Source organism: Schistocerca serialis, chromosome 1 (assembly GCF_023864345.2).
Source record: "Schistocerca serialis cubense isolate TAMUIC-IGC-003099 chromosome 1, iqSchSeri2.2, whole genome shotgun sequence".
Lineage (NCBI taxonomy): Eukaryota > Metazoa > Arthropoda > Insecta > Orthoptera > Acrididae > Schistocerca > Schistocerca serialis.
The window spans coordinates 97,461,308-97,522,255 of NC_064638.1; the positions used below are offsets into that span (position 1 = coordinate 97,461,308).

The window sequence follows — 60,948 nt, forward strand, 5'->3', positions numbered from 1 at the left end:
CTGGATTATTTCAGTTGGTCTGACACATGCAGATTTGTAATTGTTAGTTTTAGTCCACCATTATTGATCTACATTATAAATATAATTTGTGAATACCTTTCAGTTTCATTTTCTGATTTATTCATTTTGTTGAAAACTTACTAAATTTTAAAATATGAGAATACAATTTCATATCATGACTACTACAAACGATTGTACTAATGATGTCATGTACACTTTCTATGTATCATGTTAATTATCTGTAAAAATATGGAATGGAATATTATTAGCCATATAAGCTATGTCAAATTTTGTGTATTTTCTGTCACAGTTACTTCTTAGGATGTGACACATCGCAGATTCACAGAAAGAGTTCCAAATAAAAGTGGCTGTTTTACAATGTTACATCCCATTCTTAAAAACAAATCTTCTGAAGCCCATAATGTTGTGAGAATGTGTGAATAGACTTCATAGAGGCCCCATCTGAACAGAATGAGAGAAGATCAGTTAGCAGATCTAGTAGCATGGTGCATGCAGGGGGCCTCCATCCCAAAAAAGCAGAGCCCTGTGTTTTGGGATCAGATGACACTTTTTAGGCTAAATGCAGACAGGCAGTGTAATTCCAATTAACTATTTAGCAATAAAGGACAAAGATACATATTTCAGAGTGACTGAAAATAAAGTAAGTGACTTGTTACTTTACTCAGAAGATCTCTAAAATTTGAACTAAATTATTGTAATTTGTCTGTCTGAGAGCCACATTGGCACAGGGATAGAATATTGGCATAATTCTCTCCCACCTTACCACCTAAGCTCACTCCTTCCCTCTCTCTGTCCTCTCACATCTTTCTCTCTCTCTGTCTCTCTCTCTCTCTCTCTCTCTGTCTCTCTCTCTCTCTCTCTCTAGGCAGTATAAAGCCAGGAACTATTAAAGACACTAAAACATATACGAAAGTAAGCAATAGTAAAGAATGTTTTAAAAGAGTTGCAGTAGATTCAATAGATTTCTCAAAAATGAAACATCAATTGTGCAAAACTAGCTTAATGACAAAGCTGTTATATTCTGCATAACATGTTGTATAAAAGCTGAGTAGACAGTAAAAATTTGCCACACATATAGCAATCACTTTTCATCACATAAAACAGAGAGCAGATCCCCAACAAAACTGTGAACTGCCCTTTCACCAGCAAGCTAGAGGTACTACTCGAAAATGTAGTGTCCCATCTAAAGGTAAATGAGAAGGCCTTAGTTTCTCTTTATTTTTAACCACATTTTCATCTTATAGCTTCAGGCAAAGATACTGAAGGTCGAGTTATTATGACTGATTTATTTCAGTAACACATCTTCTTCTGTCATCTTAAAAATTAAGATGGTGGCACTATTTTAAGGCATAGAAATTTGGAGACTAATATTTTGAATTACACACTGAAACAAATATAAGGCATTAGTTTCTCACCTTCCAGCAACAGAGTTTAAGAAAAATACAGAGAAAGTCTGTAGAACAGGACTCAAATTCATTAATTTATTTTACAAAAACAAACAAAAAAACTACAGTTCAGCTGTAGGTGACTTGACTTATGCAGATGTAGGTGCCACCACATGTGCATGTAATTCTGTTTTAAAAAAAACACGAAATCACTGAATATTAAACAAAACTGTTTTTGTATAGACACATCTAATCAGAGCATGGTCTAACTTCTTGCTATGGAGGCTCACTTCATCATGTGCCCTTATTTTACAATACTCAACAAGTACAGCTTTCTCTCAGTTGATGAATGTGATTATCAAGGGGAGAACTTGTAACCTCCCAACAGAAAAAATATGTATAAAATGATATATATATATATATATATATATATATATATATATATATATATATATATAAAACATTCACATTTAGTGTAAACTCCCAACAGTCTATAATACCGTAACCACACAATGATAATGTGACAAACCTCCTAATAAAAAAATATGACTCATGTATAACCTTTCAATAATTAACTGACTGTGAATCTAAACTGGTGAATTTGGACATCAGCAGTGCTGCGCCATGGCCCTGAAAGATCATTCTGAAAAAATTGAAAATTTTTACCTCAATGAAGTGGCCGGATAACGCATATATATCTGCTCCTATAAGAAATTTTTCTGGCGCAGCACAGTGTAATGCTGTCCACTAGATTTGTCATGTATAAAAAGAAACAACTGATTTTTCTTTACAATAATCATGATGACCATGGATTGAAGAAGTCAGTAAATTCTTTAAATTCAGATGAATGATTGTCAAAAAGTTAATTTTATAAAAAAGATTATTATTAAATTATTTTTCCTAAAACATTTACATGGGACTTGATATAACAATAGTAAAAATTTAGTTGTAACAAATTAGATATGCACACGGCTGTTTTTACCTTATACTACATTGCTCAGGCACGACCGGCCCAACCGCCCCATGACAAGCTACCACCACTACTGCCCACACTGCCCCTACTGCAGCTGACACTGCTCTCTGGTCTGCGATTCTATTATAGCTTACATTTCGCAGGCAGCACGTGAGCAATCCATCGAAATTACATCTGTTTGAGTGTGCTAGCAATAAATTCCTTAGTCATAGACCTCTTACAACCTGTTTGGACCTTGTTTATTCAACTGAAAGAACATAATTCCTTATGTCTATTGACCCATTTTGCACAAATAAACATGATCATTCGATATAACAGATAAGCCAATCCTGTTTTTTTTTTGTTTTTTTTTGTTCAAGATACCAGTACTAGAAATTTTAGGACATGGAGAAATTTGCCAAATGTGGCACTTCAGTCTTTTGATCAGTTTCCTAGCCAGATTCAAAGAGTATGAAACAGGATGAGGTATGTAAACATAGTCGTTATTTATCACAATGGCAGAGCAATTAGCATTAGTAGATGTAGCAGTCCGAATGTGTACCGAAAATCCCTTGGAAGCAGCTTCAGACTGTTGGATTGACAATCTGCTCCTCTACGATTTATCACAGCATTAAAAAACACTTCAACCAGTACAAACGTCCTTCAAGGTGCAGATCTGCTTCTGACAGCATCATAAACAACTAAAGATAAATGTAAACTGTTGAGACTATCTAGAAAATCTGTTCTTGTTGAGTGAACCAGATAAGTTCCCTCAGGAGATTCTTCTAACGTAAACTGGCAATCTTATACTTTCTTTCCATACCTGCATCACTAACTGGCAAAAGTCATAAAATATAAACGCTTATGTTGTTTAAGAACCAGACCTTATGGTTATAAATGGAGTTCACTTCCTATAAAATTTTAACAAAACATTGTCAGAAAAGTAATGTTGCCTGCCAAACTGATATTTTGTGTTCCACTCTTGTGGAAACGTGTACTAAAAGACTAACAGTGCAACAACAAAAAAGAATTCAGCGAAGAATTGTAATTTTATTCCATTTAAACAGAACTGTCAATGCTTGATTTCAACTATAAATGAGAAAAACGCTAAGTGTCACACTCCACACAGTGCATAATAAGAGAGACTCTGCGTTCTATCCCGCGTCACGTGACTTTGATGTTGGTTTCAATGTAACGAAGTCACTAGCAGTCATGTTAATCATGGTTTATGTGTGTATATGGCACGAGAGGGACTGTGGTTGCGCTTCTTTCAGCGATATACTTTGGCTTTCTCGAAGGCAATGATAGATGTTTCTGTTGTCAAGGTATCGTTGTGACTGCAGACGAATTATAGCAGAAGCTCTTTATACGTTCTGCTGGTTCATTTATTGTAAATCTGGAACCATTGCTGCCTTTTCTTTCTTTGAAAGTGACTTTCTGACAACTTCATACACGTTATTTACATATCACTATGTAGTACAAATAGCACTTAAGAAGCTCCCCCCACGCTAAACAAGTGTGCTGGTTGTATGAAGTGTGTTCTAATTTGTCCAAAAAATTGCAAGTATGCTGTACTTTCTTTTTTTGAACGCGAGAACCGGTCAAATACATACTAGTCATTTATGTAGCGACAGAACTGCCGAAAGTACTTAAGGATGATGTCCCCTGCTAAATAAAGGCCCTGGTTGTGTGAAGAATGTTCTAATATGCACGAAAAATTACAATTCATTGCCAGGGAAGTAAACTTCTTATGCCAGGGAAGTAAACTTCTTCCTTTGCTCTTGAAAGTAACTGAAATAGCTAGAAAACACCAGCAGAATTGGCTGAGGGGTTCTAGGCGCTACAGTCTGGAACCGCGCGGCCGTTAAAGGTCGCAGGTTCGAATCCTGCCTCGGGAATAGATGTGTTTGATGTCCTTAAGTTAGTTAGGTTTAAGTAGTTCTAAGTTCTAGGGGACTGATGACCTCAGAATTTAAGTCCCATAGTTCTCAGAGCCACTTGAACCATTTGAACCAGCAGAATTATGCCTGCATCATTACTAGAATACATTTCGACTGCATATGTACTTAATTTGAAGACGTTCTTGTTCGGAAAAGCAGTCTCATAAATTAAAGAGCTTGTAAATTTTCTTTTATACGTTATAGACAGCTGACAGTGAAACTAAGTAGCCTTTTAGTTTTTTCTCACATGTGGCAGCCCTGTTTACGTTTGTTTTGTTTTGACAATGAGTGGTAGTTTGTTTTTACCAGATAATCAATATTTTTTGAATATTCACTCCCATTTCCTTGTTTAATGCTCAATTTTAAAATGATTGACAATGAAAAAAGTCACAAAAGCTGTCAGAAACATGAAGATGGATTTTAAAATTTTTTGGGATGGCAGGATGCGGACTAATAATACCTCCTCATCCACTTTTATTGAAGTTACCCACTTCACCGCAATGGTGACAAGTTTTGTATGACTGTGTTCTATCTCATACTTCTACTGAAACCTTTAAATGCTGATAACTCATTATTTGACATCCAATATCAATAAAGTGTATCTTTTAGAGAGATCCTCCGAGTGCTAGTATTTTGAAACAGCATTTATTTACAGGACATAAGTTATAAGTTGGTTGTAATATAAAACACACAAAATACGAGCTTGACGAAATCCAATATGGGCTCATGCAGTTGCTTCAGCCAAAATACATCTTTGGAAGTAGCACAGCAACAGTTCCTCTCGTGACGTAGATACAAATAAAGGGACGTATAATCTGTAACACTATGTTTGTAATGCAATTAAAAGGTAATTTAAAAAAAAACTGTAATATCAAAATTAGAATCAGAAAACAAATAGTGTAATTGTACATATCTTATAGTAAATATCAGTGTTAACTTCATCTGCAAACGATCTACTGTGGAGCCCATTAAACAGCTTCCTGGAGTTTTGTCATGCAAATACTTGTCATATTTGTTGATACAGAGTTAAGTTTCCTGTGGTTTCATGAAACAGTTCAGACTAATCTTGAGTTAACTGCTTCACTATGTTGGTGTAAATTTCTTTCCTTTTACAATTTAAGATGAGTTAGTACTTGGTTATTGGCCCTTAACTTTGAGAATGCCACTAGCAGAAATTATTCACACTGCCACTGAGGCTGCTCTGGAGGACGATGAAGGCTCCACGAATGCTTCTGAGTAGTTAGTCTACAGATCTCTACCATGCAATAGCCCTCAGCAGTTCATGTTACGGGAGTAAACCACGATTTCCGTATGAAACGCCCTTTATTATGTCTTTTTCGTGAACTCAACATCCCATTCAAGTAACGATGCCTCTTGTTTTTGACGGGAAATAGAATTAAGAAACCTAGAGAGTAATGCGACAGCAATATTCCCTGCCAATATAGTTTCTTACTCTTGAAACTGCGTCACAAACGTATGTACGTGGGATATTTTATGCTAGGGAGCAGTTGTTATTCAGTTTTATATGAAACTGCTTGTTATTTACTTTATATGTTTAATTTTTTTCTTGAAGACTTATTTGATATTTGATTACCCTGAGATTTTGTTTGTGTTCTATTCCCTCTTAATTAGCTGTTTCATTTTGTGAAACCCTTTGTATATAACGGACGATTATAGGTGGAATGCTTAACAGAACTAATAGTTATTCTTTTTCGATCTAATAATAACTTTCATTAGTTGGTCCAGTATATCCTAAACGTAAATTATAACAGAGATGTTAACCACTTACTGCTGAAAAGTAATGTCTTTGGCGAAGCGGAGTGTTTCTGCTACCTGCGACCTAAAATCGATTTAGCTTGGGAGAAAGCTGAAACAATGAAATGTGTGTCAACGAGGAGGTTAGTGACAGCTGTGTGTTTTGATGGGTGTGTTAGTGTGTGGTTTATGTCCGTCGTCCGTCTCCAGTTTAGGACTGGAGGAAGGTAAGTTATATTAATAGAAAACATCCGGCTAGGATTTGAATTACATTTAAATAAGTAACATTTATATTTAGATGAACGGCGTAAATATAGCTCCCCCTTTCGTAACTTGCCTTTAAACCGTGCTCGACTTTCCGTGTTGGTATACAGTCTTCAGTAGTAATTGTGTACACGTTTTACAATGCCATGAAAATTTCGTGAAATGGATGAGGTCTGTTGACGGTTCACGTACGAAGGCTGTTTACGTCGCTGTTCTTAGCGTTCGCCAACCACACAGTTGTTTATTTAGTGTTCAACGTGGTATAACTCTTTAAAAAAATGTTTGTTTACATGACCTCACAAATGTTTTTCAGATGAGGGAGCGTCTAGGTTCAGCTGATAGTGGGAGTAAGAAGCTGAGTCTTGCATATTTACATCAATGCAAAAGCAAGAGACAAATGGACAGGGCAAGAAATGGAGCCCGATATTTTCGAAATCCACCGCAGCCTCATATGTGTGTGCAAGATTTTATTCATGTATGTTATATTCTCTTTGTAGTGTCAGCATCCGGATATGTTTTTGATTATGTGTAAGTATTCTAATTAACTTTTTGTTTTTCATTAGGGTTCTGATCGACCATGTTATATTAATGTTATGTCTTGGGTGAAAATTGTGATGCCACATAACACAGAAGATTCTATACCTTTATATGGAGGTATGCGAATTCTTCCTGGGTCTTCCAGCCAGAGAGCACAAAAGAAGCAACCTCTCATATTTGCAGTGATGGCAAATCCTGAGATTCTTAAAATAAGTGGAAAGTCTGCAAAGAATTTATCGGTATGTAATACTTTTCAGTGATCTTACTCATTGTGTGTGTGTGTGTGTGTGTGTGTGTGTGTGTGTGTGTGTGTGTGTTTGTTTTATTTCCCTTGCCAACAAGGCTAGCTGTCTTTGGCGTTTGTTTGTTTGTGGTGGAAGTGAGATTTGTTGTTGTTGTGATTGTCCTCCTCTGATAAACTGCTGCGTGCTGAGAGAACATTTCATAGGCTGATGTCCCAAAAATTTATATTTGTAGTGTAAAAGTATTTGTGTGGTTGAAAAGAACAGGAAGACAGGACGGAAGAGGAGTGTGGGTTATATCAGATATTTCCATCTGAATATGTCAACAAGGAATCTGACGCATATTTTTGTCTCACATGGTCTTTAAAGTGCTATGCAGGTGTAGGATGAACAAGTTTGCTCAGTCAAGAGAATTGTTCAATTCTAGTAGTTGCCTGTGACCAGTGAAGTAACATTAATGTCCACTGTGATGTCACCTTTTGGTCAGTATTTTCACAATTTTGTTGTTAGTTGATGGAACCAGTTAATTTGAAATTAAAGTATCTGATTGTGGTGAGAAACTGATCTGTAGCTTATCCCATTTGAAAAAATCTACACTGGTATCCCATTATATTCCCCATTTTTGTGATGACATTTGTCCCATGTTTTCTACGTCTCTAGTCTAACACGACTAATAGTATTAAGTATTCTTTGTTATTTGGTAGCTCTCTCTTTGGGTTTAATGTTGCCACAACAGAGGAGGGGAAAAGACCAAAAGCATTTTAATCTCACAGAATGTTTTTAAAAAATCAAAGGAGGTAGTAGGACACTGTTGCTGAATTTTGTGCCCAAACTTTATCAGCCATGGCCAATATAGTAAAGCCGTAAAAACCAAATTTGAAGTGGAGTTATTCAGTTTCCATAAATTATAACTACTGGAATCTCCACCAATGCTGTAAGTCCGGAATGAAATTTTCACTCTGTGGTGGAGTGTGCTCTGGTATGAAATTACCTGGCAGATTAAAACTGTGTGCCGGACCGAGACTCAAACTCAGGAGCCCCAAATTGGAGTCTTGGTACTGCACACAGTTTTAATCTGCCAGGAAGTTTCAGTGCTTTAAGTGTTTGTTTAGGAGTTGACTGGTACACACATTACATATTTCCCAAGTATATTCATCCATCCATTCATTCATACATAGTGTTCTGTGAATCCTATGATGGATAGCCTTCTAGAATGTTTACACATGACAGAAGCTGCAATTGCTGAGTACCCCTGCACAGTATGTTAACAAGAAATTGTTACCATTGCTAATATACTCACACTGATTGGTATGTGAATTACTCCTAAATTACACTACATATCTGTAATAAGAGAAAACAACTACCTTGAAATAAAGTCAGTGCTTTTTCTCTGGTATTACTCAGCTGCTGTTTTATCTAATGCTTCAAGTAAAACATGCAGTTCACGTACATCACTGTCGGCTGTCTACGTATACAGACAGTATCAAGACCTTTTCAAAGCAAACATCAGAGTTGGAGGGTTGTTATATCCTCGAGTCCAAATATTCTGAAAAATTGTATGAGGAGTGTCTGATAAGGTATTCTCATGCTTCATTTTAGGAATATTTTTATTATTAACTTGCTGTGTTCAGTCACAGTATTTTATTTTCTTGTTTCAGCTCAAAATGTTTTGGAACCACAACTCCATTGTCAAGGACTGCAAAGCCATTTATGGGTGTTACTTCTTCTTCAGTTTCATTTGAGTATAAAATGCTCTTTGTATTGTTGAAAACTTCATTCACACTAGGTGTTCAAATTACCTAACATGTTTATGGATTTCTACATGTTACCGTGTTTGACATGGAAGTGCTGCACTGGCCATTGTTCGTCTTTGTGACCTGTAGTCGCTGCTGCTCACTCAAGTAGCTTTTCAGTTAGCCTAACAAGGCTGAGTACACCTCTTTCCAGTCTTCCCACAAGAAAAAAATGTCTGGCAGTTACAAGACATCTAACCTGGACTCTTCACATTGCCATCATTCGCACTGACCACTCAGCTATAAGGGTGGACTTTTGAATACGTGGGTGATATTGATGTCTACCAGCAATCTGTTGTATACTTAATCACTGGAGTATAAAACTCCATTATTAACCATAGATAGGTATACATAGTCTGTATGAATATTAGTTTTACTTCTAGTGTTATGGTTGTGAATTACTGATATCATCCTGTATCACTTTTGTCATTAACCACAAATACCATTAGGGGGTGTATGTATTGGTATGTATGCGTAAAAGATCCCTATGTTCCTGAAAAGGCCCATAAAGGATGTTGAATTACCAACTTTACATGATACTTTCATCAAACACTTGTCTGCAATAAATACTTTTTGACCCTAGCTACATTACCCCAGAAGGTTATGCCATAGGACAGTATTGAGTGAAAGTGTGCAAAGGTTCTCGCAAATTTGTCTGCAGGTCAATGCAGTGAGATATGCTTCTAGGTGCAAAGAAGCTAGAACTTAGCTTTTTGGTTAGTTTGACCACATGCTGTTACCACCTCAGTTATCATCAATCTGGATGCCTAGTAACTTCACACAAGCAATTTTGCAATTCCAAAAATGGCTTACCCTTACAGGTACCTGAAGTAGAGATCAATGGCCATATATTGGATGAGACTTCATCCAATATATGGCCATTGATCTCTACTTCTGGTACCTGTAAGGGTAAGCCATTTTTGGAATTGCAAAATATGAGTTTTTATTAGACTAAGGGTTATGCTATTAGCTGTGAACCAGTTGTAACCCTGTTATATTATTCACCTGCATGCGTGTGGTCCTTTATTGATATATACCCTACTTGTTTCATCAGCAAACGTCACATTTCGTAAAGAATCCTCCTAGGTCTCAGATAAATCATTTATATAGGTCAAGAGAAGGAGCAGGTCAAGCATAGAACCTTGCAGGATACCACATCTAATTTGCCCCCCCCCCTTTTGAATTTAGTCTTACTCCTGTCACAGGAGAGTGCCTTTAATGTCATAAGTGTTTCACTTTGGTAGTAGAACTTCATGGCTATGCAGTCAAAGACCTTTGGAAGATTACAGAAAATGGCAACAGGGTGATTTTCCTCTTTTAGCTGCTCCAGAAAATTTGAGTTCATGAGATTAAATGTAGCTTTCTTAAAAAGGGAAGCCTGTACAGAAGCCAACTGCTCTGAAAAATGTTATTGTCAGAAAGATGGTTCAATATTCTGTAGTAAGGCGTCCCTGTCATTTTTGACAATGCGGGAAGAAGGAAGATGGGTATATAATTAGATGTCAGTTGCATACCTCTACTTTTATAAACAAGTGTTACTACTGTGTGCTTCAATTGTTCAAAAAATATACATCGGCTTATTTACTGTTTACAAAATTAATTCAAGGGGGCGCTACCAAATTTGGACAACATCTTTAGTCCAGAATGAGATTTTCACTCTGCAGCGGAGTGTGCGCTGATATGAAACTTCCTGGCAGATTAAAACTGTGTGCCGTACCGAGACTCAAACTCGGGACCTTTGCCTTTTGCGGGCAGTTTTAATCTGCCAGAAAGTTTCATATCAGCCCACACTCCGCTGCAGAGTGAAAATCTCATTCTGGAAACATCCCCCAGGCTGTGGCTAAGCCATGTCTCCGCAATATCCTTTCTTTCAGTAGTGCTAGTTCTGCAAGGTTCACAGGAGAGCTTCTGTAAAGTTTGGAAGGTAGGAGACGAGATACTGGCAAAAGTAAAGCTGTGAGGACGGGGTGTGAGTCGTGCTTGGGTAGCTCAGTTGGTAGAGCACTTGCCCGCGAAAGGCAAAGGTCGCGAGTTTGAGTCTCAGTCCAGCACACAGTTTTAACCTGCCAGGAAGTTTTAACATCTTTAGTATTTTTCTGAAATAATAGCCTGGAGAATTACTGCTTTTGGTGATTTTTAACACTTTCATGGTCTGTTTAACATATGATTTGGCGGAGTTAATGTCTGATGGTGGATCATGCTGTGGCTGTCTAAGTGGATCTTCCTATTGTGGACTATTTTTGTCCTTCACTTTCAGCTACTGTTACAAAGAATTCCTTGAATTTGCTGGCCTATGATTTGAATCTGTTTTGGGGCTACTGTCATCAGAAAGTTGGATATAATTTGCTTTACTGAGCTTATTTCTCTCATGCCAGTAATGGTCCAAATTAGTCTTGCCCTTTTTTTGTGTATTACCTTCTGTAACAGTATAATGGTGTGTGCGTTTTAATTGGACGGTGAAGAATTTTGCCATAGTGCTTGCAATTCACGTCAAAATCTTGATTAGCCTAGAGCTGGTGTTCTGCATTGAATAAAGCTGTCTCTTCTTAGAGCAAGATACTTTGATCTTGGAAGTTTGCTGCTCCTCTTCTGTAATTGTCTGTGACCCACTGTACAGGAAACTGAATTCGTGGTACCGTAAGAATATTTTTAAGAAAGAAATTTAATTTGTTATGTACTCTGTGTCCTTGGTAACATCTTGCCATTTTGTACCCTGTAAATCCCCTCTGAAGAGTGTAGCTCAAGTCTGCATTTTTCAGATCTGTGAAAATTTACTTTTCAGTTGATGTGGTGCACTATAGCTACCATTTGACCGTGACTGTCAGATAAACCATGTAAACCAAATATGTCTGCTTGTGTCTGTATGTGTGGATGGATATGTGCGTGTGTGCGAGTGTATACCTGTCCTTTTTTCCCCCTAAGGTAAGTCTTTCCGCTCCCGGGATTGGAATGACTCCTTACCCTCTCCCTTAAAACCCACTTCCTTTCGTCTTCCCCTCTCCTTCCCTCTTTCCTGATGAGGCAACAGTTTGTTGCGAAAGCTTGAATTTTGTGTGTATGTTTGTGTTTGTTTGTGTGTCTATCGACCTGCCAGCGCTTTTGTTCGGTAAGTCACCTCATCTTTGTTTTTATATATAAACCATGTATTATATGTTTCATAACAGACAACTGTATTGAAAAACAAATGATCAAACCTTGTTGGATTATGTTTATCAATTCTCATTTGGAATGTGATTGTGGGTATTAAACCAAATATGCTGCCATTGATCAGTACTGTCTCAGATGAAATAATGATTCAAATCTCTGCATACAGTTGGTTCCCAGTTACTTCTATTGAGTCTTGCTGGTACTGTCTCCAGTTGCTTAATGAAGTTAAAACCATTTTATGATGAGTCCCTGTCTTGCAACAGAAGAAAAATTTTCTGGAGAAAACTGTAAAATTATGAAATGTAATTGCTGGCCATTACCCCTAGAAACACCAATCACGGGCAAAAATTGCCCGTACATTTTTATTTTTTAAAAATGTCATGGCAAATATCCTATGCTTTTGGGTTTTTTTCTATTTGTCTGTTACCTTATAATACACTGTGCTGTACGTTTCTGTGGTTAAATTTTTATAATTGCATTTACAAAATAGGAATTTTATGCCAAAGGGCACATTTCGCCCGGGGTTGGTACCCCACAAGACCATAATTCTTATTATCTTGCCCGTACGTTTTTCTTTCTTTTATTCAGTTGGCAAACTCAAACATGAGTTTTACAGTGGTTTGTTGAGCGTCTAATTGTTGAGTTTCGCTTTCATTGTCGATTTTAGACTTGCCATTATTACTATTAGCAATTTGTCACAGTAGAGCGACGCCTTTATTGTAAAGTGGATTTTGTAAGATGAGTTACAGAGGCTTGAACGACGCAGAAGTTCTTGCAGAACTGTTACTCAACGACGAATTATCAGATTTAAGTGATTTTGAGTCACATCATACAGAAGCGGAGGACAATGAAGAAGAAACAAACCGTGCAAGTAACACTCCAAATAAATATCTTACAAGTTCTGGCAAAGTGTATCTTGCAGAAGCTCCGAGGCATAGTAAAAGGGATTTTGGTAACATAGTCAGTGAACATCAAGGAATAACCAGTGCTGGGAAAGTTACAAGCATATGTGAATTGTTTAAAAAAATTTTCACTCCTGAATTAGTACGGAAAATACTTGACCATACAAATGAAGTAGCTGAAAGAGAAAACATATCTCTCATTGGCGATTCAGAAATATATACATTGAAGGGAATTTTAATTCTAATGGAAGTTTACTAGGACACCAATATTTCTTTATTTGATTTATGGTCAAATTTATTGGGAAGAGCGATTTATAGAGGAGCTATGGGTAAGACCAGAGCATATCAGCTATTGAAAATTCTTCGCTTTGATGATAAAGACAGTAGATCAGAAAGATGTGTGCATGACAAATTTGCACTGCTGCGTGAAGTATTTGAAGTATTGAATGGAATATTCCCACGTACTTCAGAAATGGACCTGACAATACAATTGATGAAATGTTGTGTCTTTCCAGAGGTCGTTGTCCTTTGAAAGTTTTCCTCAAAGACAAACCTGGAAAATATGGAATATTAGTCAAAATGCTTTGTAGTGCAACAGAACGATACATAATAAAAATGGAAGTGTATGCTGGAAAAGACAATAGACCTGCCAGTGAACGAGGTCTTCTTGAGGTTGTGAAGAGACTGGTGGAGTCAATAAAGAATACAGGCTACACTGTCACAACTGACCACTTCTACACTTCTTTGGAGTTGGCGGACATTCTCTATCAAGACTACAAATTTACATTGGTTGGGACACGCAAATCAAACAGAAAACGTACCGCAGGAACTTAAGACGAAAGCAGGCAGAGAGCTGTATTCCTCCAAATTCGCATTCACAGACCCATATTCCAAGAAGCCGCCAGTAACAATTGTCTCTTACATCACAAAGGAAAAAACCAAAGAAAAATCTGTTGATGTGTCTACACAACATCGTAATGCAGGAGTAGAAGTTGATATACCAAAAAAGAAAACACACATAAACCTGTACTATAATTCCACTAAGGAAGGAGTGGATGCTGTAGATCAAATGGTTAGGACATACTCTACAAAAAGGGGTACAAGAAGGTGGCCACTGACAATGTTCTACAGCCTACTTGATATAGCCGCAGTTAACTCATACACACTGTTCAAGATGAATGTGCCTAAATGGAATGAAGGGAAACCAAACGCCAGAAAACTGTATGTCCATGAATTAAGCCACGAACTTTTGAAACCATAACATAGAAGAGCGAGCCATGGATCTGAAAGGACTCCAGTTGCCTATTATTTGCGCAATGGGAGAGATCTTAGGAAAGAAACTAGAGGTAAACAAAATTACTGCAAATGAAAAACCTACTAGGAAAGCAAGGTGCTACTTATGCTTGAAGAAGGCAAGTAACCGGAAAGCTAGAGACATCACAAGAACCAAGTTAACATGTGGAAACTGTGGGCGCCTCATTCAGAATCAACCATTTTGTGAGCAGGAGGTAAATGTTAGCTGTAAGTGAAAATATTCTGTCCAAGTGAAAAGTGTTTTCCGAGAGTTTTCAATGTACAATAACATGTATTTAGAGCAAGTGTTTTCATTTCTGTTTTTGAAACTTTTTCTAATTGACAAAGCTGTATTACTCAGTTAATAGATCAAAGAGTGCATAGAAACTTTAGACAGCCTTTGTATTAAATTACAAACCTTCTTATCTTCTTTACGCAAACTTTCATTGACCAAGATTTTACCATTCTTTGTTGTTATATTCACCCTATGAGTGTTAAAAAATTAGGCTTTCAATTATGTTGTCACTATTTCCTGTTAAACTAATATCTCAATGGAAACAGAATTACATAAAATAAATACATATTACAACAAATTACAAGATTTACAACTTGGCAAAATTTGCCCTTGGTTGGTGCTCCGTGTAGCCTAAAATACCTTGGTGTTTTTAGGGTTACTTACCTTCAGGTGAAATAGCAGTATTTTTGATAGACATGTATAGAAGTACATACACTATCCTAGTTTGTGGAGCTGAGAATTCCATCTGTGGAGAGGAGAGAGGGATGGATCTGGAAAGGTTAAAAGGGAAGGGCAGATCACTCAGACCCCAAGGTTAGAGTGATAAAGTGACACACCTGTAGCGAGAATTGGGAGAAAAAAGTTGGAAAAGGGGGTGTCACAATAATTTTTTGCTTGCCATCATTATTGTGTCTGGAATGAAGCTTTCTAAGTACTTATGTATGTGCTCTCTCTCTCTCTCTCTCTCTCTCTCTCTCTCTCTCTCTCTCTCTCTCTCTCTCTTGTGTGTGTGTGTGTGTGTGTGTGTGTGTGTGTGTGTGTGTTTGTGTTTGTGTTTTTCATCTCCCTCCCACTGTCCACTTCCTCCCCTCCTTGTAGAAGATACTTTTAGTCCAAAAACTGTATAGTTATGTACAAAAATGTGTGTATCAGCAGTACTGCTGTTTCTCCTGAAGATAAGTACTTTCAAATAATTTAATAGAACTACTGTCTTACATGTTCCCTAGTCTCTTACTGTAGTACAGCACCCAGAAAACTGTTCAGTGCAATACTTATTTAAGTCTATAGTCTCAGCCTTTATTCCACATTTTGTGTATGAAAGTACTTTCTCTTTCCTCGTGTTGTGCCTACAATAACATGTTACTAACTTGTATCCAAGTAGTTGCATTAGTTCAGTTACTGTGACTACCAAATGATGTTCTGTTGTGCATAGTATGTCTATAGAAATACCTTTAGATTTTTCTGTTTCTTATAGTATGTGGAATTTTTATCTTCCGATTTTAACAAACTTCTTATGTTTTTATAGAAAAGTGCTAATGTATTGTGATATTTAGCCTTTGCACTGCCAGAGCTGCTTTTTTTTCTCTAATTGTTGCATCTGTGTTCATAATAGGCTGTTTTCCCATGTTAAAAATATCATTCTGATTGATTATAGCATTTATGGTCAATGTTCTCACAAAATATGTATTACTTTTATGTAATTAAAGCTTAAAAATCATCCAACACCAAGATTCAGGCACATGAACGAAAACACTCTGTTATTAGCTGAAGCTCTGGTGACATCTCAGACTAGGAGTAAGACAAAGCTATACATATGTTAAACAGTGCTTGCAGAAGTTACGAGGATTTTACATACTTTTTCTCCATACAGTTTGGCTATTTAGTGATGGAAAATGTAGTTCAAGTCTTAAGTAACATTAGAAAGAAACTTTGTGAACACTGATAGTGGATACCTTGTGAAAGTTGATGCATTTATGCTCCACCCCTTTGGAGCGGTGATATGTGCTACAATGAAATTATCTTCCCTGCTCCCTGCAACATCATTAAACTCACTCAAAACTAAGCAATGGTAGAACTTTTGCAAATGAGTTTGTATATTATAACTAGATTGTCAACTACCAGTCGAAAGCGCGATCCAAAAGACAATAAAATCATTCTTGGCAAATCTTAGCGCTGATTTCCCATATAGAAGAAACTCAGTTGACACGCCCATCCTAACAGGCACTTGCAGGTGTAACGGATAGTGTATCTGCCTGCGGTTCAAGAGGTCACATGTTCAAATCCAGGAAGGGTCATTTACTTTTTAAAAACTTGAAACGAAATTTGAAAATTGTATTAGCAAGAACTGATTGTAGCAGTTGTTTTGATGGTGGGCTGTGTTGCATATAGCTTCACATTAATCTTACTCTGAGAAATGGACAACAGTGGATAAATACACTAACTCATTCACTTTTTTGGAAAGCATTGCAAGTAATGTAAATATACAACCACAGTACAATGAGGTCTAGGACAATGAGGTTTTCTATATGGAGAGAAATAAAACATGTACAGCATGCAGGTAACACAAACCTTAGGGTGTGGTGTTTGTGCGTGTAAACTAACGTCATTGTTTGAAGCAGATGTAAGATGACAAAAGTTTAAAGAATATGGATTATGGATCGTAGCTGGATAGTACAAGGATAAAAGGAAACATGGTTTCTAATAAAGTAAAAAGCGTGTGGTCACATTAACTATGTAATATCTTTTTGAATGTGACTTATGTGAACAGCAATTGCAAATGTAAGCGCAAGTAAACAGCAAGGAATAAGCATTAATACTCGTGTTTCCGATCATGTTTTGAAGTTTTGTACTTCTGAAGATAAGAGGACTGTAGAGTTTCTTGACAAATAAGTTAATATATTCAATCAGGTTGTACTTGAAATAGCGACCTATAGATATAATCTTATAAAATTCTTCATTTTGTGCTCTGTCACCTGAGCTACCAAATTACATGCATGATATAGCAACAATTTTCACTGGAAGTTTTATTTCCTTGTAACAGTGGGAAACCATATCTCAAAGGTAGATTGATGTTAATGCAACATATGTTTAATTAAGTTAGTGAACTTGTGCATCGATGTGGTGGCAGTTTTCCAGTACCGGCAACCATATTTTTGGAATCTTCTCAGTCTCTGGAAAACTCAAAACAATTTTTCACCAGTTTTTATATATGTATTTGTACAATGTGGTAATACACAACATTTGTGAACCAATTTCCAAAGCGTAAATTCCAAAACAAGATATCACTGTAAATTAGTGTTATGACAGTAGGAACAATGAGTTAGTCAGTGACATCACAGGCATCACGTGACTCGAATAGAGAGTTTTAGCGGACCTTCAAATTATTTAAATTTCATTTCCATTTTTATAAAAGAATACTAAAATTTAAAACAAGCGTGTTAGGAGTCTAAAATGAATTCATTAATAATTTAAGACCATTTTCAGAAAACAGTCATATACCCTATTATTTGACAGATCACTCTTGTAGAAAAATTTACCCTTAAAAAGGCCCGATGAAAATGCTGCAAATCACAGGAGTTAAACTGACAGTGCCCTGCATATACTGAATCCTTTTGGAAATTAGTTGTGTACATAAACTTTTACTGGAAACATTCAGATGTAGACCATGCCATATCTGGTTGAGCCATTTAAGAGGTAACACATCACTTGTACCCATGTGTCACTGTTTCTCTGCGTTTAGCAACTCCTGAAACTGTTTTTACACATTCAACAGAACACTTCATCCCAGCACTTACCACATCACTGAAAGAGTGACAGTCCTCACGTTTGTGTGAGGAACATTCAGAACATTGTTCCTGTTGTCACCCATAATGATATAAGTATAGTATTTTCTGCTGTTCTAGAACACAGATGTTCTAGTTTTCAACAAAACAACGGAATATTAACAGTTTTATCTAAATCCCATGTAAATGCTATATTTAAAAAATATCACTTAGTTCAACATCACTTATTGTGATTTATCATATAAAACATTTTCAACGAAACATATTGGCTACAATGTCCACTGTTCATTTTTATTTGTTACATATTACTAACAACAAAGTAGCACTTTTTTTTTCAAGCTTTTGTTTTTTACAGATTGTTGGTTTCAAACGAGGCATTATAATGAATGCATCCTCAAATGTAAATCGCATACACAGTATAGTGTAGCATTTGTTACTGTACTACACTTTAAAGTTAAAGCAACTGGTTGAAAAGCTAAATAATACTGTAACAATATTATGAGAAAGATTGTTGTTACCATATAGCAGAGATGCTGAATCATAGATAGGCACACCTAAAAGACTTGGAAAATGAATGAGCTTTCAGCCAACATGGTCTTCATCAGATAGGACACACACACACACACATACACATCAGCCAACATGGTCTTCATCAGATAGGACACACACACACACACACACACACACACACACACATACACATACACGCAACTTGCACACGTGTCTGCAGTCTCAGATAACTGAAACCACACTTGAACCATGAAGTTGATGTTTGTGGATCTAAGGTCAAATTTGATGTTCTATGTGCAACAACCTGACAGAGGCACCTGCTTTTGGGAAAATTATGCTTTTGTGTCTGGTGAAAATATTGCGTTAGAGTATGGACATTGAATAATCATAGTCTTATGTATAAACTATCATTGTATCTTGTAAGAGCATAACAACGTTGTTTTCGTAGTCTACAAGAAGTGGAAGTAATAACTTTTTGAAGTGAAGATTGTTTTACTGTGTTAAATCATGCGTCAGTGGTAATATGAGGGCAGTTTCGCACAGGAAAAAAGTGTCCATTTACCAGTTTCCTTTTTTAGGAGCATTTCAATCTCTCGGAGTGTAAACAATTAAGAAGAAAGGATGAGTAGTTAGATTTGCAAAGATTAATGCACATATGGGGTAGAAATAACACAATGCAGAAATCCAAGTCTTGTTGCAACGCAAAACTCTGTAAGAGAGCTGAAGACTTCTAGAGAATGCTGTAATGCCCAAAAGAACAGCCAAGGAGGAAATAAGGAGGATACAGCGTGGAAAAAAAACTGCTGTTACGAAGTTCAGTCTGTGTCAAATAGGTATTTTGGTGTGCCACAGTCTTTGATGTCGTATTTGTATGATAGAAATATGATACCTCAGAGAGGCAGAAGAAATCCACATTAGCGGGTAGCTGAATTCCATACATGACTAAACAGTTATGCTATTGTGGTGAGGTTTACACATTTATGTTGCATGACGATCATAGCTTGACATTTACACAGAAGTGAATTAACCTAATAACACAGAAGCAGTCCAAAACTAACATTACTGGTGAGAAAATTTATATAGTACATTATTTGAATTAACTGATCCCTCAGATACTGCTTCTCTGGCTCACAACCAAACTGTCACCTTTCAGTCTAACCTGGAACTCAAGCTGTACTACAGATCAGTATGACACCACAACTAAGATTCAATGTTCCCATTCATTGACTTCTCCAACCCGCAACCAAATTGCCGTCTTCCATCCTAACCTGTACCTCATGTTACACTACAAATTGATTTGTCACTACAACCTGCATTCCAAAAATAGCTTAGACACAAATAAAATGTTGTCAGTTTTCTATTCTCTTCTTATTTGCAAATGTGTGGTTGACATCAAATGCCACAACATCGTAAAGCAATAGGAGGAAGCCAACATCCAATATTAGCAGGTTCAGTTGAATCCATTATTTTAGTCTAAGTATAATCAATTTAGTTTCCAAATAATTTCTTTCCAGTGCAGGTTAATGGCTATATGCACTATGGGCTAACAGCTTTGTTTGCTTTGTTCCATTAATATGTGTTTCTTCTTCTGTTCCCTGTTCAACTTCTTTTAGGACTGCCCGAGGTAGTTTTTGTGCAAAGTCACCTTGCCAGATTTCTATTTTGATATCGAATTTTCCATTGTTCTAAGTAAGTGTAATAATAGCTGCAGTATTGCTGTATATGTTCTTCAATATACAAATCCAGTTCAAATCAAAGACTTATGTTTCATTGTCTATTTGTATAAAGTTTCTCTTAATTGATTCGGATTGGGAATTTGTACTCAGTTAGTAGTTCTGTAGATATGTACACAATTTACAAATGATTCATTTGTAATGCCAGCCTGTTTGCATAATTAAAATTAAATGCTTTTGTGTGTGGATAACCAAAATTTCAGTAAACGAGTTTATGAGTAGAAAGCTGACTACACTGGAGATATTTTTGTTTCCTTGTGGATGTCCATGTGCCATTATTAGGCAAATTTCTCATTTTACTTATTTTTTAAGGTGGATAAATAACATCTCTCTTCTTGTCATGAAAAGAACAGTTGATAAAAATTTCTAAAGAAAACAAGCTAGAAATTGCATTATTTTTTTCCCAGGTTTGTTAATGTTTTCAGCTTGAGGGACAGATGTTGTTGAAGAACAGGCCTTTTGTAATCTGTGCAACAAATCATGTTCAAGGAAGGACTTCATTATTTGGAATGAACAGACTAGTTTTTTTTTTCCCCTGACCAAAAAAGTTACAGATGCTTTCGCCACTGTGAGAGAGACTCAAGACCTTAAAGATATATGAATTAGTACTTGGGTATCAAGCCTAGAATGGCCATGTGAGAACAATATATCCCATTACTATCCTTTGTTGTTCCTCGCATTGCTCTTTTCTCTAAATAATATACGAGGCACATTCAGAAAGTAAATGTACAAACTTTTTTTTTTTAGAAAAAGTTTATTTGAAAAGAAATTACAGTGCACTGTTGATGCACCTGTTGACTATCTTTGCACATAATGGACATCGTGTTCAGTTCATGTGGTGAGCCATGGCACAAGCTTCTCTATGTCTCTCTTAAAGAACTCTCCTGCCAACTCCTTCTCCTACTTCACAACCTTTCTCCGTACCTGCTCATTGGTTGAACATTTAATTCCACTCATGTGTGCCTTCAAGGAGGTGAAAAGATTATAATCTGAAGGGCCATGGGAATATGAGAGGGTTGGGGCATTCGAAACATCCCAGCCAGGTGAGTCCAAGGTGGCCTTGGTGGCAGAGGCTGTGTGAGGACAGGCATTGTTGTGCAACAGGTGCTCTGTTCTGTTGGCATTCCACTCCTTTTGTTTCGAATGCTCCTTATGAGTTTTTGTGCGTCTCATAATATTGTTGTGCATTGATGAACTGCCCCTGAGGCATAAATTTGACCAGAATGATGCCTTTTTGGTCCAAACCACTGAGGCAAGACTCTTTGCCCGAAATTTTTTTTTTGAGTGTTTTGGTAGTTTGGGAATTGGTGTCGCACTACTGTGATAACTGTCTTGTTTCAGACATTAAATGAGCCTCCCACACTTCATCTCCAGTCAAAATAGACCTCAGGAAATTCTCACCTTCCGATTCATCACTCAAGATTCTTGCAGGCACTATTGACCCGATTTTTCTTGTGCTATTCTGTCAGCTGTTTTAGGACTGATATTGTGCACCATTTCTGGTATCCCAGCATTTCTATTAGTGTCTCGTACAAAAGAGCTCTGCAGAGTTGTGGAAACATACAGAAATTTCATTGACTATCAGTCAGTGGTCTTCAGATCAATTTCTTCCATTATTTGAACCAAATCATCACTCAGAATGGAAGGTCTCTTCCACAACTCTGTTCATCATGAACATTTGTTCTGCCTCCTCTAAACTCACTACACCACATAAACGCACTTATTCTGTTCATAACACCTTGACCGTAAACTGTTGTGACTCACACAAGAAATTTTGTAGAGGTTATTGCTTTTGTGAGTAAGATGCAGATCATGGCATGTTGCTCGTACTTGACGGGCTTTCTTATCAGCATCTCCAATGTAACGACACTACAACGTGAGTTTATGTACTGCCCATTATGGTTGTAGTACACTTACTTTCTGAACGTTTCTCGTAGTTACAGTATCAGGAGGCTGAACTCGCTTCAATGATATAAGTAAGTAGGTATTCATGGACAGTGTCAATTCCATTAAAATCCTTCCAAGTTTACTTTTGCTTCTAAATCCACAAATAATCTCCCATAAAACTCCTCTCTCTGTTCAATGACACAAAAGTATTATTTTGGGTGATCAGTGAAACTAACATGTCACTGATTAAGGCAGTCCCCCCTGCGGGTTCGGCGGTAAGAATAGGCCCGCGGTATTCCTGCCTGTTGTAAGAGGCGACTAGAAGGAGTCTCAAAAGTTTCAGCCTTATGTGATGGTCCCCTCTCAGGTTTGACCTCCATCTTTCTAAATACTTCCGAAGAGCGAGCCAATTGGGGAAGGGCGCCTTACATGGTGCACTGTATCCGCCGTGCGTTGAGATCTTTAGCTGGCTTTCTCATCGTTGCAATGCTGTCCCGCTCATTTTCCATCTCTTGCGCAAGGATACGTCCCTGGGTGTGATTACCATGCTGCACTGTGCAGTGTTGCTTTTTGCTGCGACGGCGACATTGGACATTTCTGCACCTAAGATCCAGCACGGTAGCCAGTCCGTTGTGGTGGGGCTGCCATGTACCCTGTTGGTTGTAGCTCCCTGACAATACAGGGATTGCTCTGCTGATGCCTGCACCGTTAACTCCATACGTATGCCAAGGAGTAGATGCCTATCTCCCTGGGGCATCGGGACTCCCGGCAATGGCCATCCTGCCAGGTGGCCCTTGCTGAGGTTGGGTGGCGCCTATGGGGAGGGCCCTTGGTCGGAGTAGGTGGAATCAGGGCGGATGACCCGCAATGAAGCGTGGTAAATCATCTCTCGCTGGTGGCCAGCTGCCAGCAGTCTCTAAGCGTTCTTGGGCTCAATTTAACGCTCAGAAATACAATCCAAAAACGTTCCCCTCCCTGGCCACACCGTGGGAGGAGTGTAAGTCTCAGAATGGCAGTGACAGTTATTCGCCCCGGTTCCTAGTTTGTACGAGATCTGATGGCAAGTCTTTCATGCCCACAAAGCCTCAGTTCTTTGTAGAGCATTTAGAGGACAAGTTTGGGGAGGTGGAGAGCTTGTCCAAAATGCGCTCTGGGTCAGTTTTGATAAAAACAGCATCCTCTGCCCAGTCATGCAGGTTACTTGCTTGTGACAAGTTGTTGGATGTTAACGTTACCATCACACCACATAAGAGTTTAAATATGGTCCAGGGTATTATTTTCCATAGGGACCTACTTTTGCAGTCTGATGATGAGCTGCGCGCCAACTTAGATTGTCGAGGTGTTCATTTCGTGCGGCACGTTCATTGGGGTCCGAGGGGTAATGAGGTTCCTACCAGTGCCTTCATCTTGGCCTTCGAGGGTGATAAATTACTGGAAAAGGTCAAGGTGATGGTCTACCGTTGTGACGTCAAGCCCTATATCCCTTCTCCGATGTGGTGCTTTAAGTACTGGAAGTTCGGCCATATTTCTTCCCGCTGTACTTCCAGCCTCACCTGTCGAGATTGCGGACGCCCATCACATCGCAATACTCCATGTGCCCCAACTGTGGAGAGCATCATTCACCTTGCTCGCAAGACTGCAGGATCTTGAAGAAAGAGCACAAAATCATGGAATATAAGACCCTGGACCAACTGACCTATACTGAGGCTAAGAGGAAATATGAACGACTACATCCTGTGTGAATGACTTCCTCCTATGCCGCTGCAACGACAACTGTGTTAGCACCATCTTTTCCGCGACTTCCAGTCATATCGCCGAACCGTACAACACCCGCCCTCTTGCCTGTAGGGGGCACCATCTCCCCTGTTGCTCCTGCGCCGCCTACCTTGGGAGCAACACCCCACCCACATGTCGGGGACATCCGTCCCCACTTCTAAGCAGGAGAAGCATCCCCCTTCTTCGGCTTCTCTCACTCGCAAGGTGTCCCTTGGGTCCCACCTTTCCCTGGTTTCCACAAGCGGGAAGGGTGACGCCCGACAGTGGCATGAGGGCCCACAACCAGCTGGTCGTAGGGCTTCGCGATCCTCCTCTGTCCCGGAGTCTGAATCAGTGAAGCCGTCCCAGCCAGTGAAACCCAAGGAGCAATGTGAGAAATCCAAGCGGAAGACCTCTAAGGCCAAGGAACTTGCGGTGGCACCCACCCTACCGCAACCTTCGAGCTCTGCGTCTGAGGATGAGGTGGAGATCCAGGCATCTGCTGAGCACCTTGATCTCGCTGGTCCCTCAGACACCATGGATAGCACTTGCACAGGTGCTCAATTGGTGGCAGCAGGTGACACAGCGGCGTAATCTGCCTCCCCAGTCCCTTGATGCCTTCTCAGCCATGGACAATACAATCCTCCAGTGGAACTGCAGCTGTTTCTTCCACCATCTAGCTGAGCTCCGACAACTGCTCAGCCTTCACCCTTTCCTCTGTATTGCTCTTCAAGAAACTTGGTTTCCGGCAATGCGAACCCCCGCCCTCCGTGGCTATCGGGGTTATTATGGGAACCGGACAGCTTATGAAAGGGTATCTCGTGGTGTCTGCATCTATGTCCTGCACTCCCTTCACAGTGAGTCCATCTGCAAACACCTTTAGAGGCTGTCGCTGTTTGGGTGTGGATGCCACAGGCTGTTACTGTCTGCAGTCTTTATCTTCCACCGGATGGTGATGTCCCGCAGCATGTCCTAGCTGCGCTGATAGCCCAACTGCTGCCATCTTTCCTGTTAATTTGCGACTTCAACGCCCATAACCCTCTGTGGGGTGGGTCAGTGGCAACAGGTCAAGGTGCCACCGTTGAGAATGTATTGACACAGCTCGACCTTTCCATTTTAAATGATGGTGCCTTCACACATTTCAGTGTGGCACATGGCACATACTCCGCCATCGTCCTTTCGATCTGCAGCCCTAGCCTCTTACCATCTGTCCAATGGAGTGTGTATGACGACCTGTGAGGTAGTGACCACTTTCCGATCTTTCTGTCACAGCCACAGCGTCACTCTTATGGGCGCCCTTGCAGGTGGACTATGAATAAGGCTGACTGGGACGTGTTCTCCTCCACTGCCGCCATTGAACCTCTTTCTAATGAAGCCATTGATGTGGTGGTTCACTCGGTCACCGGCATCATTACTGCCGCAGAATCGGCCATTACCCGTTCTTCTGGGTCCCCTCGGCGGAGGACTGTGCCTTGGTGGTCGCCTGTGATCGCCGAGGCGATTAACGATCACAGGTGGGCTCTCCAGCATCACAAGCGGCATCCCTCATTAGAAAACCTCATCGCCTTTAAACGGCTCCATGCGCGGGCCCGCTGCATCATTCACCAACACAAGCAGGTGTGCTGGGAACGGTATGTCTCTGCCATTGGCCTCCATATCTCTCCATCGCAGGTTTGGGCCAAGATTAGGTACCTCTATGGCTATCAGACCCCTGTCAGCATCCCTGCCCTCTCACTGAATGGAGCAGTTTGTACTGACTCTGACATAATTGCAAACCACTTGACAGACCATTTTGCTCTCAGTTCTGCTTCTGTGAATTGCCCACTGGCCTTCCGCTCCATTAAAGAGCGGTTGGAACGTTGGAACCTTTCCTTTCACACCCGCCATCCTGAATCCTACAATGTTCCATTCAGTGAGTGGGAATTAAACAGTGCTTGCCTTGATACAGCTCCCGGGCCAGATCGCATCCACTGTCAGATGCTGAAACATCTCTTACTGGACTGCCAGCTACGCCTCCTCGACCTTTACAACCGTATCTGGGTCGAGGGTGAGTTTCCGTCGCAATGGCGGGAAAGCATTGTTATCCCCGTTTTGAAACCTGGCAAGAACCCGTTGGAGGTGGACAGCTACCGCCCCATTAGCCTCAACAACGTTCTTTGCAAGTTGCTCGAACACATGGTGAGCCAGCGCTTGAGTTGGGTACTGTAGTCTCGGGGCCTTCTGGCTCCGTCTCAGTGTGGGTTCTGTAAAGGCTGCTCTGCCGCTGACAACCTGGTGAGCCCGGAGTCAGCCATCTGTACCGCCTTTGCCCGCTGTCAGCACCTCGTCACTGTCTTTTTTGACATGCAGAAGGCATATGATACGACATGGCACCATCACATCCTCTCTATGCATCATGGTTGGGGTCTTCGGGGTCCGCTGCCGATTTTCATGCGGAATTTTCTGTCGCGTCGTACCTTCCGCTTGCAAGTCGCGGCCTCCCATAGTTCCCCCCGAGTTCAGGAGAATGGGGTACCACAGGGGTCTGTCTTAAGTGTCTGCCTGTTTTTAATTTCAATTAATGGGCTCACTGCGACGGTGGGAACGTCTGTCTCAGCTTCCTTGTATACTTACAACTTCTGCCTCTGCTATAGCTCCATTGGCATTGCAGCTGCTGAACGTCAGTTGCAGGATGCTATCCATAAGGCGCAGTCATGGGCTGTAGTGCATGGCTTCCAGTTTTTGGCTGCCAAGACCTGCGTTCTGCATTTCTGCCGGTGACGCACGGTTCACCCTGAGCCGCGGCTTTATCTTGCCGGCGAACTTCTTGCTGTGGTGAAGACACATCAGTTTTTGGGTGTGGTTTTTGATGCCCAGTTGACTTGGATCCCACATATTCGGCAGCTTAAACAGATGTGTTGGTGGCACTTTACTGCTCTGTGATGCTTGAGACACACCAGCTGTGGCACCGACCGATCTACCCTCTTAAGGCTCTACCAGGTGTTAATCCAGTCCCGTCTGGATTATGGGAGCTTGGCTTATGGTTCAGCATCCCCTTCTGCGTTGCAGGTGCTGGACCCAATCTTTCACAGTGGGATCCGACTTGCCACTGGAGCTTTCCGGACCAGCCCTGTGAACAGCATACTTTAGGAGGCAGGTGTCCCTCCACTGTGGTTACAGTGCCAACATTTACTGGCCACTTATGCTACACATGTTTGTAGCTTGCCCGGGCATGCTAATTATCGTCTCCTGTTTCCTGAGTCGGTTGTCCATCTCCCAGAACGTCGGGACCGGTCAGGTTATACGATCGCGATCCACGTCGGAGAGCTTCTCTCCGGGCTTGGGGTTTTCCCTCTTCCACCTCCTTTCTGGGCCCCCCTGCGTACACCCCATAGTGTGTGCCCCGCCCTTGCCTTTGGCTCGAATTGGCACAGGGCCCGAAGGACTCAGTACCACCGGAGGCCTTTCGCCGCCGCTTTCTTTCCATCCTTGTGACATATCAGGTCTCTGGCGTTGGTTACACTGACGGTTCAATGGTTGCTGGTCGTGTCGGTTATGCTCTCACTCTAGGGGACCATTACGAACAATGCTCATTGCCGGCTGGCTGCAGTGTTTTCACTGCTGAGCTGGTCGCCATCTTTTGTTCCCTAGAGTATATCCGCTCCTGCTCAGGTGAGTCCTTCGTTATCTGTAGTGACTCCCTGGGCAGTTTACGAGCTATCGACCAGTGCTTCCCTCGCTCTCGTCTGGTGATGGCTGTCCAGGAGTCCCTCCATACTCTAGCCTTCTGTGGCTGCTCTGTGGTCTTTGTGTGGACCCCTGGTCATGTCGGCATCCCGGGCAATGAACATGTTGACCGCCTGACCCAACAGGCCACCAGTGAACCAACTCTGGACATTGGCTTCCCGGAGACTGATTTGTGAGCAGTCTTACGCCGCGAAGTTTTTGTGCTTTGGGACGCTGAATGGCACGATCTGACCACACCCAATAAACTCCGTACTATCAAGGAGACGATGACTGTGTGGCGGTCATCCATGCGAACCACTCGCAGGGACTCTGCTGTCCTTTGTCGGCTCCACATTGGCCACACCCAGCTCACGCACAGATATTTATTGAGCCGTGAGTACCCGCCTCTACGTCGCTGCGGGGCGGCTTTGGCGGTGTTCCACATTTTGTTGGCCTGTCCCCCTTTAGCTGTGCTCAGGCAGACATTTGTGCTGCCTGATACGCTCCCTGCCCTTTTAACAGATGACACTGCCATGTCAGGCTTAGTTTTGCGTTTTATTCGGGCAGGGGGCTTTTATCACTTAATCGAAGTGTTTGTCTTTTTTTGTGTTGAGTCTGGCCTTTGGCCTACAGTTTTAGACTGAGTTTTTAATGTGTTTCTCGGTGGTTGGCTTTTCCTTTTTTGTCTCTATGATCGGCCAACCACTGTCACACTCTGTGTGATTTTAATTCCTTTTGTCTGGTCTCTGCCTAAGTCTTTCTTGTCCTGTGTTGTCTGTCGTCTTTTCCATTGTTCGTTTTTTATTCTGTGTGGGTGTTTGCAATTTTGGAAAAAGGGACCGATGACTGTAGCAGTCTGGTCCCTTCAATCCCACAAACCAACCAACCATTAAGGCAGTAGGAATATGGAAAATGTGGAGAAAACTTGTACAAAAAGAAAAAGGTGACTGGAAGAACAAAGGACTGTAAGGACTCAAGATGCAGTAAGTATGAATGATCACTACGGTTGTTCCTGTTTTATTAGCTAAGTTAAGCGCAAAACTAATACCGTTTTGAAGAAACACTCTTGGCTCACACACTTTGATACAGTAGCTTTCTGATAGGTTTGGTGCAGCCTGCTATGAATTTCTCTGTTGTCCCATGCTCTTCGTCTTGGTTATTTGTTGGATGTATCCCAATCTCTGTCTTCCCCTGCAGTTTGTACCCTCTACAGGTCCCTCTATTAAAATTATTTCACCTAATTTACTGTGTCCTTCTCTATGTCACATCTCAATTATTGTGAATTTATTCTTTTCCGAATTTCCCACAGCCTTTGACTGATTTCCACTCAATGCTGTGCTTCAAATGTATATTCTCAGAAATTTCGTTGTAATATTAAGGCCAGTGTTTGATGCTAGCAGATTTCTCTTGACCAGGAATGCCCTCTTTGTCTGTACTAGTCTGCTTTTTACTTTGTCTTTACTTTGTATGTCGTTTTATTTAGCTTCCAATGTAGCAGAATTCTAAAGCTTCGCCTGCCTCATGGTCACTAATTCTGATGTCAGATTCATTGGAAAACCCACTTCTACCAGTCCTTATTAGTTTCATATTCCTTCAGTTTACTCTCAATCAATAGTCTGTGCTGTTTAGACTGATCATTCCGTTCAGTGGATCCTGCAGTTTATCCCCACTTTGACTAAAGATAATAGTGTCTGCAGTGACTCTTGTCACTGATAGCATTTCACCTCTTTCTTTTATTTCCATCATTGCTTCTTTGATGCGTAGAGGGGACAGTGGGACAGAAATTCCTATCATATGCCCTTTTTAATGTGAGCATTTTGTTCTTGATCTTCCATTCTTATGGTGTCCTCTTGGTTTTGTGCATACAATGTATGAACAGTAGTATTGTGTATGTGAATGTAAGCCTTTAACCTATCATCATAAATTTACAGTAATATATTCAGACACATTCAGATAGCAGGGAAGTTGGTATTACAATTAGACTCTGCAACAAAGTAAAGTAATAATCATTCTTGCTTTTTAAAAACTCACGATTTAAAAAAATATTATTTGTCAAATCAGCATTTGTATAAGTTGTGTATGAGAACTTCATAACCTTTATTGACTGGGAATCCCCAGTCAATAAAGGTTATGAAGTTCTCGTACACATCCTAAGAAGCAAGAAGGCATTTGCTTGTTATGAGAGGCGTAACTATAACTTTTGACATATTTCCCGAAGAAGAAACAGATAGCTAGTTAGATACTTGTGTACTTTAAGATTTTCCCAGTGTGTGCTATGCTCTAATAACAAATGAGAATATGATGGGATAAAGTATCTAAAACAGCCATTTTCAAAGCAAAAATTGTGAAATGTTATTTTAAGACAAGGAGATTTACCTGTCAAAATATCAGTGGTTTTTGACGTACTTCTGGGCTTCAACTGAAAGCCAGTATGGTGCCTCACAACTTTGCACCGAAGGGAGATGGTGAGCATGTGGTGTAGGTGGCGTTCTGCCAGCTAATTGGTTAACATTCAAACGCACATTCAGAATAAGCTCATTACAAGAGTTTGCTTTTTTAATGAAACTGACAAAATTCTGTGATAATGGTGTTAGCTGATTTTCATGTCCAGACTATTACTGGTTCTCTGAATTATGAGTGGTAACCCACTCCTTATCCTTGCTCCTGTTCAATTATACCATTATTTGTTTTAGGTGCAAACAAGGCTCAAAGGGGAGATGTTCTAATAAATAATCAAAAGTTTCCAGCAACACTATCTGCTTCATAAATTTCTGCTCAGTGTTCTTCCTGTAATTACTCTCCTAACTCTGATCAAGTCATTGTTTATGACTAAGCAATAAAATAGTTTTTTTCTTTGATCTTTGTTTTTAACATTTGTCCATTATGGTCCTGAAGCTGCACTTGACAACTCTGTGTGATTGCCAGTCTTTGGTAAAGCCTCCACAAACAGTGATTCTAGTTAATTATGCACATCCATATTAAAATTATTTATAGCGGCTTTATGAAGCCTGATATACTCCCTGCTGGTGGCATGTAGATTTTCAGTACAACAAGCTTGTGTGTTTCCTACCCACTGTTGTGGCATAGCATTCAACGATTTGTTCAATACATCATTCGTTAACCAGAAAGGCCTGGAACTTAACAACATGTTTTGCATATAAGCCACTATGCTTTTCTTCTTATTGATTTTGCTGAACTATTATATGAACTTATATTCATGAAGGTGAATCTGATCTGCACTGGAAATCTGTTGCAAATTCCGTCTATCCTTTCATTTGTGTGTAGTATGAAAACAAAGGAAAGGCAACCACTCAGCTATAGTGGATCAATGCATGGGCCACAGTAATGCATAACATGAAACTGCATTCACACTAGCTTTCGAGTGCTAGCTCTTTTTCCAGCAATAGTACACACAATTTACATGTTGTTCCATACAAGAAACTCCATTATTGTTACATATTTCATTTGTTTGAATGGATATATTTAGTTCTTCCATTTTGTTTATGAAACTTATTTTGTTTCAGTTATTTTTTTCATGTCCTTGATTTTACCCAAGCTGCTGTATTTTGTTGGTCTAGTAGCTGTGTCAACTGCAACTATATTTTGGGTGAACTTGCTATAAAAAGACTAGTGAATACATTGGAAACCAGTGGGATGTGATGGACTGGCTGCTAGTGGTAGTTAGCTGTGTAAGTAGTCTCTCATGAGAATCATTCAGATGCAAACCATGCCATGTATGATGTAACTGTGAAAGAGGTGATGCATCAGTCAGGACTATGTCAGGTGTCAGAACTCACCTTTATCAGAACCAACCAGATTATAGCTGAGCAGGTTCGTAGCAAACAGTTCCAGTCATAATCTAACGAAAACTCATATTATGTGATTTTGTGTAAGGAAACATGACCTGCTAGCACCAGAAATATTAATGGTCAAATAGAAAATGAAACATCACATGTAAAATACCTTATGAGCCAACTGAATAACAGGGTAAGATGGAATCAACACAAAAATAAATTAATCAAGAAGCCATGTTCAGAATGTTTACCTCTTAGATGTATCTCTCATTGGGCTGTGTTATTTTGTATATTTTCACTTCTTTTACCATATGGAATTTTCTTCTGGGAAAGTGCACCAAAGGTAATTAAAGTATTTATTCACAGCGGCAGGCAGTAAGAATATTGTGTAAAATATATAAATAAATGTCTTGCAGAGGCTTTTTTTTTCCAATTGCAGTACCATACAAACAAATAAGTTCCATGTAGCCTCTGCCTCTTTGTCTAAGATTCAGAGTGGAATTTGTACCTGGTGCAAGGCGTTCAGCAATCCATCTAAATTGCATGTAGAATCTTAGTCTCCTTTCAGCATAATTCAAGAGGTTTTTTTCTGTATGCCTTGCCAGAACCATTTTAAATTAATTACTCTGTGGTAGCAACAGCAATCAGTGTATTTTGAACAGTCTGGGTAGTGTTGAATTGGTTCAAAATTGTGGTGACTGGAGTAATGTACGCTATGCTCTTCACATGTACCTGCAAAAATATACCTACGAGTAGTAAATCAACTGGTTGAGTTATAAAGTATTCCATGTTTGGCAGCAGCAACAATTTTAATATAAAAAACCTGTGAAGTTTTGTTCCCTTACTATATGAGCTGATTGTGCATCGGATACTGTCCTCAATACCTACTTTCTGATCTTGGTGTCTTTTGTTGAGGTATTTCATTAAACAGGACAATTAATATTCTTACAAGTCAGAAAATGAAAGAAATGGTTTTGCAAATTAACACAGAAAAATATAAAAAGAAGGAAGGAATTTCAAATAAATGTATTCAGACAACATATTGATCTCAAAAACTTCCTTCAATAACAAACGATATGCAGCTTTTGAAGAAACATCTAGTGGAAAAAAGGATGGAACCAGGGAGTTCATCAAGCAGAAAATGTATCATCTGGTATTGAACAGAAGTATCAGTAATACAAATTTGTTATACTACAGGACCATGATTGTACTTGGGATGAACCTCTTCATCTGAAGCAAATCAATGGCCACAAATGTCTTTCTTCAGGGCTCCAAAAATATGGAAATGGGGAGATATTGGGACTATATGGAGGATGTGTAAGAATGTCCAAGTGAAACTTCTGCAGCATAGTCGAAACAACAGGTATGCCAGCTCCTGGAAAGTCTTTGATTGCAAGGGCCCACTGCTCATTGACTTTCTGGAAAATGGTGCCACAATTAACACACAGCAGTATATGGACACTTCGCAAAAATTGAAGTGTGCTGTCAAAGCAAAATGCCCAGGAATGTTGACACATGGAATCATTCTGTGCAGGATACTACCTGCCCACTTGTTACCTAAGTTGATTCTGCTACATCGTAGAAGTTTTGCAGGGAAGCCCTGAAACATATTTCATACAGTCCCCATCTCTTACCATGTGATTTTCATTTTTTAGGAGCCTGGAGAAAGATATGGGTGGTCATCAATTTTCTTCAGATGGAGAAACGCACACCTGTGTACAACAACGGTTCTGTAGGCAAGTGCGAACATTATTCCAGGAAGCCCTTCACCATTTTGTCTCATTGCTGGATAAATGTGTTAATAGTTATGGTGATTACTTTCAAAATAATAAGCATGTTATGTACTTTTTCCATCTGACTCATTTTCATTTGACTACCTTGGTGCCAATTGCAGCTAAAAAATAGTGATCCCACAGAGAAAAACAGAGAGTAATTGGAACTATTGTAAATAAATCTAGTCATATCAGTATGGTGAAAACCTTTCAAGACCTATTGGCTTTCACTTTATTTCCTGTAGAACATTATCCCTTTGTGTGTAGTTCATTTTCTGTAAGTATACAGATTTTTTATGATGTGCCACTATTAGAGCACGCTATTTAACAACAACTCTTTCATGTTCTGAACAGAAACAATCTTCCATTTCAGGTAGAAATCAGATTACCAATAAGAATTTTTGGTTTGATTGTGGATTTCTTAATGCAACATTAAGAGTGTGAAATTCCATAATGTTACAGTGTAGCTATTCGTACAGTCATTGCTATTTAACCTACAGCACTGTATTAGATGTTTGGTAAATTTTAGTTTCCTTTATTATATGATCATTGATCATCCACACTGCCTGACAAAAAGGTGCAAACCCCCCCCCCCCCCCCCCCCCCCCAAGGACTGTGTTCAGTAGCACCAGGTTACAATATGTGCATATGAGGAACTCTAATGCTAGCAATTCATTCGTCACAATCATCAGTGTGCGCCATATGTTTTGACTCTTACGGACAGTAACTTTGCTGTGTTTACAGGTGAACAGTGTTTGCAACATTAATTCTAGGGTACAACCATGCCACACTGATGTGTAATTACTCCTGTTGAACAGCTTTAGCTGTTTGAACAGAGTCGCATTGTGGACCTGCAGGAAGCTGGAAGGATATATTGATGAATTGCTGCTCTTGTTGAACACAATGTATCCATGGTGTGGCACTGCTTTCAACAATAGTTTATGGAAAACTGCCACACCTATAGAGCAGGTTCTGGATGTCTGTGTAGTATAGACACACATTGTGTGAGTCACAGTGGCCAACCATATATCACCCAGGGATGAAATCTGGCCACATGTTGCACCTAACTGTGTCGTGAGAGATCACCCAGAACTGTCTGCTTGCAGCAGGATTAAGATCATCTGTGCCCTGGACACGTTACCACTGTCACCAGAGCAATGCCCAGCATGGATAAACTCTGGTGCCATGCAAGACTTGACTGGAGGGAGGAATGATGCTCTGTTGTCTTCAGCGATGGGAGCGGGTTCTGTCTGTGAGTGAATGAGGAACATACATGTGTATGACTTGGACATTGTGAACTGCCTACCGGAGCACATTCACACACGACACAAAGGTACCATCCCAGCCTTCATGTTGTGATGAGGCGTCAGTTACAACATACAATTACATTTCGTGTTTCTGCAGGGTAAAGTAACCAATGCCTGCTAGATTGCACAAGCTGTTATTCACATGCTACTGCCATTTCTTTGAAGGAAGGATGGTCTGCTTTTTTTAGCATGAAATGCACAACCACATACAGCTGCTGTGTCACAATGTGCTCTTCATGGTGTACAACAACTGCCTTGATCATCAAGCTTATAAGATATCTCTGGTCAGTTGAACATGTATGGGATATGATAATGCGGGAACTTAATAGTTCTCCAGTGCCTGCAGAAACAATTGTCACATTGCAACAAAAGGTGCAAGCTGCTTTGGACAGTGTATCACCTATTGTTGCCTCCAGAGGGGTTACATTGTGTATTGACTCAACTGCTTGAACTCACTTTAGTGTGACATATTTCAATTGGTCTGAATGTATCATATTTGTTGTTGTCGTCTTCAGTTGGAAGACTGGTTTGATGCAGCTCTCCATGCTACTCTATCCTGTGTGAGCCTCATCACCTCCAAATAACTACTGCAACTTACATCCTTCCTAATCTGCTTATTGCATTATCTCTTGGTCTCCCTCTTACAATTTTTACCCCACACACTTCTCCCCAGTACCAAGGTAGTGATACTGGAATGTGTCCTTGTCAGCTGATCCCTTCTTCTAGTTAGGTTGTGCCACAAATTTCTTTTGTCGTCAGTTCTATTCAGTACCTCCTTATTAGTTACATGATCTACCCACCTAACCTTCACCATCCTCCTGTAACACCAAATTTCAAAAGTTTGTTTCTCTTTTTGTCTAAACTATTTATCATTCATGTTTCACTCCATACAAATGCTTTCAGATAAGATCCAACACTTAAATTTGTATTCAGTGTTAACAAGTTTGTTTTCTTCAGAAACAATTTCATGCCATTGCCAGTCTACATTTTATATCCTCTCTACTTTGGCCATCATCTGTTATTCTGCTGCCCAAATAACAAAACTTGTCTATTTTAAGTGTCTCGTTTCCTACTCTTAACTGCCTCGGCATTGCCTGATTTAATTCAAGTGCTTTCCATTATTCTTTCATTGTTTTTGTTTATGTTCATTTTATGTCCTCCTCTAAAACACTGTCTATTCTGTTCAACTGCTCTTCCAAGTCCTCTGCTGTCTTTGACAGAATCACAGCCATCAGCTACCCTCAATTTTTTATTTCTCCTCCCTGAACTTTAATAGCTACTCCTAATATTTCTTTGGTTTCCTTTACTGCTTGCACAATGTAGAGACTGAATAACGTCAGGGATAAGCTACAACTCTGTTTCATTCCATTCTCAACCACTGCTTCCGTTTCATGGTCCTCTGCTATTATAACTGCTGTCTAGCTACTGTACAAGTTGTAAATAGCGTTTTACCCCCTGTATTTACCCCAACTACCTTCAGAACTTCAAAGAGAGTATTCCAGTCAACATTGTCAAAAGCTTTCTCTAAGTCCACAAATGCTATAAACATAGGTTTGCCTTTCCTTAACCTACTTTCTAAGGTAAGTTGTGTTCCAACATTTCTCTGGAATCCAAACGGATCTTCCATGAGATTGGCTTCTACCAGATTTTCCAGTCTTCTGTAAAGGCTTCTACCAGTTTTTCCAGTCTTCTATAAAGAATTCCTGTTAGTGTTTTGCTACCTGTCAGCACCAGCTTTCCTTGGAATTGGAATTATTACATTCTTCATAAAGTCTGAGGGTATTTTGCCTCTCTAATACATCATGGAAGAATTTGTCATGGCAGGTTCTCCCAAGGCTGTCAGTTGTTCTGACACAATGTTGTCTACTCCAGGGGCCTTATTTCAACTTACGTCTTTCAGAGCACTGTCAAATTTTTGCAGTATCATATCTCCCATATCATCACCATCTACATCCTCTTCCATTTCTGTAATATTGCCTTCAAGTACATCTCCCTCATATAGACCCTCTATATACTCCTCCCAACTTTCAGCTTTTGCTTCTTTGCTTAGGACTGGTTTTCCATTCAAGCTCTTGATATTCATACGTCTGAGTCTCTTTTCTCGAAAGACCTCTTTAATTTTCTTACTTGTAGTATCTGTCTTTTTCCTCTTGTTACATGCTTCTAAATTCTTGTATTTACCCTCTAGCCATTTCTGCTTAGCCACTTTGAGCTTCCTGTCAGTCTCATTTTTTAGATATTTGCATTCTTTTTTGCTAGCTTCATTTGCTGCATTTTTATTTTTTCTTCTTTATCAATTAAATCCTATACCTCCTGTGTTACTCTAGGATTTCTGTTTGGCCTTGTCTTTTTCCGATTTGATCCTCTGCTGTCTTCACTATGTTATCTCTCGAAGTTATCCATTTGTCTTCTACTGTATTCCTATCTCCTGTCCTAGTTAACTGTTGCCTAATGCTCCCTCTGAAACTCTTAACAACCTCTGGTGTCTTTCAACCCATCTCCATAATTTCCTACAGTTTCTTTAACTGTAATCTAACATTCACAACCAATAAATTGTGGTTAGAAGTAACATGTGCACTGGAAACATCTTCCAATTTAAAAATTTGTTTTGAAATCCCTGTCTTACCATTACATAACCAAATGTGAAACCTTCTGGTATTTCCAAGTCTCTTCCATGTGTACAACCTTCTTTCATGATTCTTAGTCCAAGTGTTCGCTTTGATTAAATAATGCTCTGTGCAAAATTCTACCAGGTAGCTTCCTCTTTTCTTCCTTTCCCCAGTCCATATTCACCTACAATTTTTCCTTCACTTCCCTTTCCTTCTCTCGATTTTCAGTCCTAAATCACAATTAAATTTTTGTCTCCCTTAACTGTCTGAATAATTTCTCTTACCTCATCAAACTTTTTTTTTCAATCTCTTCTTCATCTGTGGAGCTAGTTGGCATATAAACTTGTACTACTGTGGTGGGTGTTGGCCTTGTGTATGTCTTGGATACAATAATGTGTCCATTATTCTGTTAATAGTAGCTTACTCACATTACTTATAACTCTGTATGCACGTGCTGTTCCTCCTGCCACCATACTTCTCTAAACACATCAGATGAATTCGCAATTATGAATAATGACTACGATCAGCTGTAGAATGGAATAACGACAATGAAAATTTGTGCCAGACTGGGACTCGAACCCTGATTTCCTGCTTATTGTGAGCGGTTGCCTTACCATTGTTGTCATTCCATTCTACAGCTGATGGTAGTCATTATCTGCAATTGCAAATTCATCTGATGGGTTTAGTAATGGCTGTGGTTGCTGCAGTGCATCGTCATCAAAATAACACCGGCTTTGCAGTATCATATTTATCTGCCAGTGCCGGGCATGCAACTTTCAAACACAATTGATCAGTATGTGAATACACATAATGGATGAGTGTGTACAGATTGTAGACGTATGGTTGATGACATAAGGAAATTTTTGTGGATACGTGCGTAGCGAGCACGGGACCCCGAGCTAATGTGGCCCTCCTTCCTTTCCGGGCTGCATACCCTCCCTTTCCGCATCCTTCCCTGTCCCCCATCTTCACCCCCCCCCCCCCCTCACCTCTGGCTCTTTCCTTCCCTTTCTCCCCCTCTGTGAGTATGGTTTGTGCCTACGTCCGGAGACGGACGCTCGAAACTGTTACAAATTCCTTGCTTTCTGTACTTGCAAGTCTTCGTCCTTCCTCTGTCCTTCTCTTTTCCTTCCATCTTCACTTTTCTCCGCTGCGGCGTTTGAGACCCCTCTTCTTTCCTTTCCCTTTCTCTTTTTCCTCCCTGTGCGTGTCTGAAGGCCGACCCACGCACTTCCATGCGTAGCCGGTGACGGGGTAACGCGTAATTCCCTGCCCCGGGTAGACAGGTAGGACACGTACGTACCCCCTGGTAACAGCCAGGCCCAGGGAGGGGTGATTACCCGAGCTGATACCTTCCGAAAGTGCCGATTGGTCCCTCTGTCCGTTTGTCGGGAGGTGTGATTTGAGGTGTGAACAATCACCTAAGGCAGGAGTGCCCTCAGAGAGGACCCCCACAAGGGTGGAGCGCGCCATCGGAGACGCTGGTAATCATGGGGGATTCTTCTGCAATGGTTTCGTCACCTTCCACTATGTCTGCTCACAAGCGTAAGTTCACTGAGTCTCAGCCACAGACAGTTCTTCCATCGTTGCCACAGTTCCTTGTTGTTTCTCGGTCTGACAAAGGTCATGACTTCTCCATGGTCAACCCTTTCATTATTCAGAAAGGTGTCGACGCAATTGCAGGTCCTGTAAAGTCTTGTTCCAGATTACGGAATGGCACCCTGTTGTTAGAAACAGTAAGTGCCCTCCAGGCACAAAAATTGCTGCGTACCTCACTACTACACACCTTCCCTGTCCGGGTGGAACCGCACCGTACTTTAAACTCCTCGCGTGGAGTCGTTTATACACGCTCCCTCGATGGATTGTCTGACGAAGAAATTCAGCACTACCTGTCTGACCAGGGTGTAACAGCTGTTCATAGGATTATGAAAAGGGTTGACACGAACATCATTCCAACCCGCACTGTCTTCTTGACATTTGACAAAGTTCAACTCCCATCGAAAATCAAAGCGGGCTATGAGATAATTTCCGTTCGCCCTTACGTCCCAAACCCTACGCGTTGCTATCGGTGTCAATGGTTCAATCACACCAGCCAGTCCTGTTCCAATCCGGCCAAATGTGTTACGTGTGGCAAGGATGCCCATGAGGGTGCTTGTCCACCTCCATCCCCTCGCTGCATCAACTGTATGGGTGACCACGCTGCTTCCTCTCGAGATTGCCCCGTTTTTAAGTACGAAAAGCTCATCCCGAAATTAGAGTGAAGGAAAAGGTGTCGACCTTTGCTGCTCGAAAATTATTCGCCAGTCGACAGCCCACCGTGCCTCAGACAGGAAAATACAGCACTGTCCTTGCCTCTCCTCGGCCAACAAAGGAGGCGGCCACGCAGACTTGCTACCTCACCTTTAGTACCACGGTCGTCAGATCGGCCAGCGCAAAGATCGCCCGTTCAACCTCACCACTTTCGCCTGCCCACTCTCTGGCTCTCCCTTCATCGGGTTCTGCTAAATGTCGAGCCCAAAAGTCAGACACCAAGACTTCGAAAAAAGAGCGTACTCGTGAAGAGTTTTTATGTACCGCAACTTCCCAACCATCGGTTCCTCCTTCATCTAAACATCATACTTCCAAGAAGGCTACAAAGAAACCCAGTTCCTCTCCTTCTCCGCCAAGGCGTGTCCCATCTGCAGCACCACCTGGCGGAAATCGCCCTCGGCTGTCTTCTGTGTCGCCGAGGCGCACTGCTGGCGGCTGATCAACCGGCCGATCGCTGGTGGCAGGAGCTGCTCCTGACCAACCTATGGATCAGGATCTTCTGCCTTCGGCTGAATGCCATTCCATGCTGTCGGCCGCAAGCTCTGAGCAGTCGTTGAGTTGACAGCGACCTTGGTCCCATTCCTCCATTTTCTGTTCACCCTATGTCCATTATCCACTGGAATATCCACGGTATTTGAGCCAATCGGGATGAATTGTCGATCCTCTTGCGATCCTACTCGCCGGTCATCTTCTGTCTTCAGGAAACAAAGCTGCGTCCCCATGACTGCTTTGTTCTCCCTCATTTTCAGTCCGTCCGATATGATCTCTCCTCTGTTGAAGTCACTCCAGCACATGGAGGACTCATGATTCTTCTCCATGAAACTCTTCATTGTCACCCAATCCATTTAAACACTTCCTTCCAAGCTGTCGCCGTCCGTCTTTCCCTTTCCGGATACACGTTCTCTCTTTGTACTGTATACATTCCATCGTCCACACCAATGGCACAAGCTGATCTCCTTCATCTTCTTGGTCCGCTTCCACCCCCCCTATTTGCTGGTTGGGGACTTCAATGCCCACCACCCGCTTTGGGGTTCTCCACATCCTTGTCCACGTGGCTCACTATTGCTAGGCGTCTTCCACCAAGCGGATCTAGTTTGCCTCAACACTGGGGGTCCCTACATTTTTGTCTGCCTCCACAACAAATTTATCTCATTTGGACCTTGCGGTCGGTACTGTTCCGCTAGCTCGGCGCTTCGAATGGTTTGCCCTTGATGATACACACTCGAGTGACCACTTTCCATGTGTCCTTAGACTGCAGCCTCAACTGCCATACATGCGCTGGAAGTTTGCCCAAGCTGATTGGACACTTTTTTCGTCTCTAGCGACATTCGACGACTGTCACTTTCCCAGCGTCGACGATGAGGTCACACATATTACCGACGTTATTCTTACAGCTGCGGAACATTCAATACCACGCACCTCCGAATTGCCCCGGCGCCCCCCAGTTCCTTGGTGGAACGAGGCATGCCGTGATGCAATATGTGAGCGGCGACGCGCTCTCCGCGTTTTCTGCCACCATCCTACTTTGGCCAACTGTATCCGCTATAAGCAGTTCCGAGCGCGATGCCGTCGTGTCATCCGCGATAGCAAGAAGGCAAGCTGGAAATTCTTTATTAGCTCATTTAACACCTTCACTCCCTCCTCGGAAGTTTGGAGTCGGCTTCGACGGTTCTCAGGCGCGCCTAGTTTCTCCCCGGTCTCCGGGCTCACTGTCGTGCATGACACATTAGTGGACCCCGTCGCAATTTCTAACTTGTTGGGTCAGCACTTTGCTGAGATTTCGAGCTCTTCAAATTACCCGCCAGCGTTTCTCCTGAAGAAACGTGCAGCGGAAGTGCGACCTCTTGCTTTCTCCTCTCAAAATCGCGAAAGCTACAATACTGTTTTCTCCATGCAGGAACTCCAACATGCACTGTCTTCTTCTCGCTCCTCCGCCCCAGGACCAGATGGTATCCACGTCCAAATGTTGCTGCATTTATCAACCCATAGTCTGCGTTACCTCCTTCGCCTTTATAATCGAATTTGGACCGACAGTACTTTTCCCAGACGATGGCGGGAAGCTATCGTCGTTCCTGTTCCGAAACCTGGAAAGGACAAACATCTCCCCTCTAGCTATCGCCCCATTTCTCTCACGAGTAGTGTCTGTAAGGTTTTGGAGCGTATGGTGAATTACCGTTTAGCGTGGTGGCTGGAAACCCGCAGTCTTTTAACACCTGCCCAATGCGGATTCCGAAAGCATAGTTCTGCAGTTGACCATCTTGTTGCTCTCTCCACTTATATCATGAACAATTTTCTCCGGAAACGCCAAACAGTAGCAATATTTTTTGATCTGGAGATAGCATACGATATCTGTTGGAGGACAGGCATCCTCCGCATACTGTTTGTGTTAATTTTTGGCGACGTAAGGAGTTTCTTCCGCCCTCCGTACATCTAGGTCCTGTCAACCTTCCGTTTTCAAACGTCGCTAAATCCTTGGGTCTTATGTTTGACAGAAAACTGTGCTGGTCCTCCCACGTTTCCTATCTTTCGGCTCGCTGTCTGCGATCCCTTAACACCCTCCGTGTCCTGAATGGTACCTCCTGGGGAGTGGACCGAGTGGTCCTTCTCCGTCTCTATCGCGCCTTAGTGCGCTCGAAATTGGACTATGGAAGCATAGTCTACTCCTCTGCTCGGCCGTCTATTCTTCGGCGTCTCGACTCTATCCACCACCGTGAATTACGTTTAGTGTCTGGAGCTTTTTACACCAGCCCTGTGGAAAGCCTTTATGCTGAGACTGCTGAACCTCCCCTGTCCAATAGGCGAGCAGTCCTTCTGAGTCGTTATGCTAGCCGTCTGTCTTCCATGCCTGCTAATCCAGCCCATGACCTTTTTTTCGATGCCTCCTTTGATGTAGGGTATGCAGGCCGCCCCTCCTCCCTACTACCACCGGGACTCCACTTCCGTCAACTGCTCCATTATCTTTCCTTCCGCTTTCCTAAAACCTTCTTGACAACTTGGGGTACAGCACCGCCTTGCCTCCGTCCCCAGATTTGCCTGCTCCATGACCTTTGTCGATTTCCCAAGGATGGTACCCCTTCTCTTGTTTATTGTCGGGCATTTGCTGCTCTATGTGCACAAATGACAGACGCCACATTTATTTACACCGACGGCTCGAAAACATTGTTAGGTGTAGGGAGTGCCTATATTGTTTGCGACACCCCAAATCACTTTCGGCTTCACGACCAGTATTCGGTGTATACTGCGGAGCTTTACGCTGTTCTCCAGGCTGTCCACTACATCCGCCACCATCAGCGGATACAGTATGTTATCTGCTCAGATCCTCTCAGCTGTCTCCTCAGTCTCCAAGCTCTTTATCCTGTGCACCCTCTGGTCCACCGGATTCAGGACTGTCTGCGCTTGCTCCACCTGGAGGGCATCTCGGTGGCGTTCCTCTGGCTCGCGGGACACGTTGGTATCTGTGGAAATGAGGCGGCCGATATAGCAGCCAAGGCTGCAGTCTCTCTTCTTCGGCCAGCTATTCAATCGATTCCCTTCGCCGATCTACGGAGCGTTTTATGTCGTCGTGTTGTTCATTTATGGCACGCGCATTGGTCGACACTTCCCCATAATAAATTGCGGGATGTGAAAGCTCTTCCTTGTGCTTGGACCTCTTCCTCCCGAACGCGTCGTCGGGAGGAGGTAATTTTAACTAGACTCCGGATAGGGCACTGTCTTTTTAGCCATCTATATCTTTTAAGTGGCGATCCTCCCCCACTCTGTCCCCACTGCTCTCAGCTGTGCACGGTAAGACGCCTTTTAATTGAGTGCCCCTATTTTAATCCGTTACGCTCCCGTCTACAGCTATCGCCTGATATATCGTCGATTTTAGCAGATGACACACGCTCAGCCGACCGCGTTCTCAAGTTTATTAGTGCCAGTGAAATGACGTCAGTCATTTGAAGCTTTTTTTGGGGACAACCAACCCCTTTCAGTAGTGGATTTTTAAGCCTTCCTTCTGTTTTTAGTTTCTCCAATTTTATGACTTTCGTTCCTATTGCTGCTGGTTTTCAATTTCGGTTTTTTACTGTTTCCTAAGTCACGGACTGGGCGCTAATGACCATAGCAGTTTTGCGCCCAAAAAAAAAAAAAAAAAAAAAAAAGGAAATTTGGGTCTGGCCATGAGTCGTGCATGAATAGCCAAATGGTAAGGCAACTGCTCACAATAAGTGGGAAATCTGGGTTTGAGTCCCAGTCTGGCACAAATTTTCATTGTCGTCATTCCATTCTACAGCTGATTGTAGTCATTATTCGCAATTGCGAATTCATCTGATGTGCTTAGTAACAGCTGTGGTCATCGCAGTGCATCGTCGTCAGAAAAACACTGGAACTGCAGTATCATATACTTCACTAATTCCCACTATATCTAATTTCAACATATTCATTTCCATTTTTAAATTTTCTAACTTATTTGTGCGATTAAAGGATATAACATTCTGCACTACAATCTGCAAACCAATTTCTTTCTCCTGATTCGACATCCTCCTCAGTAGTCCCCACCAGGAGATCCGAATGTGGGACTATTTTACCTCCAGAATATTTTACTGAACAGGATGCAATCTTCATGCCATTGGGAAAAATTACGATTGTAGTTTCACCTGAAATTCAGCTGTTCACAGTACCAGCACAGCAAGATTGTTTTGGTTGATGTTACAAGGCCAGATCAGTCAATCATCCAGACTGTTGCCCCTGCAACAACTGGAAAGGCTGCTGCCCCTGTTCAAAAACCTCACATATACTCCTACTACCTGTCACCTCACTTGTCAGTAAAATGACCTCCTTCTTGAGGGTGTTGCATTTCTTTTTACTGACAGTGTACAGTCATATTTCTATTTTTCTAAATAATATTAGTGGAGTACTTTCATGTGATTTAATTGCAGTACTTAGGCGTAAATTAATTTCTTACTATTAAGACTCAAGCATCAGTGCTATGCAGCTTTACATACAAAATATGATCATGCAATAAAATTGCTAAATCTGTGAAGTAAACATTTGTAGTGGTTCACTAGTTCACGAGCCATTCCTTGATGAAGACTCTCATTGTTTGAAAAAATTTTACGTAGATATTTAAAACAATTTTAATGTATCATTTATTTTTAGTCTGAGTTGCACTTTTTCATTTTAAATATCAATACAGTTGCTGTCCTCTCATGAAGAATATGTTGGTTATCGTACGAGTGAGAAACCCTGCTCTTTGTGATGAATAATATGTGCTTGCATTATTCTGTGCCTGTGTATAATAGAAAGTTGTCAATTTTGAATTCATTTATTAATTTGTTCAACAGGATCGTGATGGTCTCATTGAAGTAATGCTGGATTTTGTCGAGGCTATGAATCCAGACATTAGGTTCAAACGGCAGTTCTCTGTACTGAAGGACAGAGATCTGACTGGAGAACTGAAAGACATTTGGCTGGCAGTACATATGATGAGAGAGCGGGAGAGAATGGAAGGTGTGAAAGGACGTGATGTTGTAGGACCTGAGGGTGAATGGTTGCAGGTTGCATACGAGACAGAAGTGACATTAACTGAAGATAACCCAGGTGCAACCACAGAACCAGCTGTACATTCTCGAGAGAATCCCGCAAGAGATACTCTTGCAGCTGAACAAGTTTCCAACGAAGAATGGTTGTATGTTTCTCGTGAAACTGAGTGTGCAGGTGGAAGACATTTGGAGGCTGCATCGTCAACATATGGGAGCAAGTCTAGACACAGAGATGCTGACAAAAATATTAGTAACTCTCCACCACCCAAAGTAAAACAAATAGAGAATTGTCATACTGGAATGAATGAAAAATTGACTGACTGTTTCTCAGGTGTTGATGCCACACGGCAGGTGCCCAACAGTTCAAGAACTACTGTGTGTAACTCATCCGAATCTCAGGGCTCGCACCATACATCGAATGTTGTTCCTCAGAATACACATCAGGGCTTAAGCAATAAGAAATCTGAGTTTGAAGCGTCAGCAGCTAATGCTCACAGTTACAAACCTAATGAATCTCCAGCAAATGTAATTCACCTTGATCATGATTATAATTTAGTTAAGCCTTTTAAAGTGGAAGATCGTAATGAGAAAAGATCTTGTAAGAATGGGCAGAAGCGTGATTATCTGGTGCATGAAAAAAAGAAAAGTTCAACAGAGAAGGTGCCACTATCTGAGCGTGGTGATTCAGATAAACATAAAATATGTGCAAAAACTGCAGATGGAAGTGCTAGTCACCATACACAGTCAGATACTACTGAGAAGTTGTGTTCAGGGAACCCCACAGACTGTAGTTCTGTTATTAAATCTAAAATTTCAAAACATGAATCACCTACAAACACAGAAAGAAATGAACATTCAAAAGAGAATTTGTGTACGGGTACAGTGACTGTTTCAGTTCCATAGTTGAAATTAAGACAGGAAGTTTCATAGTTGGCAGTATGATACAATTGCCTCTTTTTAATCAGTATTTGTGCTTTAGAAGAATATCACCAGACAAATATGAAACCTACGTGTTGTTAGAGCTGTGCTTTTTGTAATTATGTATATAAAATTTTAAATTTATATGTATTTGGTTTTGAAATAATGTTTACAGGTGAGTGGTAACATGTTTATAAGCTTTCTAATTAGTCAAAGTGCTGATCTACACCTGTTGTTGGTATTTCAGTGTCTATGACAGCATTTATTCATTAATACTACTCAGAAGATAAAATAGGAATAATCCATGCTGAATCCTACCTTCCAATTTTAATGACAATTAAGTTCATGTTAGTGGAAAAGTAGATCATCTAGCAGTTAGTGTGTCAACATTATTTACACCATCACATTCACAATACCAGCAGATGAAGGTATGATATTGTAGCTGTTACTAGCTCTTAAGTGTAATGTTGCACTGTCATTTGTATGTTGTTCACTTACAAATTTCATCAAGGAGGAATTATATTATCAAATGTGCTTGGTTCCGATATAAATGATGAACTTTGTCATAAAATGTGTGATAAATCACTCTGATGGCAGGTTACGTAGATCAGTATTGTGCAGCAACATGATTTGTATTCTGTGAACAGAAACCTGATACTGAAAGTGAATTGTGCTTGTTTCATAGAGAATTGTTAATACAGGCTGCATTAGAGGGAAGACTGTGTAACTGTTTGTTTCTTGACTTAAGCTTAGCTGGAGACATTTTGTTGCTACAGTGGTGATAAAAATTCAGTTGTTATTCATTCTGGTAATACAGAAGACAGTCCCATTTTTGGGAAAAGATTGCCATCTTGACTCTCACAAATTAATTTTTGCTGTCATTAAGGGAGATTTTATTAACTTGAACAGAGCATAGGATGAATGGCTATTATTCAAGATGTTATATTATTTGAGCATTTTTGTCGTGTTTCCAGGGCTTTAAAATTGATTAGTAGTTGGTTTTCATGAAAATAGGTAATGGTGCTTCATATTTGTGGCTGTTGTAAGATTAGGCTTTGATGCCCCATTGATGTGTGATAATTGAGGATGGAGAAATTTGAGGAGCAAGGGTGAATTGATCTCGGTACACTGATTACATGAAAAGAAATAGTTTATGATGTACTCCAGTTGGTCATGTGATCTGAAACTGATGATTATAATTTGTCTGATATTGAAAAAAACTAATATTGTTACTTTAGATGATAACATGTTGACTAATGGGAATATAAAATCTTTGAGCCACAGATACTGTCCGAACACCAGTCCACTTTATTCTCTCTTTGGTAAGATATAGCATGAAGATTCCCTCTCTAACAGTAGGTGAAATATATAACTTGATAACCATAGTCTAAAACTTGTGGGTGCTTCTTGTCATGACGCATCAGATGTGGCATAATGCTATGGCGTATTCTCTCACATGTAAACACTGTATTCCTATTTGGAATGTTTAGATATTTGTGTGCAGTTAAAATAGATGTTAGTGTCACAATACATTCAGGTTTCTGAAACACTGAGAAGTAATAGAGGTGTGAATCTTTTTACCCACTGTGAGGTGTACATACACTATGTGGGCAGACTGTGACAAGTTAAAACGAGAGGAATAGAGAGTAGCTACGTTAAGTTGGAAGCTGAAGTGAGACCATGATGTGGTTGAGTGCTTCAGTTGGTAAGAGCACTACTTGTGATACACACACATCAGGGTTAAGATTTACGTAGGATGCTGTTTTTAACTCCTCACATTCTGTATGTGGCTTAGCAGTTTGGATGTTAAGGGTATTACTTAGATTTCCTGTATGTTGAAATTGATGGCTATGCAGAGATTTCACCATGTTTAGTTTACGAAAAAAGTAAAATCGAAGATATGCTTGGATGTACCTTAACATGTGTAAGAGAGGTACACAACTGCTCATTGAGAGTTGTTTGACTGTCTCTGGCATCTCTGAGTCTTTAATGTAGCATACTGAGATAAAGTTAGTATTAACTTGATTTTTCATCACAGGATTAATATGCATAAAAACTACAGTTTTATGCAGAGTTCAAAATATTTTAATGTTGTGTTCTGCATTATGTTAGAGAGTTTGTAAAAGCATTGTAGGATGTGAGGGTCCTTTTTCCACAAATATTTGGCAAAAACTGAAGCTGAAGCTGTGCTGAACTAAGTAGTCCAGAGACGTACTTTTTATAGGATGTGCTTTTTAAATTGCCACACATAAGTGAGCCTTACAAAACAATTCAGTGCATCAGCTTATCACTGGCTACTCTTCATTTCCCCCAAACTCCTTAAGGCGTCTTCCTTTATTGGCCTGGGGCTGTCAACTGCAGGAGAGTCTGTGGTGAAGTCACTCCACTACATCCATTTTTCTCAAGCTGCTGGATGTGGAAATGGGCAGTCTGTGGCAAACTGAAGCTTTTTGTAGGTATGTGAAGTTCATTAGGGTGACCCAATTGGAAGAGTCCTGTGCAGGTTCAAGATTAATTTGAATGCACAGTTCTAACTTGTCATATATGGCCTATTCAAAATTCCCACTACCAAGAGTAAAATAATTCCATCAGCCTTAATTTCATCATTAAAGGTATACAGGCACAGTTGTTTTTTCCTAAATTCTTGGAAGTGTACAAAGTAATAACATGTTCAGTTGCCACCATTAGCAATTCATTACTGTGTATGTGTTTTGATTGCACCCAGCTAAATTTAAATCTTATGTAGATTGTTATTTCATACATTCTTAATTTCTGGAGAGAGTGGCAAATTAGTGCAGACTTATGATCCCAGGCAATTGTTAAACTGAGTTAAGAGTAAATGTCACAAGAAAATGTTAGGAACTGAAATAGTATTACTATCCAGTTGAAACCAATGGAAAACTTCAGGTGCCTCAGTCAATACTAGTACTGAGCTGTGTACAATTACAATCTTTACAGAGATGACATGAGTGAAATAGTGTATCTGTACTGACTGTTCTCAACTACTAGTCCTCCCCTATACCCTCCCCTTATACCAGCACACCTCACAAGCACATGTATTTGGCATTTCAGGTTATTGTCAAAGGAAGTCTTAGAATCTGAGTGTTAGATGAATTGCTTTTAGACCACTTTTGTTCAGTAATTGGGGCAATTATTTTTTATGAGACATCTTTGTGTGAAGAGGGATGATTATGTTATGGGAATTTGTTCAATTTCTACATCCAATATAGTTTTATTAACATTTATGGAAAGATTTTGTTGTTACTATATTGCTTAATATTTGTATGGTAGATTATGAATTTGTCCTGTTGCTACTGTGTCTGTGTGTGTGTGTGTGTGTGTGTGTGTGTGTGTGTGTGTGTGTTTTCTTTTAATAACTCATATTTTTGGTTCCCTTCAAAATATCCGTTATTTTTTTATGATGGTTGCTCTTACCTCCCCCCCCCCCCCCCCCCCAACTGCCACCATAAACACCTTCAAAGTGTATCCTCCTCATAATTTACTAAGAAGCTAATGTTGACCACATAGTCTGGTTCATATTAAGAGCAAACTTTTTTTCTTGCCCTCTTGTTTCTCAGCATCCAAGAGTATGAACATCATTATTATTTGTAATAATAATTTTGAGTTCTTTAAACGTTATTGCTGTTAGATGTTGCTTACACTCTACATTTCCATTCTCATTGCATCCTTCTTCTAAATATCAACATTGCTAATACTAAAAATAAATCTTATTGTGCCTATGAAAAAATAAATCTTATTGTGCCTACAAAATGATATAATGATATCCTGTTACATCCCACATTAGCCCTGCTGCCATTTACAAGTTCTGAGTATGCCAATACATGTTCAGTCACTATCCAGTTTTGTAACAAACATATCTACTTTGTACTGATGCTCATCATGCTGCACCTACAATAAGGAAGAAAACATTCTCTGTTTTGCCTGCCCCTTCACTCACTATTCTCATTTATCATTTAAAGCTTATCGGTTTTCATCTGTGATCTTGGACATGACTCCCCCTCCCGCAATGGAAAGATATCATCTGCAGCCAGATCACCTCTACTTTTAATGATTTTTTTATTTATTTTAAATTTTGTATACTAGGTTTTAGCATTTCCCTTCTGTTTCATCCTTTCTTTTAGGATTGGGACTAGTCACAATGGATTTATCAGTATAGTAGTGTTGTTTATAGTAATGAAAATTTTGCTCTTCAGCAAAAAGTTCTGAAATCAACTCTCCTTCAGATACTGATGAGTGTATGTTCAAGTCATTTTTGTATCATTCATTTCCAATATCTTATGAGAGAAGAGGTTTGCATTATTTACAGATAGAGCCATTTCTCACGTATTGTGGGACAGTAACCCACTGTGAAGAAGAATAAGAAATTACTGAAAGACTACATTAAATAGAAGTAACAGTAGATTTCTGTTGGATTTCATTTCTTTGTTCCCTTGAATGAGTAGTTAGTAGTTTTATAAGTAGATAAATGAGTGTGTATAATGTTAACTTTCTGGATTTTCTGAACAACCCCCACTGCACGATATGTTGAAGTGATTCAGGTGTGTCACTTTGTTTGATTCCACAGTATTGAATATCTCCAATATGTTATCAGTTGGCTGACTTGTGTTCAAGGAGTATAACTAGGTTTGCACATTCACACTGTCGTCAATCTGTGAGTTTTCTCCATAGTGGAGAGTTATTATGTTACATTAAATATATGTCAATAACCATAATGTGTTGTGGTGATTACACTTGTAGACAGCAGTTTCAGTCCTCTGATCATCTTACCTTCTCTTTTGAAGTCAAACAGTGTCTAGACCTAAATTCGATGTGAATACTGTTCATCTTAATGTAACCAGTTTTTCTTCAGGAGCTTATTATTTGACTTATTCATCAGTTGATATGTTTGGAGCCAGAAAAGCATGAATATTTTTACTTTGCACTAGCAAAAACTGTTGTATGTGAAGTTTTATTTACCTATGTGTTAAGCATTGAAGTGGCTTTTTAGGAAGCAGCCCTATTTACTGTATCCCATGTAGGGGGAATCTGAATCGAGCCATTTCTTCCTATAAGGCCCTAAAGGCAATGTGTATGCCCAATTTGTAGTGATGTATAATGAGCAGATGTGTAACAAATGGTGACAATAACAGAACATACATCGGAACTATTCGAGTTGACATCTCATTTTTTGAGATAATACATAAAGAATCTAGTAATGCTGGACATTTAATAAAGTGTGAAACAATAGGTAGAGATTAACTTATTGTAATATCTGTGTCTTGTAATATCTGTGTGCAGCCTGTGTGATATGTTTAAAGGGCATCATTTTCTGTTTATGGCTGTAAAAGTTTTTATTATGGTATTACTGTTTCAGCATTATGGCATTGTCAAGTATCCATAAAGTGTGAAATGATGTCTTTTAAATAGGTAGAAAGCTTGTAGACGCATGCTATTGTAGAATAAATTAAAAATATTTTTCCTCTCGTCATTAATATAGTTATTCCTCTCCTGAAAGATTTGTTTATGCACCCACACAGTACTTTATACTTTCATTTTTAAATCTTGTTGTTAATCGTTTCCAGTTCGTAATTTCAAAACTTTATCCAGCTCAATAACAGTTTCATTTGAAATGTGATACAATGTGACAATTTAGACATCTTTCCACATTGGTTATAAGTTTGGATTGTTTTACAGCTGAGTGATATGTAAAATATCTAAGTGAATGGGATCTTTGTTTATTGCATTGTATCATACCCTGAAAAATAAACATAAATAAGTTACTTTTTAAATTAGAGATAAGTCTCCAAAATGTTTACTTGACACAACTAGATGCTAATGTTTGTTAAAATCTTAAATGTTTGGAGTGTCTTAAAGTCACAAGAGTTTAGAAGTGTGTCTAGACAATGTGAAATTGCTGGAGGAATATTTTGCAGTTCTCATTTGAGTTTGAGGAATAATTTTCTGATAGGTACAAAAAAATTGCCTTTTTAAACTTCTCTTACTCAATTACAACAGCATAAAACATGATTTTTGTTGCTGATTGGGAATGTAAACACTGTTGTGGATTCTGGGAAGCTCTTGTATGATTACTTAAGATAGCTTTTCATCATCTCATTAATTGAGTGTTAATATGTTTGGATTCATCAACATTAAAATAACAAAGAGATTTTGAATGGCAGTGTGCTTGATACAGTTTGATCAGCTTCAGAGATTTATGCTAGTTGTGCAAATTATTGGAAACTGTTTGCAAAAAACCATTATTTCCACAACTTAAATGATGTCATATTGAATTTTTGTGAAGCCAGTCCCACCAACAAAAGGCAATTATAACACAATACTGGCCAATCTAAAAGCTAATATATAGTTCAAGATAATTGTTTTCATATTAGCTGATCATCTGCAGTCATTATTAGAGTAAGTTGTAGTATTAAGTTATATATCTTAGAATTGCTGAATGTGTTAGCCTTCTTATAAATGGACATAGTCTTGTGAATGTTAAATAGCTTTGAAGGAGTAATGTAGCACTCAGTAGATCTGTCTCGCTGTTACCGTATTAGAATTTTCTGTGCAGAAATGATGATGATGCCATTTGATATACTCTGATCTCAGTGTGAAGTAACAACTTGTATATTTACTTTACTAGCTATGAGTAAGTTCAGTGAACAAAACAGGCCTTATGTTAGTTTCCACTGTTTTGCTTTCCTAAGGGGGAGCTAGGTACTTGCCAGATAAACAGTTATTGACTTTAAGAACATTTGAAAGTTTCTATAAGATGATGTATAATGTTTCAGTGAAAATGTGACACGTGTTTACGTTGAAGATATAGTAATTGGATTTCTCATGGTTTTTTATGAACTTCGTACGAATTTTTGCGTTGTAATGATTTTACTTGACATGTGTTGTTGTAACAGAGTTCTATAAACCAACAACTGTGCTATAACTATTGGATTTTTTAAAAAAATATGTATATAATACTCAGTATTTGTAAGTTCTATATTTTTGAATTTTTTTCATGTTAGACTAGTATGCTGTATTGCATTGGAGTTGCAATGTGATTGGGCAATAACGTCCTGTGCTTGTTTCGGAAACATAATTCGTTGCATGCACTGCAGAATTTTTTTAAGGCTAGTGATCCACAGTGACATGGTAGATGCAAATTTACAATTTGTAATGATCTCACAAATTCATATGATTTGATGAATAAAAATATTAAACTTTTGTATTAATTAAATTGAGTAGTAAAACTCCTTCCTAATTATGTACTGTAGAACGTGTGATATTATTGTAATCATTTTGCTTTGCATATTTCATGTTATTTTTAATGAGATCGTTGTTTTATTTTTGTTGAAAAATAATTGAACGTGCAATATGTTAGACTAGTGTGGATATTGCTTTTCTTAAGCCATTTGTTGAAACATTAACAGTTTACACTTAATTTTCTTTGTTTTATAAGAAACAAATCTTTTATTGTTCACATCTGATAAGGCACTATGTGAAAGATTTAATAGTGCTTACATGTTAAACTGATGTTCCATCCCATTAGTGCCTAGCTTGGGAGATCTTTTAGGTGATTGATATCTAATCATAAGATTTTTATCACCTCCTTCATTTGTCAGCTTAAGGGGGATTCCATTGTGCTGTACATTTTGTGTCCTTAACATTTGCTGGCTTGCCTTTGTGTAACATCAATACTGCCATAATGATTTAAAATAAGACTCTTGCTCAAACTAATTGTGAGAGTCACTTTTTTTGTAGGTACCAAAATATGTTGACTGGAAATTAACAAATTGCTGGGGTGGTCCACAGATTTCTGGCAAATGTCTCTTCAGCTACACTACATCCATTGTTTCAAATTAATATAGTTCAAAGGTCTTCAGGTTTCAGTTGTGTTTTGTACTGAACATTTGAGAGACTATCTGTATTATTTAATTTATTTTGCAGTATTCCACCTTTCTAACATAGCATTATTTTCTTGTGCCTTTGCCAACTATTGTATTTACACTTACTTTCTCAGTTGCTCATTTCTCTATAGCTAATTGTCTTATGGTAATTAATGCAGCTTCTGACTGTTCAGATTTTTAGATCACTCTGTCATTCCTAACTTGTTCTGTTCAAAATGTCATGTTTGACCTGAAGTTCTGAGTGACTACCCAACTATTCTCTTTTGTCATTGTAAAGGCACTTTCCTCCAATGCTTTTTCTCTTTTTAAACAGTCAAATCCACCTCAGGATTTAAAGATCATGAATTTATAAGCAGCTTTTTATTTGTTGGTCTACTGTCTGGTATGAAAACTTCATTCTGTGATATCTCTTGAAATGTGTTTCTGTATTTACCTTTTCATAGTTTTTTGTCATTCCATTTTTATCTTTCTCAACATTGTAGTCACATAAACATTCCAACACACACACACACACACACACACACACACACACACACACACACAGTTTTGTATTTTTTTCCCTCCCCTTGTTCATAACCAATAGCTCTTAAGAAAGAAAATTCATTTTCTACTTTTTTGTCCTCTGTAGGTGAATTGTATTTATTAGCTGCTTAACCCATTTTTGTCTCATGGAAAGCTTATATTCAAAATTGAAATAAATGCAGTAAACCCTTTTAATTTTCTTAAACTGTGTACTAGTTCTTTTTCTACATCCCCCAAAAAATGAAAAGCAGCAGTAACATGATATTTCATACTGTAATGGAAGATGTATATACATGGTGGTGAGCCCAAAAAACAAACACAATTTGGAAAATTGGTGCCAGTGTGTTTCTGTGTTCACTTCAGTTTTACCTTTACCAACTTTTTATTTGTAATTGTGTGTGTTATTGGTGCCCATTAGCTTCTTTTGCACACTTCATTGGTACAAATTTGCATGGGAATGTTGGGAGGGCAATGTGTGAACATGGTGCTATCTTCATTCAGGAAGTCATGATATTCTCCTCTACTGGTCATGCTGTTTGAAACTTGTCTTTTTTTTCCCCCTTCTCTGGTGTCGGCGAACATTAGACAATTCTAATAATTGGCTACAGGAGTAATGGATGACCTGTGCATTGTCAGTAAAACATTTATGAGTGTAAGGGCTTGTGTTCATTCATTTGAAGACTTCACTTGCAGTGTGGAGTAATCTGGGAACTTGACATTGTTTGTTTTAGGGTTTGAATATTTGCATTCTTTCTTAGTACACAGTGTTCTTATTCTCACTGTTTTATGTTAATTTCCTGCTTTACATTGAATACACTGAAATTTCAACTACACTGGTGTTCTTTCATGATTTTGTGTGCGGCACTGATGGGGCCTGAGCTATTGCAGCCCATTCTTCTTTCCCTGGCTCATTTCCTTCACCCTGCCTTCTCTCCCTATTCTCACTCCTTCCCCGTTGCCCCCTCCTTCCCCTCTCTTGGTGTTCTGATTTATATCAACCTGGCTATCTGCCTGATCCACCTGGTTCCCTGTATTGCTTACAATTTTGTTCCTTCTGCCTGTTCTTTCATCCTTATTGAGGTGCACCTACAGAGGACAAAAAAGTAGAAAATGAATTTTCTTTCTTAAGAGCTATTGGTTATGAACAAGGGGAGGGAAAAAAATACAAAACTGTGTGTGTGTGTGTGTGTGTGTGTGTGTGTGTGTGTGTGAGCGCGCGCGCGCGCTTGAGGTGTGACCTCCACTTCTAAATGTTCTGTTTTTAGTGTGAGCCTTTTGGGGAAGAACTCCCTCTCTAGCATCTGCTGCATGGATTCTTCTCCCCCCTTCCTTCCCCTTTCCCTTCCCCATTTTAGCCCCTTCCTTCATACTAGGTCACAGCATGTGCAGCCAAACCATGTTGTGGGGCTGTTATGTACCCATCTAGCTGAGGCCCCTGACAACACAGGGATCACACTACTGATATCTGAGCTGTTCCCTTCCCATTTATGCCAAGGAGTGATTGCTTGTCTTCTTAGAGCATCCGAATTCCCGGCAACAGCAGCTGTGCCAGGCGGCTCTTGCTGTGGCTGGATGGTGCCCATGGGGGGGGAGCCCCTGATTGGAGTGGGTGGTATCAGGGCAGATGCTTGGTGCACGGAGCGTATCAAGCTGCAAGAATTTGGCCATTCGCAAGTGACCGTCTCTTTGAATGGTGAAGGATCATGGAATGCTACTTCGTGTGACCCGGCAGCCTTCCATTCACTGGCTACACCATGGAAGGAGAGCCAGGCTTGCTGTCTTGGTATGAAACACTTTCCCCATTACCTTGCCTGTTCTAGGATGGATGGGGACACATTCACCGCCACAAAGCCATTGTTTTTTGTGGAGAATTTTGAGGAAAAATTTGGTGGAGTTTCTTAGTAAGATGCAGTTGGGCTCTCTGTGGGTCAAAGCTTCTTCTGCCATCCAGTGTTTCATGTTTGTGATCATCTTGGCAATGTCCCAATACCTGTTACTCCTCAGCAGTTTCCGAATATGGTCCAGGGAGTGATTTTTCATAGGGACCTCATCCTGCAAACTGATGAGGAACTCCTGGCTTTTCTGGAGCGACACAGCATTCATTTTGTTTGATGTGTGCACAAGGACAACCACACCAACACCGGCTCTTCCATTCTGTCTTTCAAGGGGGATACCCTTCAGAGAAGGTCAAGGTTATGTGCTGTAGATGCGGCGTGAAGTTGTACTTCCCTCCACCTGTGCGGTGCTCGCATTTTGGGCACGTCTTCCCACTGTACGGCAGACCCTTTGTGTGGTGACTGTGGCCACCCACTCCATGAGGGAAGCCCCTGTGTTCCGCTACTTGTGTGCGTCAATTGCGCTGACCGCCACTCCCCTTTTGCTTGCCGGATTGCACGGCTTAAAAGAGAGAAAAAATGATACAAGAATACAAGTCCCTGGGTTGCCTGTTTTATGCTGAGGCTCACCAAAAGTATGAGAGACTACATCCAGTCTCACTATCTTCAATTTTTGTCTCTGTTACACTCTTTCCCCCTCCTACCTCCTCCTTACCCCAGATGTGTCCCCCTCCTCCTCCCCTGCAGTTCCCACGATCTCCCGTCCGGGAGCAGCTCCCCCTCCCCTCGAGGAATTGCCCCATTCTTCAGCACCTGCCGATGATAGGGCAGAGGGTTCATCAAACCACCTTCACAATTCTTCACAATATTGACGGTTACCTTACCCACTTCAATGCCACTCAGGCAATTTTACTGCTATTGATCTCACGATCTCCTCCCCTGCTCTTGTGGCTTCCTTACATGATAACCTTTATGACAAGGACCAGTTTCTGGTGATTCTATTGTTCTCCTGCTGCCATCAGGCAGACAGGCCCCATTGGGCATTCTGCAGCGTCAATTGGCCTTATATATGTCTGTTGTGCACTTCAACACCTCCCTCTTGAATTGCATTGATGTGGTCATGCAAGGCGTCTCTGCCACTACTCTTCATGCTGCTAACACTACTGGCCCCATATCCGCAGGTCTCCCTCATCGTTGACTGGTACCGTAGCAGACCAAGGATGTAGCAATCACTGTCCAGGACCAGTGACGGGCACTGCAGCGATTTTATTGACACCCTACACAGACCAACCTCCTTGCTTTTAAGCGTCTCTGTGCTAAAGCTCATTACCTTACTAAGCAGAATAAAAAGGAAGGCTGGGTGTGCAATGTTTCCTCCCTGGGGATGTATGCCTGTTTATGACTGTTTCGGTGCAAGCTCCGTAGCCTTCTGGGCCACCTGTGACAATCCACTATCCAATGTCTTAACCTCCAAGGTGCTCTGTGCGCTGATCCATTGGTGCTTGCAGGACACCTTGCGACATACTTTGTAATGGCATCGACATCCTCTTCTTATCCTGCTGCCTTACTCCAGTAGAAACACTGAGTTGAACAGACCCCCATCTGTTTATACCCTAACATGCTGAGCCCTGTAATGAACCTTTCACCAAATGGGAATTCTTGCAGGCTCTTACCTCTTCACGAGATACAGCTGCAGGCCCAGATTCCATCCACAACCAGATGATCCAACACTTGGACGTTCTGCAGAGGCAGTGGTGTCTTCAACCGCATTTGGTTCATGGGTGCTTTCCCATCACAATGGCAAGACAGTTTCATTATCTCCATCCTTAAGCCCGCGAAGAACCCAATGTCTCTGGACAGCTACCGCCCAGTTAGCCTGACGAATGTACTTTGTGAACTACTGGAGAAGATGTTTAGCTTCAAATTATGTTGGGTACTCTAATCTTGGGGCCTTTTGTCCCCGTTTCAGTGTGGCTTCTGGGCATGACTATCTCCAACTGTCCATTTAGTCAGATTGGAAACAGCAATCTGACAGGCTTTTACTAACGGCCAGACCCTTGTCACATGTCCTACATAAGGCACATGACATGACTTGTCACCATCATATTTTAGTTACCCTCCATGACTGGGGCTTCCATGGCCCCCTTCCGATTATTATCCACGAGTTTTTATCTCACTGGCTCTTCCAGGTTTGAGTTGGCACTTCACTCAGTGCCCCTCAGATTCAGGAGAACGGTATCCCACAGTGTTCTGTGCTAAGTGTTCCACTCTTCCTCATAGCCATCAATGGACTTGTAACCTCTGTTGGGCCTGTGGTTACTCCAGTGTTGTACGTCGATGATTTTTGCATCTGGTGCACCTCCCACTCAGTAGCATTTGCTGAGTGCCAGCTCCAAGGTGCCATTCGATAGTCCTGTGTGTGGGCCATCTCCCATGGTTTCCAGTTTTCTCCCTCCAAAATGTGGGTTGTGCATTTTTGTCATCGACCCATAGTACACCCCAATCTGGAACTTTATTTAGGCGACCAGCTGCTCGATGTTGTAGCACAGTCCTGTTACTTGGACCTTATTTTTAATAAAAAGCTGACATGGCTGTCTGATATTTGCCACCTTGAGACTACATGCATGTGGAAGCTTAAGGCTCTCCACCTCCTAGCCCACACATCTTGTCGTGCGGACTTTACTGTTCTCTGGTCTCATCCAGACTAGATTATGGTAGTCAGGTTTATGGCTTCACAGCTCCTTCTGCTCTTCAACTGTTCGACCCTGTTCACCATTGTGGGGTGTGGCTAGCCATTGGTGCCCTTCGCCCTAATCCTGTTGACAGTCTCCTCATAGAAACAGGGATTCCCCCTCTACCAATACGACGGAACCAACTTCCGGTTTCTTACGCAATCACCATTCGCCGATTCCCGGACCATCACGTGTACCCTGTCCTCTTTGCTAATGAGGGATGTCTCCCACCTGATAACCGCCAATGGGTGGGATTGCCGGTTGCCGTGCACCTCACTTCCCTCTGTCCGTATCTCCATCTCCGTTCACTGGAATGCACCCCATATATTTCCTCCCACACTACTCGTTGGATGGTGCCTAGACCATGGATTAGGACCAGACTATTCCAGGGTCCTAAGGTCTCTGTCGCTGCAGTGGTTTTCCGGTGTCTTATATGTGCCATCCTTTGCAGAGTTCCAGGGTGCCACCATCTTCTACAATGATGATTCTAAGACAGTCGATAAGGTGGGATATGATTTCCAGAATGAGATTTTCACTCTGCAGCGGAGTGTGCGCTGATATGAAACTTCCTGGCAGATTAAAACTGTGTGCCCGACCGAGACTCGAACTCGGGACCTTTGCCTTTCGCGGGCAAGTGCTCTACCATCTGAGCTACCGAAGCACAACTCAAGCCCGATACTCACAGCTTTACTTCTGCCAGTACCTCGTCTCCTACCTTCCAAACTTTACAGAAGCTCTTTCTGTAAAGTTTGGAAGGTAGGAGACGAGGTACTGGCAGAAGTAAAGCTGTGAGTACCGGGCGTGAGTTGTGCTTCGGTAGCTCAGATGGTAGAGCACTTGCCCGCGAAAGGCAAAGGTCCCGAGTTCGAGTCTCGGTCGGGCACACAGTTTTAATCTCCCAGGAAGTTTCAGGTGGGATATGCTTTCACGTCTCCTACTGGTTTCTAACACCATTTATTGCCACGATCATATAGTGTGTTCACAGCAGAGCTTCTAGCCATTCACAGAGCCCTCCGTTTGGTTTTGCAGGCCTCTCTCCACAGTGTTTTAATTTGTTCCAACTCAATGAGCAGCCTGCAGGCTGTTGACTGCTGCTACTGCCATCACCCTTTGGTCTCTGTTATCCATGACCCTCCCTCTGCCCATGGCCGTGCCACCTGCTCAGTTGTCTTTCTCTGGGTCCCAAGTCATCTGGGCATCCCAGGAAACGAACTGGCTGACCATTTGGCTAGAGAAGCAGATACTCACCCCTGTTCCCTTTCATGATTCCAGGTGTGGATATGCAAATCTATGCCAAATCTCTTTTTGCCCATAATTGGTGTGCTACTGCTCATTGTAATAAACTCCGCAATCAAGGAGTCTACTGCAGTTTGGCTCTTCCTTCCACTGCTCTCAGAAGGAGTCCACTGTTTTATGCCATCTATGAATCGGTCATACCAGGCTCACCCACTTTGTACTCCTGCGTAACCAATTACCTCCACAATGTGGTTGTAGAGCCAGACTGACGGTATCCCACATATTGGTGGAACGTCCCTTTCTTTTAGCCCTTCATGCTAAGTATAGTCAGTCTTCCAGATTCCTTAATTTTAATATTAGCAGATGATTCATGGATGGTTAAACTGATCCTGTTTCCTCTTTGAAAGTGATTTTTATTTCCAGATACACGGCTTTGCTTTACTCCTGGTGCAGGGGCAGGGGGATTGTGGTTGGGACCTCTCTTCATGTCTTTTCAGTCTGGGACCCCATGACTACTCCTCCATGGAAAACGGCTTTTTTTTTTTCTAGTTTTTAGATTTGGTTTCACCTTTTATGCCTTTTACTGTGTGTGTTTTAACTTCATTATTTTATAATTTGACTCCCCTGATTGGATCCATCCACTTTTAGTGGACCCTCTTTCTTCTGTGAGTAACTTCAGAATCACGGGACTGATGACCTCTCCATTTGGTTCCGTAAACACTCTCAATTAATCAATCTGTTACACTGTGGTTACATTTTTTTTTCACTAACTATTCACAAGTCTCTCTTTGCCAATACCCTTCCTGCAGTTTGATTGTATTGTTGTTCTACAAAGCTTATAAAATGTACAGATAGACAGAAACTTTGCATTGAC

The 60,948-nt window shown here is 40.6% G+C and overlaps 1 protein-coding gene across 2 annotated transcripts; it reads left to right on the forward strand.

Annotated features, from left to right (window-relative positions):
• Positions 1-6,144: 6,144 nt before the first annotated feature.
• On the forward strand, positions 6,145-49,359 carry LOC126462714 (uncharacterized). 2 transcript variants are annotated; one of them, XM_050096095.1, is made up of 4 exons: positions 6,145-6,280; positions 6,631-6,792; positions 6,881-7,093; positions 44,733-49,359. In XM_050096095.1, exons 2-4 carry the CDS (start codon positions 6,631-6,633, stop codon positions 45,831-45,833), a joined length of 1,476 nt encoding a protein of 491 aa, XP_049952052.1. In that variant the 5' UTR covers positions 6,145-6,280; the 3' UTR covers positions 45,834-49,359. The 2 variants fall into 2 exon arrangements, with proteins under 2 accessions (XP_049952052.1, XP_049952051.1); XM_050096094.1 differs by lacking the exon at positions 6,145-6,280 and adding an exon at positions 6,391-6,488.
• Positions 49,360-60,948: the final 11,589 nt, after the last annotated feature.

Bases quoted from the DNA above. Each gene is read 5' to 3' on its own strand.
- LOC126462714 (XM_050096094.1), top strand. The intron at 6,793-6,880 runs GTATGTTATATT...GTTTTTCATTAG, and splicing joins GTGTGCAAGATTTTATTCAT to GGTTCTGATCGACCATGTTA. The intron at 7,094-44,732 runs GTATGTAATACT...TTTGTTCAACAG, and splicing joins AGTCTGCAAAGAATTTATCG to GATCGTGATGGTCTCATTGA.